Below are 72,089 nucleotides of genomic sequence, written 5' to 3'. Positions count from 1 at the left end.
GTTACCAGGGCTATACCCAAGCCTGAAGTCAGGGTCAGAGGATAGCTCAGAGGATGAAATAGAAGAATTAGAAGAGGCAGTACAAGGGCTGCTAGCTAAGATGGAGGATATTATAGCCAAAAGGAGGAAGAAGCCACCTAGCAAGAAGAAGGTGGAAGCAGGGTGGGACAGGGCAGACAGGATAGAACCGAGTGCACCAACGCCTGATGCGGAAGTCTCTAGCGCAGAAAGCTCTGGGACCCGATCACAAGAGGGTGCACAAGGCTTGACAGTTCCGAAGGCATCCTGTACATTTTGTCCCAAGACCTGGCGGGAGGCAGCAGCCGCCTTCCCTGTCTTTGAGGATGCTAATCAAGTGAGGTCTTATGAGCCCCTAGAATTTAAGATTCTCAAAAATTTGAATCTGTGCAGACATATGGTGTCAATGCCTCTTTTACTCAGGTGCAGATAGAAAGGCTTACTAACTCAGCCATGACACCGACAGACTGGATGTCTCTTGTGAAGGCCTGCCTGTCCATGGGACAATACCTTGATTGGAAGTCCTTATATACAGAATTTGCTCAACAGCAGGCTCGAGAAAATGCAGCTCAAGGTCAGGCTGCATGGAGCCTTGATATGTTAATGGGGCAGGGCCAATGGCTGAACAATCAGACAGCATATCCACCACAAGTATATGCACAGATAAATGCTATGGCAATGAAAGCATGGAAGGCCTTACCAAATAAAGGGGAAGTATCAGGTAATCTGACAAAGATTGTCCAAGGGTCTACGGAGCCTTTCTCAGATTTTGTAGCCAGAATGATGGAGGCTGCAGGCAGAATATTTGGGGATCCTGATACCGCTATGCCCCTGATACAACAGCTCATATTTGAGCAGTGTATTAGAGAGTGCCAACAAGCAATAACTCCATGGAAGTCTAAAGGTTTGACAGCCTGGATGAAGGCATGCAGGGAATTGGGCGGTCCTCTCTCTAATACTGGCTTAGCAGCTGCAGTGGCACAGGGGATAGTGCAGCATTCTAAAAGCAAAACCAAAGCTCCTAGAGCTTGCTTTTCCTGTGGTAGGCAAGGACATTTGAAACGTCAGTGTCCTGATAAAGGAAAAGGGGCCATGACACGTCCTCCTGGGCTATGTCCTAGATGCAGGAAAGGTAATCATTGGGCAAATGAATGCAAGTGAAAGATATCAATGGACAACCTCTTGGACAGATAAATACTTATCCTGTTTCAAAAAACAGGATGCAGGGCCCCAGGCCTCAGGGCCCTCGAATATATGGGGCCATGGAAGATCAGAGCAGTCCAGAGAGCAACTTGCCCAATATGAAACCCCGAGGAGGGCCACAGCGGGCTCTGCAGGGTTGGACCTCCACTGCACCGCCAGAGTCGTATTAACACCACAAATGGGAGTGCAGCTTATCCCTACAGATTTTAAGGGGCCTCTTCCTTCGGGATCAGTAGGATTATTAATTGGTAGATCATCATCAGCCCTGAAAAGATTAGTCATTCATCCAGGAGTTATCGATCCTGACTATGAAGGAGAGGTGAAAATTTTAGTCTCCTCCCCTAGGGGAGTTTCGGCAATATCTCCAGAAGACTGAATTGCACAACTTCTCATTTTGCCCAGCCTGCATGATATGTTTCCTTCTAAAGACCAAAAAAGAGGAAATCGAGGGTTTGGATCCACAGGAGTAGATTCTGTGTTCCTTAGCCTCGATATGGATCAACGGCCTTTAGTGGAGCTTCAGGTAAATGGCAAGGCAATCTTAGGATTGCTGGATACTGGAGCAGACCGAAGCATTGTGTCCTTAAAGGATTGGCCTAAAGGCTGGCCTGTTCAATCATCCTCACAAACATTGCAAGGGTTAGGTTATGCCAAGACCCCGGACATGAGTGCAAGAGAGCTCCCTTGGAGAGATCACGAAGGACATGGAGGCCGTTTTCAGCCTTATGTGTTGGAACTGCCTGTCAGCCTTTGGGGAAGAGATCTTTTGAAAGACATGAATTATCGCCTTATTAATGAAGGGTATTCCTTGCCTTCTCAAAGGATGATGCAGGACATGGGGTGGTATCCCTCTAAGGGCTTAGGAAAACATCTGCAAGGGAGAACACAGCCAATAGAAAATGTCCCAAGGAATGATAGAAAGGGCCTGGGTTTTTCCTAGGGGCCACTGAGGAAGGCATTCCCATAATCTGGAAGACAGAGGACCCAGTGTGGGTTCCTCAGTGGCCATTATCCTCTGAAAAGTTACAAGCTGCCACACAATTAGTTCAAGAGCAACTCTCTTTGGGGCATATTAAACCATCAGTATCACCTTGGAATACACCTATTTTTGTAATTAAAAAGAGGTCTGGAAAGTGGAGATTATTACATGATCTGTGTGCTATTAATCAACAAATGCAGATCATGGGCCCTGTGCAAAGGGGATTGCCATTGTTATCGGCATTGCCTTCTTCTTGGCCTATAATAGTTATTGATATAAAGGATTGCTTTTTTTCTATTCCATTATGTGCCCAAGATAGTGAACATTTTGCCTTTACCGTTCCATCCTGTAATCATGAAGAACCAGATCAGCGGTATGAATGGGTGGTTCTGCCCCCAAGGGATGGCAAATAGTCCAACTATGTGTCAGTTATTTGTAGGAAAAGCCATTGAACCATTGAGAAGAGAGTTTCCAAAAATGAGGTGCATTCATTATATGGATGACATTTTGTTGGCTGCTGCGGATGAAAAGGTACTAGAATTGGCTTTTGGAAAATTAATTTTATTATTAGAGAGTAAAAGATTGTATATTGCCCCAGAGAAAGTACAGAGAGATCAGGTAGTGAATTATCTTGGAGCCAGGATACATAATATGAAAGTTGTACCACAAAAGGTTGAAATTAGGAAAGATCATTTAACAACTTTAAATGACTTTCAAAAATTATTGGGAGATATTAATTGGATATGAGGTTATGTAAATTTGCCAAATTATGAATTAAAGCCCCTATATAATATTTTAATTGGTGATTCTGCTTTGGACTCCCCCAGCCAATTAACTCCAGAAGCTAGATTGGCCCTTATTAAAGTTGAGGAAAAGTTGCAGGGTGCCTTTTTACAGAGATACAAAGAAGGGCAATTAATTATGTTTTGTATTTTGGCCACATATCAGCAACCCTCTGGGGTGTTATGGCAGGAAGGTCCATTATTATGGATTTATTCATATGTTTCTCCAAGCAAAGCCATTGAGCATTATCCAACAGCTGTTGCCACTTTGGCCATGCATGGTATTCAACAATGTGTGCAATTTTTTGGAGTTGTACCAGGAAGCTTAATTATTCCCTATTCCATTCAACAAGTTAAAGTATTATGTGCCACAATGGATGATTGGGCAATATTAAAATGTAGTTATGATGGTTATATTGATAATCATTATCCCAAACATCCCGTTTTGTCCTTTTAAAAGGAACATCCTGTTGTTTTTCCAAAGATTACAGCTAGTGCTCCCCTTAAGGGGGCATCTAACATATTTACAGATGGGTCAAAAACTGGCTGTGGAGCCTATATGGTAGAGGGTCAGAAACCAGTTTTATGTCAGTTTCAAATCACTTCTCCTCAAATTGTTGAATTGAAAATAGTGATAGAGGTCTTTAAACAATGTAATTTCCCCTTTAATTTGCTTTCAGATTCGCATTCTGTGGTTAATGCAGTTAAAGTTTTGGAATTGGCTGGTCCCATTAAAAATACCAGTACAGTGTGTAATTTATTGAAACAACTACAAATGTTGATTTGGCAGAGACAACATCATTTTTAGGTTTGCCATATTAGGGCGCATACAAGTTTACCTGGTCCGTTGAGTGCTGGGAATGCCGTAGCAGATGCTTGGACCAGAATGGAATGTATATTTTTAAATTCTGCCGTTGATCAAGCTGTTCAATTTCATAAAGATTTCCATGTTAATGCTAAGACATTACAGCAAAAATTTCACTTGACTCGAGCTGATGCCAGACAAGTAGTTCTTAATTGTCCTCAATGTGTGATTTTTCACCACCCCCCAGGTGTGGGAGTCAATCCCAGAGGACTTTTACCTTTGAAAATCTGGCAAATGGATGTGACTCATCTTGCTGAGTTTGGAACATTGAGATATGTTCATGTTTCGGTGGATACTTGCTCTGGCATTATTCATGCAACTCCTTTGAGTGGAGAAAAGGCACGCCATGTCATAAATCATTGCTTAGAGGCCTGGGCTGCGTGGGGGAAGCCACAGCAGCTTAAAACTGATAATGGCCCAGCATATACAGCTCAGCAATTTATGAGCTTCTGTAAACAGATGGATGTATATCTTAAACATGGATTGCCCTATAATCCCCAAGGGCAAGGCATTGTAGAACGTGCACATCGCACCCTTAAAGAAAGTCTGCAAAAACAGAAAGGGGGAATTGGCTATGGCCGCACCCCAAAAGAAAGATTATCCCTTGCCTTATTTACTTTAAATTTTTTGCAACTAGATGTGGACGGCCGCTCGGCAGCGGAGCGTCATGCCACCTGGAAGCCTGTAGCTCAAGGCCTTGTTAAATGGAAGGATGTGCTTACAGGCCTATGGTGTGGCCCGGATCCAGTGTTGGCCTGGTCCCGAGGCTCTGTTTGCGTTTTTCCGCAGGACCGTGAAGATCCGGTGTGGGTACCAGAATGTTTGGTCCGCAGGTGCAATGTTGCTGATTCTCCTGCTTCTGCTGCCTCTGGTGAATCCTGTGATGACGGAATTGCGATGGGGGATCCTATCAGCATTCCTGATGCCGATGCCCATAAGGCATGATGCTCAAGTATTTATATTAATGTATAATCAAACAGCTGCCACAATAACAAGTAGATACCCTTTGGCAGTTGGCTCAATTGGGATGTGAATGGAAAATGACAGACCTTTGCATTATAATAATATGTCCAGAGATGCCAATTTATCTATACAATTATCTCAGTGATTGCTAGGAAATTGGTCAAGGAGGTTTGATTCCCTCATGCAGGAGTTTCGTGTGTCCATCACCATGGTGAATTCGACCAGAATGGATCTATCATTGGCAGATGGCTTGATCCTGCAAGCAGTTCAACATCTGAAAGAGTATTCGGGGATAGGAGTGTTAGCAGTTGCCCTAGTGGGTGTCTGTCTGCTCTGCTTGTTTTGTCTCTGTCGTATGGCTAGATCTCAAAGACGAGGGAGAGCCTTGGTGGTGCATGCCTTTCAAGCCATTGAGGCTGGTGTCTCACCTCAAGCTTGGCTGATGGCTTTGAAGCAGTAACTCTCTATAACCCCTTATATTCAGGATTGGACAGCCCTTGTACCCCTGGAGATTTGTGATCTCATTGCACATGGGATGGGTGTCCTACCTGTTTGTGTAGACCTCAGCTCTTGCACCTGGTGGGTTTGACCCATTGCACCCAGTAGAGTGAGTGTTCTAGTCTTAGCTGCTTGCTTTCGATCGTGAGCTCCTACGGAATGGAGCCTGCTTGATCAAGCAATGCTTGCTTTTGCAGTAAATAAAAAAAGGGGGAGATGTGGAAAGCTTCTGCTGCGCCCTAAAGATGGTGCCTACTGCCTTAGCCCTCTTGGGGGAAGAAGTCCTTATTTGGTGAGGAGGTTGCACTTTGCCGGTAGCCTGATCTCTCGTCATGAGTGTGAACCTATGGTGGAGCAAAACGTAGTATGGGCTGATGGGCAGTCCACTGGAGGCTACTTAAGCTGTACTCACGGGAGGCACGGGGGCACACCCCTTGATCTTGTAACTGAAAGGCAATTCCTGAGTAAAACTGTCTCTGGAAGGAACTGGTGTGCTAGTCTTTCTTCCCTGCTGGTCAGGGTGGTCGGCGCGGCACAGTCACTTAAGTATACTATCATATCATCTGCAAATAGTGAAATTTTGAATTCTTCCTTTCCTATCTGTATCCCTTTGACCTCCTTTTGTTGCCTAATTGCTCTAGCTAGGATATCATGTACTATATTGAATAGCTAGGAAGAGAGTGGGCAGCCTTGTCTAGTGCCTGATTTTAGTGGGATTGCTTCAAGTTTCTCTCCATTTAGTTTGATGTTGACTACTATTTTGCTATATATTACATTTACTATGTTTAGATATGGGCCTTGAATTCCTAATCTTCCCAAGACGTTTAACATGAAGGGATGTTGAATTTTGTTAGATGCATTCTCAGCATCTAAAGAGATGATCATTTGTTTTTTTTTCCTTTGAGTTTGTTTACATAGTGGGTTACATTGATGGATTTTTATATATGGAACTATCCCTGCATTCTTGAGATGAAGCCTACTTGACCATGATGGATGATTATTTTGATGTGTTCTTGGATTAGGTTTTTCAGAATTTTATTGAGTATTTTTGCATCAATAGTCATAAGGAAATTGATCTGAAGTTTTCTTTCTTTGTTGGTTCTTTGTGTAGTTTAGGTAACAGCCTAACTGTGGTTTCATAGAACAAATGGGGTAGTGTTCCCACTGTTTCTATTTTGTGGAATATTTTTGAAGAATATTGGTATTAGGTCTTATTTGAAGGTCTGATGGAATTCTGGGCCAAACCCATTTGGTTCTGAGCTTTTTTGTTGTTGTTGTTGAGAGACTTTTAATGATGGCTGCTATTTTTGTAGGGGTTAGGGGTTAAGGGGTTGTTTTGATGTTTTTCTGATCCTGATTTAACTTTGATACCTGGTATCTGTTTAGAAATTTGCCCATTTCATCCAAATTTTCCAATTTTTTTGAATGTAGGCTTTTGTAGTAGGAGCTGATAATTTCCTTGTTTCTATTGTTATGTCTCCTTTTTCATTTCTGATCTTCTTAATTTGGATACTCTCTGTGCTCTCTGATTAGTCTGGCTAAGGGTTTATTTATCTTGTTGATTTTCTCAAAGAACCAGCTCCTGGTTTTGTTGACTCATTGTATAATTCTTCTTGTTTCTACTTGGTTGATTTTAGCCTGGAGTTTGATTATTTCCTGTCATTTACTCCTCTTGGGTATATTTGCTTCTTTTTGTTCTAGAGCTTTCAGGTGTGCTTTCAAGCTGCTAGTGTATGCTCTCTCCAGGTTCTTTTTGGAGGCACTGAGAGCTGTAAGTTTTCCTGTTAGCACTGCTTTCATTGTGTCTCATAAGTTTGAGTATGTTGTGCATTCATTTTCATAAAAGTCTAAAAAGTCTTTAATTTTTTTCTTTATTTCTTATGTGACTATTTTATCATTGAGTAGAGATTTGTTCAGCTTTCATGTTTATGTGGAATTTCTGTCGTTTTTGTTGTTATTGAAGATCAGTCTTAATCCTTGGTGATCTTATAGGATGGATGGGATTATTTCCATCTTCTTGTATCTGTTGAGGCCTGTTTTGGGACCAATTATATGGCTAATTTTGGAGGAGTTATCATGAGGTGCTGAGGAGATTTTGTTTTGTTTTTTTTGTTGTTGTTGTTTTGTGTTTTTTTTTTTTTTTTGTATTAGGATGAAATGTTCTATAGATATCTGTTAAATCCATTTGGTCCATAACTTCTGTTAGTTTCACTGTGAAACTGTCTCTGTCTAGTTTCTGTTTCCATGTTCTGTCCATTGATAAGAGTGGGGTGTTGAAGCCTCCCACTATTATTATGTGAGGTTCAATGTGTGCTTTGAGCTTTAACAAAGTTTCTTTTATGAATGTGGTTACCCTTGCATTTGGAGCATAGATGTTCAGAATTGAGAGTTCTTGGAAGATTTTTTCCTTTGACAAGTATGATGTGTCCTTCCTTATCTTTTTTGATAACTTTTGGATGAAAATCACTTTTATTTGATATTAGAACGGCTAGTCCACCTTGCTTCTTGATACCATTTGCTTAGAAAAATTTTTTCAGCATTTTACTCTGAGGTAGTGTCTGTCTTTGTCACTAAATTGTATTTCCTATATGCAGCAAAATGCTGGGAACAGTTCATGTATCCAGTCTGTTACTCTATGTCTTTTCTGTTTTCTTTTTCTTTCTTTTTTTTCTTTTTTTCTTTTTTGTTTTTCAAGACAGGGTTTCTCTGTGTAGCCCTGGCTGTCCTGGAACTCACTCTGTAGACCAGGCCTCGAACTCAGAAATCTGCCTTCCTCTGGCTCCCAAGTGCTGGGTTTAAAGATATTCGCTACCACTGCCCGGCCCTCTATGTCTTTTCATTGACAAATTGAGTCCACTGATGTTAAGAGATATTAGGGAAAAGCGATTGTTGCTTCCTGTTATTTTTGTTGTTAGAGGTGGAGTTATGTTTGTGTGGCTATCTTCTTGTGTGTTTGTTGGAAGAAGATTACCTTTTTGCCTGTTCTGGGGACTAATTTCTCTCCTTGTGTTGGAGATTTTCCTCTATTATTCTTTGTAGGGCCAGATTTGTGTAAAGATATTCTGTAAACTTATTATTTTCAGGGAATATCTTAGTTTCACCATCTATGGTAATTGAGAGTTTTGCTGGGTATAGTAGTCTAGGCTGGTATTTGCCTGTGCTTAGGCTCTGTTTGGAATCTTCCCAGCATCTCCTGGCTTTTATACTCTCTGCTGAGAATTCTAGTGTAATTCTAGTAGATCTGCCTTTATATGTTACTTGACATTTTTTCCTTACTGCTCTTAATTTTCTTTCTTTGTTTTGTGCATGTGGTGTTTTGATTATTATGTGATGGGAGGAATTTCTTATCTAGTCCAATCTGTTTGAGGTTCTATAGGCTTCTTGTACATTTATGGTCATCTTTTTCTTTAGGTTAAGCAATTTTCTTTTATTATTTTGTTGAAGATGTTTCCTGGCCCTTTGAGTTGGGAATCTTTGTTCTCTTCTATGCCTATTAATTTTAGGTTTGGTCTTTTCATTGTGTTCTAGATTTCCTAGAAGTTTTGGGTAGGAACATTTTTAATTTTTCATTTTCTTTGACTGTTGTTCCAATGTTTTCTATGGTATCTTCTATATCTGAGATTGTCTCTTGTATCTCTTTTATTCTGTTGGTGATGCTTGCATCTATGACTCTTGATCTTTTTCCTAGGTTTTCCATCTCCAGGGTTGTCTCCCTTTGTGATTTCTTTCTTGTTTCTATTTCCATTTTTAGATCCTGGATGGTTTTGTTCAAGCCCTTCACCTGTTTCCTTGTGTTTTACTATAATTCATTATGGGATTTTTGTGTTTCCTCCTTAATGGCTTCTACCTGATAGTTGTGTTCTTCTGTATTTCTCCATGGGAGTTACTTATGTGCTTCTCAAACTCCTCTATCATCATCAGGAGAAGTGATTTTTAAATCTGAATCTTGCTTTTCCTCTGTGATGGGGTATTCAGGACTTGCTATGGTGGGAAAAATCATCCTAGGCTCTGATGATGACAAGTAGCCTTGGGTTTTTGTTGCTTTTGTACTTGTGCTTGCCTCTTGCCATCTGCTTATCTCTGGTGCTACCTGCCTTTGCTGTCTCTGACTGAAGCCTGTGCCTTCTATGATCCTGGTTGTGTCAGTACTCCTCAGAATCCAGCTGTCTTTGTGATCCTGTGATTATGTAATCCTGAGATGCTGGGTGTGTCAGAACTCTAGGAGTCAAGATGCCTCTGGGATTATGAAATCCTGGTGGGACCAAGCTCCTGAGATCCTGCGATTCTAGGCTTGTTAGAGCACCTGGAAGTAAATCTTCCTCTGGGTGTTGTGGGACTGGGTGCAGAGCCAGCACCCAAGGTCTGCTCAGGGCACAGGCTCCTATTTCTTAATTCTTAATTATGATTCTATAAGAATTCTAAAAATTATGTTAGTAATTATTAAGCTCTTTTATAAGAGAATACTATTAAGTTCTTTCTGATGTCAAAACTGTGTTGAGAATGCTGTCAGTCTTCAAGTATTACAAGTTGTCAGAAGCCAGGACCCTCGCCTCTTACCCTCACCCCCTACTTCTCCCCACCTGCACAGTGTCCCCTGCAGCTTCATCCCCCTGGCAACCACAAGGTCCTGCTTGACAGTTATGTCCCCTGCAGCTTCATCCCCCTAGCAACTGAAAGGTCCGGCTTGACAGTTACAGATAGACTTATAGACTCAAAGCAATGTACTGTATCTTTTGAGAAAAGCAGTTAGACCACCATTGTTTCAGGGCACAAGCCAAGAAGATTCTGTACTTTCCCATCATCTGGCCCCTCTTACCCCCTCCCCTTGCAAAATGTATTATAAAAATGTGCTTTTTGTTTTAATACACGACTCTTGACAAGCATTTGCTTCCTTGAGTCCTGTCCCCTGTCTCACCCGTTCTTCTTTCAGGTTGCAGTCCTTCTCGTGTCCACAAATTACTAGGCCCGAGGGTCAGGTCAACAAGTTAATTGCTTCTGAGATAGTAAGCAGGCATCTACAACTTAGAGCACATTCCAAGAGATTGTAAAACAATTAACCAAAGGTCATAAGAAGTTTATTATAGGTTCATGGACAGAAGATTAAATATTGACCAAGCTTATCTATACAAAACTTCACTAATACTTTACTCACAAAAATTATGTTTTTTAACTCTCCATGAATCTGTAGTGCTGGTGACAGATGATGAATATTTAGCTAAATAATTACTCTTAATGAATATGCATATAAACATTCTCAGTTGTAAACTTCACATTCAATTATATGATTTGAATGTATGTGTAAACTTGTGGTGAACTTATTTCCCATGTGATCATCTATTCTAAAAGATGTAATATTGGGAAAAAAGACATTGACAGTAAGGGCATTATTATGACAATAGAGCAGGAAGAGAGAACAAGATTAGAAGAAAGCAGAGAGACATTTTGGGAGAAATTTTGTAGAAACTTTATGGAGAACTGAAGAACTTAAAAATTAAGGCTGAAATCATTTTTTGTTTTGTTTTTTGAGACAGGGTTTCTCTGTGTAGTCCTGGCTGTCCTAGAACTCACTCTACTGTAGACCAGGCTGGCCTCAAACTCAGAAATCCCTCTGCCTCTGCCTCCCAAGTGCTGAAATTAAAGGCATGCGCCACCACTGCCTGGCCTGAAATCTTTTTTTTTTTATATTTTATTTACATTAACGATATCATCACCTTTCCCCATTTCTCCTCCCTAGAAAACCCCTATCCCATGCCTTCTTTTCCTTTTTGCTTTTATACAATTTTTTAAAATGTTAATCAAAGGCTTTATAAGTTTGATAATGCTCAATCAGAAGTGTAACCCAATACCCAACCTAGATATATCAACTATCCTTGACTGGTGGACACATGTGAACATCTGCCTCCATGCCCCCCTCTCTTTCTCTCTCTTTCTCTGTCTCATCACCTAGCTTCTCCTCTCTTTCATCTTCTCCTCTCCTTACTCCATCTCTTCCTCTCAGTACTCCTTCCCACTTAGCTCCTCCTACATATCACTCTTCCTGTTAAAGTAAATCTTTTCTCTCAAAATACAATTAGAGCATACTTATTCCTAATTGTACCAGTGAGGTACAAGATAGTCCTAATACCCAGTCCATCATTTTGTCAACTAACCAGAACCTCTGCCATCTCTCCTAAATAAAACACTTACTTTTGATCCTGGCTTTTTTTTTGGCTTTAGAACGAATGTCAGCTAAAAACCATCTACTCAGATCTTTTCTCTCAAAGTAAATAGCCAGGATTGGCTATGAGACTATAGGTCTTCAACCCCATCAGAAATCCAGAATGACTGAGTTAACTAAAATTATGGGAAGCACTAAACATAGCTTCTAAAACTTAGCCAATTTATAGAGACTGCTGAACACCTGGAAAGCCCCTATACTACCGAACATTGGAGCATCAAATCTTCAGCCTTCTGGCCCAGAATCATCTGACAGACCTTAGTGATGCAGAATTATTAAGGGCTGATTACTCTGTCTAGGCAGATATAATCAGTCGGCTCTCCTGTAAGTGTGTCCTTTTCTGGACAGTAATTTATCTGTAGATGGAAAGAGGCAATTCTTGCCTAGCAGCTGTCACTGAACAACTGGAGTAACTCCAAGGATGCTTAATTTCTTCTTAGAATCCAGGACAGGAAGCTGTCAGGAGCAGACAGGTCTCTAATCAAAATGAACATTATTATATAAATATTTGTAACATCAATTCTATGGACTTCTAACATTTTGAAAACCAACTATCCATGTAAGATAACCTGGACTGTTGTCTGTTAACTCCTCTCAGCTATTTCTAAGTAAAATATGGAAAACATCCAAACAATAAACTCAAAGCCATGAGTTTGCTATAGTCCCTTAACTCATAGGTTAACCACCCCAAATCAGTTAAAAAAGTTAAAGAAGGACTGGGTCTAGGCCTTGTATTCCTAAATGTGTTATACAGGCACAATGCCCATGAGAGTGTCAATATTCATCTCATGTTTATATTAATAAGAAGCTCGTACCAATGAAAACCGTCAATTTGAAATCAAAGTAAATTTTGTACCATTTAAGAAATTATGACTTCACCTTGATAGTAATTAAACAGATTTCTACCAATAGGTTATGGCTATGCAATAAGTCCTAGCTAATCCCCCCTGTTCCAACAAAACCACTACTTGTCCCTAGAAAGACAGACCATTATTAACCACAATAGTCCCCAAGCCCAGGGAATAGGGGAGCTGACTCTTCTTTAACTTCTTCAAGCTGATTAAGGGCGTTGAGATATTAGAAGAGGGGTGGAGGTGGGGAAGAGTAAGTTGATAAGCCTCTGACGCTGTGTCTTCACTGAATCCAGATGGAATTCCAGGACATCAGAGGTTTGGGCAGGTCTGCTCAATATGCTTGATGTGTAGATACACCAAGGCTGTGTATTCTGCAATATACATTTCTCAAAACAAGTTTTAGTACCAAGAAAAAAATTTTTTTTTCTAGAGGGCTGACATTTTTTTTTAAAGATGCTGGTTCTAACAATTTTTCTTTTTTTCCCTTTTTAAAAATTGGTTGTAGTATTTACATTTCAGATTTTATCCCCTTACCCCACTTCCTCCCACCACCCAGAAACCTCCTATCCCATCCCCCCTCCTCATGCTTCTATGAGGCAGTGCCCACACCTATCCCCCCACTACCCCCCCACCCTCATATCCCCCCCCCAACTCTGTGTTCATTTTTTTATGGGACCAAGAAACTCCTCTCCCACCTATGTCCGACAAGGCCATCCTCCCCTACATATACCGCTGGAGTCATGGGTCCCTCCCTATGTGCTCCCAGGCTGGCGGTTTAGACCCTGGGGAGCTCTGGTTGTTTGGTATTGTTGCTTTCCTCCTGGGGTCACAAACCCTTTCTGCTCCTTCAGTCCTCTCTCTAAGTTCTCCATTGGGAAAACCCTGATCATATCAGTGGTTAACTGTGAGCATTGTCCTCTGTGTGTGTTAGTCTTTGGTAGACCTCTAAGGAGACAGCTATATCATGTTTCTGACAGCATGCACTTCTAGCCATCCACATCAGTGTTTAGCTTAGATGGCTGTACATGAGATGAATACCCAGGTGGAATGGTCTCCTGATGGCTCCTCCTTCAGTTTCTGTCCCATGTTTTGTTTCCAAATTTGCTCCCTTGAGCATTTTTGTTACTTGTTCTAAGTAAAACTGAGGCAGCCCCTCTTGGTCTTCATTCTTCATGAGCTTCATGTGGTCTGCGGGTTGAGTCTTCGCTATTCCAAGCTTTTGGGCTAACATCCACTTAACAGTGAGTAAATACCATGTGTGTTCTTTTGTGATTGTGTTAACTCACTCAAGATGATAATTTCTAGATCCATCCATTTACCTAATAATTTCTTGAATTCATTATTTTTAATAGCTGAGTAATACTCCATTGTGTAGATGTACCAAATTTTTTGTATCCATTCCTCTGTTGAGGGACATCTTGGTTCTTTCCAGCTTCTGGCTATTATAAATAAGGCTGCTACGAACATAGTGGAGAATATGTCCTTATTATATGTTGGAGCATCTTCTGGGTATATGCCCAGGAGTGGTATAGCTGTATCCTCAGGTAATGCTATGTCCAGTTTTCTGAGGAACCGCCAAACTGATTTCCAGAGTGGTTGTACCAGCTTGCAATCACACCAACAATGGAGGAGTGTTCCTCTTTCTCTGCATCCTCGCCAGCATCTATTATCACCTGAGTTTTTGATCTTAGCCATTCTGATTGGTGTGAAGTGGTATCTCAGGGTTGTTTTGATTTGCATTTCTCTGATGACTAAGGATGTTGAACATTTCTTAAGGTGCTTCTCAGCCATTCGAGTTTCCTCTGTTGAGAATTCTTTGTTTAGCTCTCTACCCCATTTTAAAATAGGGTTATATGGTTGTCTGGAGTATAATTTCTTGAGTTCTTTGTATATCTTGGATATTGGCCCTCTATCAGATGTAGAATTGGATAAGATCTTTTCCCAATCTGTTGGTTGCTGTTTTGTCTTATTGACAATGTCCTTTGCCTTACAGAAGCTTTGCAATTTGATGAGGTCCCATTTGTCAATTCTTGATCTTAGAGCATAAGTCATTGGTGTTCTGTTCAGGAACTTTTCCTCTGTGCCTAGGTATTTGAGGGTCTTTCCCACCTTCTCTTCTATTAGTTTCAGTGTATCCTGTTTTAAATTAAGGTCTTTAATCCACTTGGATTTGAGCTTTGTACAAGAAGAAATGAATGGATTGATTTGCATCCTTCTACATGTTGACCTCCAGTTGAACCAGCACCATTTGCTGAAAATGCTGTCCTTTTCCCACTGGCTGGTTTTAGCTCCTTTGTCAAAGATCAAGTGACCATAGGTATGTGGGCTCATTTCTGGATCTTCAATTCTATTCCATCTTCCTGCCTGTCTCTGTACAAATACCATGCAGTTTTTATTACTATTGCCCTGTAGTACAGTTTGAGGACAGGGACAGACAGTGATTCCCTCAGAAGTTCTTTTGTTGTTGAGATTAGTTCTTGCTATCCTGGGTTTTTTGTTGTTCCAAATAAATTTTGTTGTTGTTGCAAATTGCTCTTTCTATCTCTATGAAGAATTGATTTGGAATTTTGATGGGGATTGCATTGAATCTATAGATTGCTTTTGGCAAGATGGCCATTTTTACTATATTAATCCTGCCAATCCAGGAGCATGGGAGATCTTTCCATCTTCTGAGATCTTCTTCGATTTTTTTCTTCAGAGACTTGAAGTTCTTGTCATACAGATCTTTCACTTGCTTAGTTAGATTCACTCCAAGATATTTTATATTATTTGTAACTATTGTGAAGGGTGTCATTTCCCTAATTTTGTTCTCAGCCTGTTTATCTTTTGAGTATAGGAAGGGTACTGATTTGTTTGAGTTGATTTTATATCCAGCCAATTTGCTGAAGTTGTTTATCAGGTTTAGGAGTTCTCTGGTGGAAATTTTAGGGTCACTTAAGTATACTATCATATCATCTGCAAATAGTGAAAATTTGACTCCTTCCTTTCCTATTTGTATCCCTTTGACTTCCTTTTGTTGTCTAATCGCTCTAGGTAGCACTTCCAGTACTATATTGAATAGGTAGTGTGAGAGTGGGCAGCCTTGTCTAGTCCCTGATCTTAGTGGGATTGCTTCAAGTTTCTCTCCATTTAGTTTGATGTTGGCTACTGGTTTGCTGTATATTGCTTTTACTATGTTTAGGTATGGACCTTGAATTCCTAATCTTTCCAAGACTTTTAACATGAAGGGATGTTGTATTTTGTCAAATGCTTTCTCGGCATCTAGTGAGATGATCAAGTGGTTTTTTTCTTTGAGTTTATTTATGTAGTGGATTACATTGATGGATTTCTGAATATTGAACCATCCCTGCATTCCTGGGATAAAGCCTACTTGATCATGATGGATGATTGCTTTGATGTGTTGTTGAATTGGGTTTGTGAAAATTTTATTGAGTATTTTTGCATCAATATTCATAAGAGAGATTGGTCTGTAGTTCTTCTTTGTTGGGTCTTTGTGAGGCTTAGGTATGAGTGTAATTGTAGCTTCATAGAACGAATTGAGTATTGTTCCTTCTGTTTCTATTCTGTGAAATAGTTTGAAGAGAATTGGTATTAGGTCTTCCTGGAAGGTCTGATAGAATTCTGCACTAAAACCATCTGATCCTGGACTTTTTTTGGTGGGGAGGTTTTTAATGACTGCTTCTATTTCTTTAGAGGTTATGCGACTGTTTAGATGGTTTATCTGCTCCTCGTTTAACTTTGCTACCTGGTATCTATCTTAAAAATTGTCCATTTTATCCAGATTTTCCAATTTTGTTGAGTATAGGCCCTTGTAGTAGGATCTGATGATTTTTTTAAAATTTCTTCTGTTTCTGTTGTTATGTCTCCCTTTTCAGTTCTGAATTTATTAATTTGAGTACTGTCTCTGTGCCCTTTGGTTAGTCTGGCTAAGGGTTTGTCTATCTTGTTGATTTTCTCAAAGAACCAGCTCCTGGTTTTGTTGATATTTTGTATAGTTCTTACTGTTTCAGCTTGGTTCTCCTCAGGGGCAGGGTCTGGCTGCCAGGTGCCCTCTGGTGGCTCTGAATTGCTAGTTGTGGTTCTAAGGCCTGGGGTGGTGAGAGGATTCACCTACCTGCTGCTCTGCTGTCTGTGACCTCCCTAGGGTACCTCCAGACTAAGTTTCCAGAGTGGAGCAGATCAGCTGGAAGACTGCTCCAGCCACCTGTAGGTATCCAGGCCAGGGCTGAAATCATTTTTAAAGTTACTTTTCTTTCTGTGACTTCAACTAGCTGGCTGTAAGTTAGAGTCACACAGTTCCTGGAACAAAGGCTACTTTACTTAATCCTCTGCTGTTTTATTATGAGGTGCAGTTTCTGGCCTCAGGCAAACTCAGACAGGCAGGTCAGCTACTGTAGCAAAGTGACTTATACTAAGATAGGTAGAAGTTTTATTATCATACAACAACCCCAAATATCTTGCAAGACCAAGTCTTGTCCTCACTGACACTCTTCCCCATCCACTGTTTTAAGAAGAACCAAAAAGAAGTGCCAGAGCTTGTGGGGCTGTAGCTCGCACGTGGGCATGGGCTCTGTTGGGCTGAGTTGTGGATCCTTGTGTCTGCTGCCCAGGTAGCTCAGGGGCTTGAAGTGTGGGAATTTGACTGAGTTCACTACATGTGGCACCAGGTGAATGTTGGGCTAGGAAAAGCCACTGAGTTCAACTCCGGGCATGGGGAGATCCTGTAGAGTGAAAAATTATAAAGACCATTTTATGAAATATATATAGGCTTTTTCTTTACCCTAGACCTGAACAAAAGAATGCAAGTTCCAGAAGGCGGAACTGAATGTAAGATTTCAGGCCTTCACTGCTCTGGGACACATTCCAGGCAGTGGACATTATCCTTGAATCAGAGGACACTTGCTGAATTAACATTCCTCAGGCCTCAGGGAGGGGGACCTGCCTGTGGGTGGGGAAGGACCAGGGCAGGAGGACATGTTCCTGATCACAGAAAGGGATGCAAGTCCTTTGGGTGGTTCCAAGAACTAGCTAACTTTCCACTGTTCTTGGTTACCACCCACCCCCCCTTTGAGGTTTTCCCAGTGTTACAGCCTGCTGATGTTCAAAATTTGTAAAACAACCAATCATGTGTAACCGTGCAAAAATGCAACCAATCATGTGTAACCATGCGAAAATTTCTCCTTTTCCCCACCCCGTGCTATAAAAAAGGCCCCATCAGCTTGCTGACCTTTTGTCAAAATTCTGTTCCTGCGTGGATGAGCAGTTTTGACCTTGGCTAGCCAACTCTCCTCAATAAACCTCTGCTGATTTGCATCCAGGTATGGTTTCTTGTGATTTTTGGGTGGCTGTGATTTTCCGAGACTTGAGGAAGGGTCTCCCGAGTTTGGAGGTCTTCAATCCCAGTCTGAGGTCCTGTGGGGGCAGAGCTCTTGGATTGTGGGTTTTCAGGCCAAGGCGGCTGGCTTGAGACTGGCTGGTCTCAGCCCTTGGGCATCCAGGCACTGCTGGGAGACCACAGAAGGACTGAGATGGGGGTGGGGAGGACATACTGCTGGACCAGTATGCCAAGAGTATTGGTCAAACTGGCTGTGAGGCAGACCAGCTGCTGGGTCTCAGGCAAGTCCTCCATGCCAGTCACACTATGGCGGTTCACAATAGCCACGAGGGAGCCCAGGAGTCCAAAACAGCTTTATTGTTCATGGTGAATGTAGACAGTCTAGGTGCAAACCCCTTCAAGCCAGAGTGGAGCTGGCTTAAATAGGGAGGGGGGAAAGAGGAGGGACTGAAAAGGAATAACTCAATTTAGCTATGCCTCCCCTCCTTTAGGTAACTCATGAATATGGAAATCTCGAGGCCTGGAGGCCTGTTTGTCATGCCCTCTACCTGTAGTTGTAGATGGTGATGCAAAACCTCTCTGGAAGGAGCTACTGAGCCAACAAACTCCTACCTTCCCATTAGGTTTTCTGGGATTCGAGGCCTGTGCTTGACCAGGTACCCAGCTGCCTCTTACAGCCCACCACCCCACAACTCTTCCTTTTTCTTTTTTAAAAAGTAGGGGCATCGCTGGAGTGACTGTGTCATTTGTAGTGAAAATTTTGGATGAGGTGAAGTCATAAGAAAACACTACACAGGCTGTAGGCAGTAGCACAATTAAGTCACAGGGTAAGGAGAGTCAAGGGTGGGGGTTGGGAAAGCAAGAGATCATTGTCACGAAATGTAGAGTTTGAGGATAATAACATCTGATTAATCTAGATAGACATTATGTTTTCCTTACTAACATGTAAGTTAGTTCTCTAAGTTTCTCTAAGTTCAGTAGCCATTTGACTTTGGCAAGAGATTTCTTCTGTAGCTGGAAGGTCTAAGTCTGTTTTCTGTAGGACTCAGTGCATGTCTCTGGATCTCAGCATTTTTTGGTCAGATGAGGTGTCTGGAAGAAGGCAGCTTGTTGTCTTAGGCAGGTTCCAGGAGATGACATCTTCCCGTCTTCCCTGGATTTGTGGGAGCAGCACTTTCCTTTTCCTTTGTGGGTATAGCCTATAGGGTGATCAAAACAGGGAAGCAGAACCCCAGCAGGGGGATGTCTGCAAATGGTGGGTACCAAGTATTACTCTACTTGGAAGCAAGCACGTCATGGTCTGTCATTATAATCTTAGAAAAGTAAGGGTATTACTTCATTTTTTTGGGTCTGTGGATTGCAGCATGGTTATCCTAAAATTTCTGATTAATATCAACTCATAAGTGAGTACATACCATGTGTTTTTCTTGGTCTGTGTTACTTCATGCAGGATGATATTTTTCAGTTACATTTACCTCCAATTTCATGATGTCCCTGTTTTTAATAGCTGAGTAGTATTCCGTTGTGTAAATTTACCACATCATCTTTATCCCAATCACAGCTTCCTCTTTCTCCTCTCTTCCCAGTCTTTCTCTTTCTCCTCTCCTCTTCCTATCTTCCCTCTTTTTCTCCATTTGACAGACATCCAGGTTGCTTCCACTTTCTGATTATTACCTATAAAGCTCTTGTGAACATAGTTCAGCAAGTGTGCTTGTGGTTTGATGGAACACATTTAGGGTATATGCCCAGAAGTGGTATAGCTGGTTCTTGAGGTAGAACTATTCCTAATTTTCTCAGAAAGTGCTAAACTGATTTTTAAAGTGCCTTAAAAGTTTGTACTCCCACCAGCAATGGAGGAATGTTCTCTCTTGCTCCACATTTGAATGTGGAACAAAAGAGAATCTCATTGTCTTTTTGATTTGCATTTCTCTGATGACTAAGAATGTTGAATATTTCTTTAACTGCTTGTTAGCCATTATCGATTCCTCTGTTTAGAATTCTCTGTTTAGCTCTGTACACCATTTTTAATTGAGTCATTTGGTTTGTTGTTGTTGTTGCTATTGTCTAATTTCTTGAGCTTTTTTTACATTTTGAATATCAGCCCTTTGCCAGATAGAGGGTTAGTGTAAATCTTATCCCATTCTGTAGGCATTTATTCTATCTTCTTGACAGTGTACTTTGCTTTATAGAAACATTTCAGTTTTATTAGGCCCCTTTTTATTAATTGTTCATATTAGTTCCTGAGCTGTGGCTATTCTGTTAAGGAAGTTATCTCCTGTACATATGCACTGAAAGTTAGTTCCCATTTTGTCTTCTATAAGATTGGGTATAACCAGTTTTACATTCAGTTCTTTGATCCACTTAGGCTTGAGTTTTGTGCATGGTGATCAATATGGAAGTATTTACATTATTCTACATACAGATATCCAGTTAGACCAGTACTATTTGTTGACGTTCTGTTTTTTTCCAGTTATAATTTTGGTTTCTTTGTCAAAAATTAAGTGTTCTTAAGTGTGTTGGTTCATTTATGGGTCTTTGATTCAATTCTATTAATCAATCTAACTGTTTTTGTGGGTTTTACTGCTATTGCTCTATAGTACAGCATTAATTCAAGGACGGTGATACCTCCAGAAGTTGTTTTATTATACAAGATTGTTTTATCTATCCTAGTTATTTGTGTGTGTGTGGGTGGGGGGGTGGTTTTGTTTTATTTGTTCTTTTGTTTTCATTTTCCATATGAAGTTGAAAATTGTTCTTTAAAGGTCTGTAAAGAATTATTTGGGGATCTTGAGGGGAATTTCATTGAATCTGTATATTGATTTTGGTTAGATGTTCATTTTTAGTATGTTAACCCTACTATTCCATTAGCTTAGGAGATCTTTCCATCTTCTGATATCTTCTTCAGTTTCTTTCTTTAGATACTTGTAGTGCTAGTTTTAGAGGTATTTCACCTGCCTGGTTAGAGTTACTGCATGATATTTTATATTACTTGTAATAATTTGCCAGAGAGACAAAATAAACTTACACAGTATGTTGTAAAAGTATAACTTTGAATTTCTATTGTCACATAAAAATCCATACCAATTTAAACTCTGAAACATGTTGCTTTCTTAGTCTGAAAAGAAATACACTAATAAACAGAGAGTTCATTAGAACTAAGAGCTTTATAATTGTTACTTTATAGAATGTAGTCATCTCAGATTGGTGAAGTCACATAGCAGATTGCAAACCATATGTTAACCTGGTTGCTATTTATAAAGTGTGTGTGTGTGTTGTGTGTGTGTGTGTGTTTGTGTGTGTTTACATTTGAGTTGCATCTAATTTATATGCACATATACTAGAGTAGACTTGCAATTATAAACCTTCTGTTTTGTATGTTTTTAGGCAAATAATGTTACAGATTATATAGATTTTAAAATATACTCAATGACCAAATTATAAATCCTTAGGTGAGAGTTTATAGCATAATTTTAATATTTTTTCTTTTGAGAGGAGAGTGCAAAGAAATCACAGATAAAAGACTAGAGAAGTTGAGCCTTAGCAATAGACTATGGGGCTCAGAGCAGAGCGCATTTAGATAAGGTATCTTGGGAATAATTTGTCCTTGGCAGTGGGAATCTGGAAATCTGATATGTAAGTTTGTAATAATATCTGAGTCCATAAAGGAAGAGAGCAAGCCTGCATCCTTGGCTTAGTACAGGATTGCGCCAGGAGTTGGGAGGGGCACACAGGTCCAGAGAAGAGGCTGAAAGCCAGAGCCACATTTAAGAATCAGTCAGGGTTTCCCAGATTCCTAAGGGACACAGGAGAGTCCAAAATGAGAAAGCACCAGCTGTCCCGGTAAATCATTATTTACTCAAATAGAGGCCAGTATGAAAAGTACAAGTTGACGTGGTTCATCTGGCACCAAGATTTTTGAGAGAAGACAAGAAGACAAAAAGAAAAAAAAATCTATGCTGCAAAAAACAAAACCTCATCCAGGAAAATGGTCAGACTCATAGAATCATATAAACTGAGCTATAAAGAGAACTCATCAATTGTTTGTGTTAGGTGAAGAGCCTAGTGATCTGTGAACCAGAAAGCAGATCTGTTACAAGCAACTATATCAGAAAAATGGATCTCAGTGTGCCCAGACACCAGCAGAGCCCCCTGATGTTATGATATCACTGTTATAATATATAATGGAGTGAGGAGATAACATGAAGAGCCCATGTTAAGGCATGCCTCTGAGAAATTATGCCATGAAATATATCTGGCTTAAGAGGTTTATTTTGGGAAGGGAAGGAAGCCTGAAGAGGGGCTAGAAGCAAATGAGTGGACATGTAAACAGGCAGACTCACAGAATCAAAGCCATGAGGGCAAAGATGAGAGTGGGGGTACAGAGAAGGACATAATGGGGAGAAAATAACACTGGGATAAAGAAAGCCAAACAAAGAATTCTTAGCCATTAGCATTGCTTGACCCTATGACCTTCAGTGTTGGTTGTTTTTTGGATTACTGGGAACAGGAGAGAATACAAAAACAGCAGAGGCTGAGAATAAGATTGAATAAAGTGAGAGAAGAAGTTGGTGCAGAAGATATTGTTAGGAGACAGTTGAGCCAGGAGAAACTGAGCTAAGCAGATAGGCTAGAACAGTTGTTATAGTGAGGAGCTGCTAGGATTCACACCATATAAAGTTGGCTGAAGCCTTAATATGTAACCAGTGACCATAAACCAAAAGTATGAAAAACCTAATGTTTTATGTAATCTAGTATGTATTATGAAGTTGAAAATCACTTAGGACAAATATGAGCATAGTAAGTGAGAAAGAAAAAGGAAGTAGGCATGGCAATCAGAAAGATAAAGCAGAAGTAAATGAATGAAGCAATTAATAGAAATAATAGAAAAATTGGCCTTACCCAGCAATGAAACCTGCACAATACAATGCCAACTTGCCAGGCAAAATATGCCTGGAAATATAATAGTGACATGTATATTATCAGGATAACCAACCGCTTTATGACTGGATTTGGAGCCTACTTCATAGGAGGGAATTCATGTTTCTTATAGTAAACACCAAAACATATGGCTAAAGAAGCCATAGTACCTAACAGGGACCAAGTATTGTTACTTTGATAATTGCTCTTCTAACAATCTGCCTTCTGAATATTGGATGTGTGTGTGTGTGTGCTGCTCTAGGTCTTGGTTAATAAAGTTTCTTTTTGCAGTAGGCAGAGGTTAATGCAGAGACTCATAAAGTGTCAAGTGTTAATACTTACTATTAATGTTAGTGTCCAGTCTTAGTTGAGACATGCGTATCAACCTGTCCCTATTATCTGATGTTATATATGGGCTGGAGGATAGAGATTAGTGCTGAAAGAATGGTATCCTATGACAGTGACAAGGCTATTGTGCACATGAACTCACAGCTGCTGTGGGTAGTTCCACAAGCTCTGCAGGACACCATGCCACTTCAAGTATCAACATGGACACACCATTAGTCCAGCACTTGGGACACCGAGGCAGGCAGATCTTCCTGAGTTGGATTCCAGCCTGGTCTACAAAGTGAGTTCCAGGGAACTCAGGGCTACACAGAGAAACTCTGTCTCCAAAAGAAAATCCCCAATAAAAGAAAGGAAGACAGAAAATGAAAGGGAGAAAATGGGGCACAAATGAAAAAAAAATAGAAAAACTAAAAAGAAAATTAAAAGGAAAACTTAAGCATATTTTAATGACTATGTAAAGATTTTTAAATGTAAAAACATTCAAAATAGTTTAGTGATGAGTAAGTATCACCTGAAAGTTTTAGTCAAGAGATGAAATATGACCCCAACCACTGAATTCAGGCATCCCTTTCCCTAAGCATTTTACAGACTATACAGTGATGCCTAGAGAGCTTAATTTTCAGTCTGTGTGTGTACCTCTTGTTCTCCGTAAATGCCTCCCAGGACTGTATCTCACCCTGCAATAAACAGGTTAAATTTAGTCCCCCAGACTCCACCTATTCCATCTATTCTCAGGCCCCGCCCTGTTGTGGTAAATCTCTTGCCCATAGGGAGTCCATAGAAGAAAAGACACAAGTCAATAAATATCAAATGAATGCTGCATGCCTAGATTGGGCAGATTTGCCATTAAACTACACTATTCCCCGGCTATGAGAGCTCTTAACAACTTGCAGTTTCCTAGGTCAAGGTCTTCTTCAGCCTCTCCCCTTCCACCAACTGCCAACTCCCCAACTCCAACAGCTCTCCTCCTCTTATCCTCTTTCCCTGCCTCTGGCTCCTCCCACTCCTCTTCCTCTGCCCAATCACTGGCTGTAGCCTTTATTTAACAAATTTGATTGGACAGAAGGTTTACAAGATTCACTCCTCCTTCGCAGCCCCTCCCAGGAGTGGAATTACCATGACAACAAGAGGCTAGGGCTATCCACCACACCGCCCCTCTGGAAAGTTCCTTTCAAATGGAGGGTTTCTGAGGTCCTGCACTCTCAGCCATGTTGACTTGCAACTGGTTTGTAACCTTATAAAGATTTGGATTTGTCAATGCAGAACTCTAGGCAGACTGCAGGGTTGAGCTTGTGACAACAACTTACAGCTTTTAATTCCACCACCTAGAAGCTATGTAGCAGGAGTAACCTGTGATTGGTTTCTTTTCTGCAAGTTGCCATCTTTTTCTAAGCATGCTTCAAGGGTACTGTCTTAAAGGTATAGGCTACCACACTTGGCAAACTCCTCTCCTCTCCTCTCCTCTCCTCTCCTCTCCTCTCCTCTCCTCTCCTCTCCTCTCCTCTCCTCTCCTCTGCTTTCCTTTGTTTTTCTTTGGTTTTCATTAATTTCCTCTCTTTTTCTCTTCTGTGTCTCCTTCATAGGGTTACAAGGAAGCAGCTTTTTGTCTGACATATCAGAGAAGTGTCTTTGACAGGTTTCAATTTTACTCCCTCTACTTTGAGGCAACTTACTGTTTTCTGTTTTGATTTGGTATTTGTGGAAGATATTTCTTATGTTGAAATTCTCCCAGTTAACCAAATATATTATAAGTGTGGACATGTAGTAGGTTCCTGTGTCTTCTTGAATTTCATAAAATTTTAATTTGAAAATATTTTCTGACTTTTATTAATTCTATTTTTCATCTTTCTTCTCTACACATAGTGGTTTTAAGACATACTGTTCTTTTTCACTAAACATTCTATTTCCGTTTATTTTGCATTACATGTAGTGTGTTTAGAAAATCACTTTTTTTGAAACATTTATGCTAGTGTATACTGTTTGTATGGTTGGTGATTGTATCATAATCTCAGAAGAGTTTTTTTGCTTTTCTTTGTTTACTTGCTCAGCCATAAAGGGCAGGGATGTTAGTAGCCCGACTTTCTAAAGCACTTTCATATATTCCTTTAGAGCATGCCCTGATCAGGGTAGAGGATATGAACCATATTTAGAACCTTAGGTATTAGGCATCCCTAAACCCCCCACTTTTTCTTCTTTTATTTTCTCCTGTGTCCTAATATGGGACAAATCTATGATTACTTTACTGGGGGAAAATGTGGAATTATTCACATCTTCTTCAGAGTGACATGAAGAAGAGGCATTAATTATAAATAAATATGTGGTTTTGATTAGAATACAAGCTTGCTTATTTTAATTATTGAGAAGATGTACTGAATTTCATGGCAGAAATAAAGAAAAATGGTGGATCTATTTCAGTGAAGCTTATGACAACCAGAGGTTTTATTTCAGAATATGGATCTTGTCATAAAAATTACCATAGGTTGAATAGGGAAAATAGTGACTTGGCATGCTTGGACAGTGAATGGCACGTTGAGCAAGGATAGCAATGAGACAAAGCAATTAGTACAGTGGCCACAGAAGAGGCCAATATCTGTCATCGTCTTTGATCATTTTTACTTATGGCCACAGAAAAGTGGAACTTATCTGCAAGGCAATGCAGGATGATGCTTGAACAAACACAATACAGATTACTCTAGTACATATTACTATTACTGAAAGTGCCATTTATTCATTTTTTTCATTTGTTTCTTTGTTTATTGAAGCCCATTCAATGTAAAATCTGAGACTTAGGATAACAACAGACAGATGGCAAAATGCAAGGAGAATAATTTATTGGTTCAAGACTTTGAAACTCACATTGAACAGGGAAAGTCAGTTCATCTAGTACTAGAAATTGAGCTCAGGATAATATGTATCTACCCATCCTTTCACACCACAGTCCAGGAAAATATGTGCCTAGAAATAAACAGAAATGAAGGTAAGAAATATAAGGTGAGTCAAGCAGCTCCTGGAGAAGAATAGTTAACAAACACAAGAGTCCATGAAGACATTGGAAAGAGAGAAGTGAAAATGCAAAGGTTGTTAGGGGAAATAACAACAAATAATGCATATTAGTGTAAACTTTCTAAATTCAGATGAATGCACTCTAAATGAACTCAATAGTTTAACTCAAATCCCTCACTTTCTGTGGTCTCACTGTGATCAGGAGATGACTGAGTGTGTCCCCTGCTCCCCAGGAATAACTTTCTATGATGATTTAGAATTGTGGCCTCTACTTTCCTTCCAATGGGATAACCATGGAGACTCAGGGCAGAAGTGGGTAAGAAGTGTTGGAAACAGGAGGTTCACAGGCTCCTGGCAGAGCCAGCAAATTTGTCAGAAAAATTCATCCTGCTATTACTTTGCTTTCAAGAACGTTGTCTCCAGTTTTTCCCCATCTGTGGGATTTTAATTTACCAAAATTTCCCATGGTATTCAATGAAGTTAATTTCCATTTATTGTGCAGATGTTAATTTCAGCAAAGTCCCCAGCAGATTGACAATAGAGTTAGCCATAAAACCTCCTTTTGTAGGGCCCTATTTGTCCTTGTTAGGATGCCACAATAGTGTTGTATCTAGGCTGAAACTCTAGAAGGAGACACCTATCTCAACTATTGTTTACAACTGAACTCAGTTCAGCAATGTATTCATGAAGCAACCTATCATTGATGTCCTGTCCTTTTTTGCCATCCATGTATTCCCCCTCAGAATGTCAGGTCAACTTTCTTTGTGGCCTTTTTAGAATGTAAAGCAAAATGAACACACCAATGTTTCTGCTACCGTAAATCTGTCTTCATAGCTCATCTTGTCCACACAGCTCTTCACTTCCAGTTTTGCTTCAACAGCTGCTGAAGTTGCATTATACATCTCAAGTTCATTCTTCAGATCTATCTCATTCTTTAGTAAAAAGCTTATGCTTTCATGAGCAACAGCTTCGCAGATCTGAGTGGCATTAGCTGGAAAGTGCAAAAAGAAAGAAAAAGAGTTTACTTAACCAAAATTACTGTTTTGCGTTGCTTTATTTTGATTTGAAAACAGGGTTTTTCTGTATATCTCTGGCTGTTTTAGAACACCCTCTGTAGAGCACCCTGGCATGGAGCCTCAACTTTACAAAGATCCACCTACTTCTGATTCCCAGTGCCACACCACCTGGATACATTTCATTTATAATTTTATTTGTATCTTCCTTTCTGATTGGAGACTGCAGACTGGACAGAATATATAAGATATTGTGGCTGACTCTTGGAACTGCATGAATTCCTCAAAATCACACAGCAGAAGACTGAAGAAAGATTATTGTTGGTTTTGTGTGCTTCTGTATTTTAGTCAACATCTATGACTTCCTAAGCATCTATGGCTTCCTGAATTTCCCTTTTTTAGCATTAAATGTTTAATGATTGAATGAATCTTCAGTAGCATATTTATGAGTCTTGAAATGTTGAAAAAAGGGTTTTTTTTTCTGTGTGTCACCAGACTTGACATAAATAACAGAATTAGAATTTTACAAGAGATAGGAAAAATAAAAAGTGAGTAGACTGCTTACGTATAGAGGGGTGACATTTTGAAACTGACAGAATTACATCATGGCATCATGTACAGTTCAAGGTAAAGAGCTAAAGTTACAAGAGTTTGTTGGGGGCAGACTTTTAGCAGAAAGCGGCTATCAGCTTTGCAGCCATCTTGAGCCATATACCCTGACCTGAGACTTGGATTACAATAGCCTACAACAGCTGAGCACACTCTGATAACATCTTGCTTTAGGTACCCAGGATCTTTCCTTGGGTGTGTGAGATTAAAGGTGTGTGACTTAAGAGTATGACCTAGAGATCAGATTTAGAGACAAGACCTAAGGGCATGATTAAAGGCATGGCTTAGAAGTGAGACATATAAAGGCGAGAGGCAGACAGAAGACAGATCAGAGAATCAGACTATATAGAGAGAATCAGACACTTAGAGGTGATATACTCTTTAAGGAGACTCTTTAGAGAGTACAGCTAGACTTGGGACTTGGACTAGGAAGAGAGACTGGAGAATAAATGGGATTGAATCACACTCTGTCTGGTCTCCATTCTTCGAGTCCATCCTCACTCTCTCTCGTGCTGAACCCCGACCTGAGGACCAGAGCAGCAGCTTGAGCCAGGATACAGCGGCTGCCAAGTGTGGAGTGGAGAGGGCTGCAACATTTTAGGCCGCCCAAAGTGGGCCAGCCTAGGCCCCAACAAGAGTTGATCACTTTTGATTCACACAAGAGCACATCTGGGAACCTAGGAAAAGCTGATGATGATGCTCAGATTCTGGGAAGAATGAGCGGGCAAACTGATACCTAACTTATGGATTGTAAAAATCTATTAAAAATATTTTAATGGAACTGAAGAAATCAACTTTCCTAATATAGGCTCCACATTTTCATAAAATCTCTTGAAAATAAATAAACAACAAAAGCTGAATCCCCACACATAGCCTAGATTAGACTCAGATACAAGTTACTCATGTTTTAACCTTACCTAGCTCTGATCACAGGGAAGTACCATCAGACCCAGCTTTCCCAGAAACATGTCAATATTGTGTTTAGAAGGTGCCTGAATAGAGTCTAGTATGAGCCTTAAGTAGATTCTGTCAGAATGTAGGAAGAAATCCTCGGCTATAGGATGAGAATACCTAGGTACGCAAGAGTTACAGAAAGGAAAGAGAGAAACTGGCAATGAAACTTGATTCATTTTGAAGGCACAGAGTACATGGAATGTTCTGTTTATGTGTAAATGGATTATCTATGAAAATTAGTTAATTAAATAAATAGATATCATGCTGGTAATAACCACACAGTGCATATCATCCAGGACACTGATCAGAATAATCTGACCTTCTTATTCTCGCAGTCTTGTTGAAAGATTTGAAGATGTATGACTTACAGACTCAGAGAACATTGACTGTTAGGAACAGAGAGCTACCTTTCCACAGACAAGAAAGTGAAAAATAATACAACAAACTGAATTGCTTTAATAAAAATAATTACTAAACATTGTTCCTATTAGCTCTTTCTACACCCTCAGCCCCATCAACCTTCTTACATAGAAGAAAATTTGTTGAATACATCTGGGATTTTTTAAAAATAGGGATTTTTTTAAATAAAAGGCATTGGGAGAAATTTTAAATTATTGGTCTTTTCCTGACCTGACCCCTATCACACAGAAACTTACCAACTGTAAAAGGAAGCAAACTTACCAGGAGCTGTGTCTTGATTAATCATCAATAATACTCACCTTCATAGGAACAAACAGCCAGAATGATCAGAAGACACAGGCTCAGCTTCATGGTGCTCACTTTACTTTTAGACTTAGCAATTGGTGAGCAAATGGACTCTCCCAATGCCTCTGGTGGGGACCAGAGATATTTATTTATACATGGTGAAGTTTACAAGTCCTGCCCTCAGGCAAGTGACTGCTCACAAAGCTTGTGACTATTAACATTACAATATTGACCACAATTTTTATAAGAGAAATTATTTTCTAATTCTATAAACAAACATTTGAAAAATCAAATAAACATCCATTCAATATGGATTAAATTATGTTTCCTTTGTATCTTAAAGGTTTGATTCATTTCCATGTATGACTAAGTTCTGATTCTTTTTTTCCATGAAGATCATGAAACAGAAGCATGGATTTCAGTGGGATCCAATGGACCTGGTGCTAACTAGATACCTATTTTTGACCTTAAATATACTACAGTGTCTTTCTTTCTTTCTTTCTTTCTTTCTTTCTTTCTTTCTTTCTTCCTTCCTTCCTTCCTTCCTTCCTTTATTTCTCTCTTCCTTCCTTTCTTCCTTCCTTCCTTCCTGCCATGTATATGTGTATGCTGCAGTAGACAAGTGTAGGTCTGAGGACAATTGTGTGAGTTTTTTCCTTCTACAGTCTGTGCCTCAGGAACTGTGCTTAAATGGTTGGACTTGGCCACAAACATGTTTCTGCACAAAATAATGTCATAGTCCCTGCTTATTTATCTTGAAAAAAGTTTATGAGTCACAGCAAGAGCCAACAGTCTTGAAGATATTATGATAAGACTATTGCCTGATATCTCTGCCAAGTTTAGTTATTTCTTTGATGCTGGGGCAGGCATTTTCTCACTGAACTATGTTCTATACCTCAGATAATTTTTTAGAGACTTTTAAAATGCCTTTTATCATGAAAATGTGCACAGCATTGAGGAAGACTTCTTTAAAGATGTTACCTACTGTCTGGCATTTCACCTCTACTCAAGTATCAGTATCTGAGGTCTACCAGAGCCTGGGATCAGGACATCCATCACTACTATCTCACACCATGTTTCTCTCTAAAGACTCCCGCTTATTTTTTAGATCTTGTGATTGAATCATCTTTCCAGTGTGATTTTAGAGCAGGTAAGATATAAAACCTTCCCCAGACATGTGAAGGAAGCAAGGTGCCTGACATTTCTGAAGTTCATTTCAAAGTCCCCAGCAAGCTGCTAATGGAAACAGAAAAATTTAGACCAGAAACACGAATGCTTTGTGTGTCCCCTCATTGTCCCTTTAAACACTGCTTCACAAACATGTCTTTTCTTTACCCAGTTACCATTAATTGCTCCCCGGAGAATGGCTGCCACTGTATATGTTTAAAAAAAAACTTGTAAATTAAAATTGTCATGCAGGTCTGGGCCAAAGAGCTGACATTGTGCTACAGCCCTCTACACTCCAATCTCACCCAGGGAAAGCATGACTCCCAGGAGTGCTGACACATCCAGGCTCACAGGTAAAATCGACACTACTTCCTAAATGCCTGGTCTGACTGAGATCTGCCAGGGGACCAGAAAATGTGAGAACCACTAGACAGCTAGGGACATGATCCTTCCAGTTTCCATCTTGGCCTGTGAGCTAGCCCTGGAGTGCTGACACATCCTAGTTCACAGGCTTACAGGCTCACAGAGACAGCTTAACCTCCAGGAGTTCTGAAACACTGAGGCTCACAGGCTCACAGGCTCACAGGCTCACAGGCTCACAGGCTCACAGGCTCACAGGCTCACAGGCTCACAGGCTCACAGGCTCACAGGCTCACAGGCTCACAGGCTCACAGGCTCACAGGCTCACAGGCTCACAGGAATGACAGGCTCCAGTCAGTGACAGCTAGGCCAGAAAACACCAAAGATAACCAGATGGCAAGAGTCAAACACAAGAACATAAGCAACTGAAACCAATGCTACTTGGCTTCATCAGAACCCAGTTCACCCACCACAGCAAGTCCTGGATACCCCAACACAACTGAAAAGCAAGATTCTGATCTAAAATCCCATCTTATGATGATGATAGAGGAAGTTAAGGAGGACATAAATAACTCTCTTAAAGAAATACAGGAGAGCACAGGTAAATAGGTAGAAGCCCTTAAAGAGGAAACACATAAATCCCTTAAAAATATACAGTAAAACACAAACAAACAGGTGAAAATATTGAACAAAGCCATCCAGGATCTAAAACTGGAAATAAAAACATTTTAAAAAATCACAAAGGGAGACAACCCTCAAGACAGAAAACTTAGGTAAAAATATCAGTAATCATAGATGCAAGCATCACCAACAGAATAAAAGAGATAAAAGAGAGAATGTCAGGTGCAGAAGACACAATAGAAAACATTGATGCAACAGTCAAAGAAAATACAAAATGCAAAAAAGCTCCTAATCAAAAACATCCAGGAAATCCAGAACACAATGAAAAGACTAAACCTAAAAATTATAGGCATAGAAGAGAGCAAAGATTTCCAACTCAAAGAGCCAGTAAAAATTTTCAAAAAAAAAAGTATAGAAGAAAACTTCCCTAACCTAAAGAAACATACAAGAATAAACATAAGTAAACATACAAGAAGCCTACAGAAGTCCCAAATAGATTGGAACAGAAAATAAATTCTTCCTGTCACATAATATTCAAAACACCAAGTGTACAAAACAAAGAAAGAATATTAAAAGCCATAAGGGAAAAAGGTCAAGTAACATATAAAGTTAGACCTATCAGAATTACACCAGACTTCTCACCAGAGACTATGAAAGCTAGAAGATCCTGGACAGATATCATACAGACCCTAACAGAATGCAAATGCCAGCCCAGGCTACTATACCCAGCAAAAATCTCAATTACCATAGATGGAGAAACTAAGATATTCCATGGCAAAAACAAATATACACAATATCTTTCCACGAATCCAGCCCTACAAAGGATAATATATGGAAAACTCCAACACAAGGAGGAAAACTACACCCTAGAAAAAGCAAGAAAGTAATCTTCTGTCAACAACCCCAAAAGGATATAGCCACACAAACATAATTCCACCTCTAACAACAAAAATAACAGGAATCACTACAATCACTGTTCCTTAATATTTCTTAACATCATTGGCCTCAATTTCCCAACAAACAGACATAGGCTAACAAACTGGATACATAAACAGGACCCAGCATTTTGCTGCAAACAGGAAACACTACTAGTGACAAAGACAGATTTTACCTCAGAGTAAAAGTCTGGAAAATATTTTCCCAAGCAAATGGTCCAAAGAAACAAGTTGGAGTAGCCATTCTAATATCAAATAAAATCTACTTTCAACCAAAAGTTATCAAAAAAGATGAGGAGGGACACTTCTGTTATGAATAGCCCTGGCCTTGTATTTTGATGCTAATTCCATTTTCTTGGGAAGGGCTGCAGATGAGGAGTGACTCAGTACACAGATAACCTCTGGTGAATCTTCTGTCCACCCTAATTTGTAAAATAAAGGCTAGAGCCAGTGCTTGGGCAGTAGAAGGGGAGGTGGAGAAAAAGACTTGGGAAAGAGAGAGGGAAGGAGAGAGAGAGAGAGAGAGAGAAAGAGAGAGAGAGAGAGAGAGAGAGAGAGAGAGAGAGAGAGAGAGAGAGAGATCATGAATGGGGGAGAAAGACAACAGAGGAGGAAGAGGTGGAAGGACAATAGAGGAGAAGCACGTTGCCTGGAAAAACCCGCACGTTATAAGGGATCTCATAGCTGGGGAATAGAGTAGTGTAATAGTAAATCTGCCCAATCTAGGCTTGCAGTTTATATCCATAATTATTGAGTTGTGTTTTATTTGGCTAGTCTTATTTGGGTTGGAGATTTACCACTACACACTTCATACTCATCAAAGAAAAAATCTACCAAGATGATCTCTCAATTCTGAACATCTATGCCACAAATGCAAGGGCACCCACATTTGTAAAAGAAACATTACTAAAACTCAAAGCATACTTTGAAATTCACACAATAATAGTATAAGACTTCAACAACCCACTTTCAACAATGGACAGACCATGGAAACAGAAACTAAACAAAGACACGTTAAAATAACAGAAGTTATGAACCAAGTGATATACAGACCCTTGCAGCTTAACAGCACATCTGAAAGTGGTAGAACAAAAAGAAGCAAATACAACCAACAGGAGTAGATGGCAGGAAATAATCAAACTCAGGTCTGAAATCAACCAAGTAGAAACAAAGAGAACTATACAAAGTAGCAACAAAACTAGCCCTGGTTCTTTGAGAAAATCAACAAGATAGATAAACTCTTAGCCATGCTAACCAGAAGGTACAGCAACAGTATCCAAATTAACCAAATCAGGAATGAAAAGGTAGACAAGAGAAACTGAGAAAATTAAAAGAATCATCAGATCATCCTACTACAAAAGTTTATATTCAACAAAACTGGAAAATCTAGATGCAGGTATCCAAGTTAAATCATGATCAGATAAATCATTTAAACAGTCTCATAACCACTAAAGAAATAGAAGTAATCAAAAAGTCCTATAACCAAAATAACCCAAGACCAGATGGTTTTAGTGCAGGATTCTATTAGACCTTCAAAGAAGACCTAATACAAATACTTTCAAACTATTCCCCAAAATAGAAACAAAAGGAACACTAACCAATTTTATCTATGAAATGACAGCTAGGCTGATACCTAAACCACACAAAACAATCAACAAATAAAGAGAACTTCAGACCAATTTTACTCATGAATGTTGATGCAAAAATACTCAATAAAACCAAAATCAAGAACACATCAAAATGATCATTCACCATGATCAAGTAGGCTTCATCCCAGGGATGCAGGGATGATTCAATATAAGGAAATGCATCAATGTAATCCACTATATAACAAACTCAAAGGAAGAAAACCCCACATGATCATTTCATTAGATGCTGAGAAAACATCTGACAAAATTCAATACCCCTTCATGATAAAAACCTTGGAAAGATCAGGAAGTCAAGGCCCATACCTAAACATAATAAAAGCAATATATGGCAAACCAATAGACAACATCAAACTATATGGAAAGAAAATGGAAGCAATCCCAAAAAACCCAGGGACAAAGCAAGGTTGTCCACTCTTTTCTTGCCTATTCAATATAGTACTCCAATTTCTAGCCAGAGCAATTAGACAACAGAAGGAGGTTAAAGGGATACAAATTGGAAAAGAAGTCAAGATATCACTATTTGCAGATGATATGATACTATACTTAACTGATCCAAAAACTTCCACCAGAAAACTATAGCTGATAAACAAATTCAGCAAAGTAGCTGGATATAAAATTAACTCTACCCTCCTGAGCCTTGTGGGCTGGGCAGCCATCTTGGGAAGAGCTTTGTTATGGTTGTAGGCTAGTCATCTCTGCTGGTCAGAGAAGCTGAGGATGAGTCCTCAAAAGCCAAGAGTCATACTTGACCATAGCCCCACCGCTGCCAGAGATTGGCAGACTCAAGTGGCCTTTTTAATGTTTGAGTAATGATAGAGATGAACCCAAATTAGATAGTGATTTCTACAATAAAGCAATAAAAGATTCTTCACATCACTTCTGGAAGCGCAGGTCAGTTTTTGGGAAGGAGGAGAACAAGTGAAATACAGAAAATTAATAAGAAGAAAACCTCATTTTGGAATTCTCTTTCTCCTTGACCCTTACCTTTTCTACTTATAATTTTGCTTTGAATGTATAAATAGTAAAGACCAAAGAAATAGAATATATACTTAGGAGCTTTATACCAAGAAATCTGCCTTGAAACCTGCTGTTCTGTGGCAGGAAAACTATACCAAGTTTCTGTTGGATTCCTTTTTCAAAACACAAAACAAGTCTTCTTACATCTTTAAATTTTGAAGCTTTAAACTGATAAAAGCATATATATCTGCATATTGCTTTAAGCAGTTGTGTAAGATGATGAGATTTGTGTTTTAAAAGCTTTTGTTGTGGATATTTTGCCACTGGCATTGATTGCGCAGAAGCTCTCTTACAGTGCTTTACTATTACATTTTTGACCTGTCACCTTGATGACATTTCTTGCCCACACCTAGATCACTTGTTTTTCTAGCCATGACCTTGTTATGAACAGTGTTTTTTACTCACTGTGCAGATGTCCATGGTTTGCCTATTTAAGCAACATTATAGTGCCATTACTCAAGGAAGTTGAATGAGAAATATAGACATAGCTTTCTCCCCCCTTCCCCCTTTTTAAAATGTAACAAATGACTTTTCATGTACCACTTCCCCTTTTCCCTTCCCCTTCCCCCTTTGGAAAAGTGTCAGAAACTAGGTATTCAGGATGAGCAATTGAGAGGATTAAGAGGGTGGGCCACACAGAGCTGGGCTTCTTTGTGCTTCATCACAAGGCATGCTGCTGACCAGGCTATTTTAGCACCCTGTTTACAAGAAAAGAAGATACAGGTGGCAACTTTGGATACAGGACCACAGAGGTGACACTCTGAGGATCCTGGCCATGAGGTTGAATAACTCATCTTGCTGAAAAGACACTGGACCTAAATGGTGCAGCATGACTTTGTTCCTGCTTGGCTAAATTTCTAAACACCACAGTCAGCTAAGTCATCTACAGCTGCCTTTGACAAACACGAAGAGCACCTATCCAGTGGAGAAGGTAGATTTGGAATAAGCCATGGTCAACATAATTCCACTGATGGCTTTTTAAACAATGGACCCCTGTGGACTACAGGAGATTCTTGGCACCAACCCTCCCTGTCCCGCCATGATTCTGTTGACTCTAGTGTCTCTAAGGGAGGATGCTGGAACCACAGGGAATCTATCCGGTTGACATGGCTCTTCCTGAGGTCATGATTATATGAGCTAACATAGTGGAGGTAGTACAGGAAATCACCTACACTGGAATGGCAGCTTCCACTCCCGGAAAGGCTATGTCTTTCAAGAAAAAACACCCACTGAGATTAGGGAAGAAAAAAAAGAGGATAAAGTAGAAAAATTGCAGTTCGAAGAGGAAGACTTTCCTTCTTTAAATCCAGAAGCTGGCAAACAGAATCAGCCATGCAGACCTATTAGGGCCCTTCTGGAGTGTGGGAAAGTCTACCTAGTACCAAGAAACCCTCAAAGATGCTACTCATCAAAAAAATTTCCAAAGAGGATCCTGCTGCTGCCTTTTCTGCTGCATTCACCTCCTCAGGATCCCACCATGCAAATGGTAACCAAGCGTCAACTATGGTCCCAAGTGTCTATAAGAACTTGGTTCCTTAGCCTGCACCACCTCTCTCTAAGCCCAATGCATGGAAAGCTAAACAGAATGGAACACAAATCTGGATCACTTTCCTCTAGCCAGGAGTCTGCTTTTACCAATCCAATTTCTGTTATTAAACCAGTGGTACTAGTTGCTGGTGCAGTTCTCAGCTCTCCCAAAGAGAGTCCCTCCAGCACTCCCCCCTCCAATTGAGATTGGCTCCTCTCACCTGATCAAATTGACCCGATGAACCATGGACAGGAAGAGTGAGTTCCTGAAGACTCTCAAGGATGAACGAAATGGAGACTGCTCAGAAAGTAGAGACTGTGACAAGCTGGAGGGGCTGAGATTGGAGGGCAACCACACACCTGAACCAAAGGAAAATGGAAAACAAGGTTGTCTTCAGAATGGTCTTTCTCTACCCATGGTAGAGGAAGGGGAGGTCCTGTCACACTCTCTAGAAGCAAAGCACAGGTTATTAAAAGCAATGGAATGGCAGGAATTTCCTGAAAATGACGAGAGTTACCTTCCACTCACAGAGGATGAACTCAAGGAGTTCCACATGCAAACAGAGCAGCTACGAAGAATGGGTTTAGAAAGAATGACTTCTTACAAAGTTGTAATTCCAGCCTGCTCTCCCCATGGAGAAGCAGTTGCATTGCAGAGTGTGAGGACCTGGACAGGAAAACAAGCATCAGGGAGGCGTCAGAAGATGATGCCTGGAAGTAGAACTATAAATGCTCACAGTTGACCTGCCCCACTGAGCTCAGCCTTGTGTTTAGAGACTATAAAGTGTTCTTTTCCTTTTCTTACGTTGTTGAATACTCCATGCACAAGGGAACTAATCACATCCCCAAGAGAGAGCAGTTGTCTTGCTTAGCTTTTGTTATTCTTCCCTGTTATCTGCTTAATAGGCATTTGTGTGGTGGGATTTTTTAAAGCACACACAGTACCTGTGGGGCTGTGCACAAGTGGGAGCTGTTGGGACAAAGATGCAGGGAGGAGATGCTGCTCTGCTCAACAGCTTCAACTACCAGCCCTTGGGCACTCACCCCTGTGCTCAGGCAATCACTGTCAATGACAAAGTGACTATTGAAGTTATAATTGTATTAAATTAATGCTAATAATTTGGATATTTCATTTTATTTTTGGCTGCTGGGGTAACTTAGCCCTTAACCAAGCATATGTAGTTGTGTTTGGTTTTTTGTTTTTTTTCCTTTTTTTTGAGGTAGAGCTGTAAAATATTTGGATATTGGAAATGTTATTCTTGCAGCCTTGATATTCAGGGTGGATTGTAAAATATGATTTTTTTTGTGATATTTCAAAGATTAAGATTATTTTATAACATTATTTACAGATTTAAAAGATGTTACCACAAGTCTGTTGGGAAAAACTACTGCATAAAATAATTAACGTGGAATAAATATTTTGCATCAGTTTGGATTGCCTTGTGTAAGAAATATATTTTCTTTAAAATTAAAAAAATAAATAAAATAAAATTAATGAATTAGTAGACTTCTTGTACTCAAAGGGTAAACAAACTGAGAAAGAAATTAGGGAACTAAAACCTTTCACAATAGTCACAAATAATATAAAATATCTTCATGTAACTGTAACTAAGCCAGTAAAAGATCTGAATGACAATAAATTCAAGTCTATGTAGAACAAAAACAAAAGAAGACTTCAGAATATTAAAAGAACTCCCATGCTCATGAATAGCCAGGATTAACATAGTAAAAATGGCCATTATACCAAAAGCAATCTACAGAGTCAATGCAATCATCATCAAAATTCCAAATCAATTCTTCAAAGAGATAGAAAAAACAATTCTCAACTTCATCTGGGTTAACAAAAAACCTAGGACAATGAAAACCATTCTCAACAACAAGAGAACATCTGGGAGAATCACCATCCTTGACCTCAAGCTGTACTTCAAAGCAATAGTAATAAAAACCTTATGGTACTGGTATAGAAACAGATTGGTTGATCAATAGAATAGAATTGAAGACCTAGAAATAAAGCCACACTCCTATGGTCACTTGAAATTTGATAAAAAAGAAAAACCCATCCAGTGGGAAAAAGGATAGCATTTTCAACAAATGGTGTTGGTCTGCATGTAGAAGAATGGAAATTGTTCTATTTTTATCTCCTTGTACAGAGCTCAAGTCCAAGTGGATCAAGGACCTCCACATAAAACTAGATACAGTGAAACTAATGGAAGAAAAAGTGGGAAAGAGCCTCGAACACATCAGCGCAGGTGAAATTTTCCTGAACAGAACACCAATGGCTCATGCTCTAAGATCAACGAATGAGACCTGAGACTCACAAACGAGACCTCATAAAATTGAAAAGCTTTTTGTAAGACAAAGGACACTGTCAATAGGACAAAATGGCAACTTACAGATTGGGAAAAGATCTTTACCAACCCTACATCCAATAGAGGGCTAACATCAAACATATACAAAGAACTCAATAAGTTAGACTCCAGAGAACCAAAGAACCCCATTAAAAATGGGGTCTAGAGCTAAAGAATTCTCAACTGAGAAATCTCAAATGGGTGAGTAGCACCTAACAAATGTTCAACATTCTTTGTCATCAGGGAAATGCTAATCAAAGTGACCCTGAGATTTCACCTCATACCAATCATACAGGCTAAGATAAAAAATTCAGGTAACAGCAGATGCTGGTGAGGCTGTGGAGAAAGTGAAACACTTTTCCATAGCTTGTGGGGATAGCAAGCTGGTTAAACCACTGGAGAACAATCTGATCATTACTCAGAAAATTAGGAATTGTTCTACCCAAAGATCCAACTGTACCACTACTAGGCATGTACCCAATAGATGCTCTAACAAGGACACATCTTCCACTGTATTCATAGTAGCCTTATTTATAATAGCCAGGAGCTGGAAACAACCAAGCTGTTCCTCAACAGAGGACTGGATACAGAAAATGTGTTACATTTACACAATGGAATACTACTCAGCTATTAAAAACAATGAATTCATGAAAATTTCAGGCAAATAGATGGAACTAGAAAATATCACCCTGGACAAAAAGGGCTAGCATGATCAAGCTATATATGCCTTGCTTTTCCTTGACTGTTCATGTTTATTGTATTACTTGTTCCTTGACTATTTGCATCCATTGTATTGCTAGACCCTCAACCTAGAACTGACCTTAATACATGTATGTAATTAAAATGGTATAAAAGCAAAAAGAAGAAAGTGGGATGGGATAGGGAGTTCTAGGAAGGGGAAAGGGAGAAAAAGGATGACATCTGTATTGTAAATAAATAAAATATCCAATAAAAAAGAAAATATCACCCTGAGTGAGGTAACCCAGATTTAAAAGGACATATATGGTATATAATAAGTGGATATTAGCTCAAAAGCTCAGAATAACTACGATACAATTCACAGACCATATGAAGCTTAACTGGAAGGAAGACCAAAGTTTGGATGCTTTGATCCTACTTAAAAGGAGGAACTAATAATTATGGGAAGTAGAGGGAGGAAGAGACCTGAGAGGAACGGAGGAGAGGGAAGGAAAAGGAGGGAGCAGGATCAGGTATGAGAGGAGACAAGAGAAAAGTTCAGAGGTTCAGGAAAATGAATACAAATTTGTAGCATTGGGGAATGGGAAACAGGGGGTACAGCTACTAGAAAGTCCCAAACGCCAGAGAAGTAAGAGGTTCCCAGGACCAAAGATGTAATGTAGCCGAAATACCCAACAAAGAAAAGAGAGAACCTGTAGAGACCACTTCCAGTAGATAGGCATGGCCCCCAGTTGAAGGATGGAGCCACCTACACAGCTCAAAATTGTTAATCCAGAATTGTTCCTATCTAAGGGAAATGCAGGTACACAAAAGGAGCATAGACTGAAGGAAATGCCATCTAGACACTGTCCCATCTTAGGATCCATTCCATCTGCAGACATCAAATTCCTGTCACTATTGGTGATGCCAAAAAGTGCTTGCTGACAGAAGCCTGATATAGCTGTCATGTGAGAGGCTCTGCCAGCACTTGATTAATACAGATGGGGATACTCACAACCAACCATCAGATTGAGCCTGGCTACCCTGATGGAAGAGTTAGGGGAAAGACTGAAGAACCTGAAGGAGTTGCAACCTCATTGGAAGAACAACAATATCAACTAACCAGACCCCCCAGAGCTCTCAAGGACTGAACCACCAACTAAAGTGTATACACTGACAGGTCCATGTCTCCAGCTATGTATGTAGCAGAGGATGGCCTTATCTGGCATCAGTGGAAGGGGAGGCCTTTAGTCCTGTGCAGGCTTCTTACCCCAGCCTAGGTGGATGCTAGATGAGTGAGATGGGAGTGGGTAGGTGGGGGGGGGGAGCACTCTCTTAGAGACAAAGTGTAGGGGGAATGGGATGGGAGGTTTTCAGAGGGGAAACTGTGAAGGGAAATAACATTTGAAATGTAAATTAATAAAATAACCAAGATTTTTTTACTCTTTCTGGCTCTCTGCATCTTCTTCATTTTTGCTCTTTCCCTCTACATTCTGCATATTACTTTCTTAATTATTTAAGTTGCCATTTAATTTCTAAGTCTTTGTATAATTTCTTATTCCACTCTGCATTCTCCTTCTAATCTTGCTCTTTTCCTGCTCTGATGCAACAATGCCCTTGCTCTCAATGTCTTACTCCCAATGCTATGCCCCCAATGTAATCATTCCTGGTGTTTTGTATCCTTTCTATTAGATAGATCACAAGGTTTTTCTATGCATCACATTTTCACAAAAGTTCACTAGAAATTCAAACATAAATTCAAATCACAAATTGAATAAAATGTTCACAATAGAGGATGTTTTCATGCATATCAATTAAATGTAATTATTTGGCTAAACAGTCATCATTTGTCACTAGATCTACAGGATCATGGAGAGTTAAAAACAATAACTAAGTTAGCATTGAAGTTTTGTATAGATGAACCCAGTCAATATTTTATTCTTGTACCTGTAATAAATTGCTAGTTCTGTTTTTATGACCTTTAGTTAATTGTTTTACAACCTCTTGGAATGTGCTCTAAGTTGTAGATACCTGCTTGCTATCTCAGAAGCAATTAACTCAGGACACTTGAAGACTGACAGAATTCTCAAAGCAGTTTTGACATCAGAAAGAACTTAATAGTAGTCTTTTATAAAAGAGCTTAACAATTACTAACATAATTTTAGGAATTTTTATAGGATCATCATTAAGAATTAAGAAATCCTCTATTTGTCTACATATTATCACTACAAGACAATACATCTTCATAGTTCCACAGAAATCTGCTCAAAAAGTGGGCTAATACCTAGTGATTGTTATAGATTGCTATATCTATTTATTAATAACAAGGATGTTTCCTAAAATGGATCCTCTTGGGCTTGCCTTGAGAAGTGAATTCTTCATTAACTATTACAGTCCATGGTGGAATCATCTCAGGAAGGTCACCTGTTAGTCTTTAGCTTCTCTTTGATGGCTCCTTGCACAGTAGTTTTTGCTTTAAGAGCAAAACAAAATATTTGTTGAAGAACAATCATATTTATATGATCATTAGCCCCTGTAAGAGTTGAGACGTAGATTAATATTTTTTGGCACATAACAGTCCCAGCCATACTTAATATTAGGAAATAATACTGTCTGTGAGACATTTTGTCCCAGTGATTCAAGCAGTGTCAAAATTTACATACCTATAAAAAACATTATCAGATTAAATGATATTTTATCTTTTCTGATTATGTTACAATTATACAATTGAATTGCTTCTTCTTTAAATAAACAGAGTCTAAAACCCATGCTATGGATGCTTAGTCCAGATACTTCTTTTTTATTGGTTATTTTATTTATTTACATTTCAAACATTATCCCCCTTCCTGGTTTCCCTTCCACAAACCCTCTGTTCCTTCCTCCTTCCCTCTGCTATGAGGGTGCTCTCCCACCCATCCACCCACTCTCACCTCACTGCCATAGCATTCCCCTATGCTGGGGCATCAAGTCTCCACAGCATCAAGGGCCTCCTCTTCCATTGATACCAGATAAGGTAGGCCAGATATTTCAGAATAGACATCTTGACATTGAGACCCTTGTATCACATTAAGATCACTGTTGTTGAAGTCACAGACACCTTTCTTTCACAGGCCATCACTGTGTTTGTATCAATCCCAGTAACTGTGCTTCTCAGCTATAGTGTTCATTGTTTAGTCCACCTATATTATATACAGCATTGGCCATTTCTTGGCTTCTAAAGGCACAGATGTCCAGCATTCTGTCAATTATTATATCTCTCTTTGATTCAGAAATCCAGTATGACAATCACACCCATGTCCCCAAGATGATTTCTGCTCATTGATTTAAGATTGTCGACTCTCTCATTTGTGTGAATTCACATAGGTACAAGGGCTTGGGGTGAATCTGAAACAACTTGTGAATACAACCTTCTGACATGGGGTTGGAGAGAAAGTACATTCAGCTCAATATTAAGTTCATGGAACAGGAAATCTCTCCCATCTCAATGCACACACATGATGCTTTGTATTTCAACTAACTTAATCATGATACTTCAGTCTTTTTAAGCTTCACAAGAGTCTGAGTAGAGACACATACAGTACAGCATAAGCCTGTATTGCACAGAAGAAAGCCAGATGTGGAATTAAGTTTCTTGGAAAAACACAAGAGTGAGAAGAAGCTTTTTTAAAAAGATGGGTATCTTCAGACTCCAAGGACTGTGACAGGTTTGTTTGTCTCTTTGCTTGCTTGCTTTGACAGTAACATACTATATGGCCCTGCATAACTTTGAACTCAGGAGAAGTCAGACATTTCTCACCTCACAGAATTGCAGAGGAGACTCTGAACAGAGAAATGTAGTTAATATTTCAAATAAACAAAAACAAAGAAATTGAGCACATTATATCCAAAGGAGTCAGAAAAAAATCAAACAGGATTTAAAAAAAAAAAAAAAAACCCTCATTCTAGGATTCTAGGAATGACAGATTGTCATTCATAAGATACTCAGAAAGAACATGAAAGGGAGGGGCTGAGAGCCTAGACCTCAGCTAAGAGTCTGCTTGGCCACATTTCTGAGTGTTCTTAAACCCTTTTTCTGCAAGGTATAGGTACTCAGAGGACTCTGAATCAGACCACCTGTGTTCATTTTGTGGCTACACTGAAAAATAAAAAAATGAAAAGAAGTATCTCCCTCTGGTATCCTTTTCTTCCTCCATTGTTTCTTCCTTTCTTTATTTTCTTTGTTCCTACCTACTGAGTCCAATTAGAACTGAACATATACACTTGGGCATAGTGCAACCCACATCCTTAAAGAAAGGTAGCTTTCTTTTTTTTTTTTTTTAATTTTTTTCATTTTGTTGTCTAACAGTGTAACACTGAACAGGAATGTCTTGTGAATCCTTAAAAAGTATAAGAATGTTCTCAGTGGAACAAGGAACCTTCTATAAATTTGATCATATAATAGGTCAAAAGTCAAGCCTTAACAAACACAAACTTAGATAAATATATAAAAGTATATAAATATTTGATGCTTAAACAATGACAGATTCCTTTCAAAATTATTATTTTATGACATGGGTATTTTGCCTTCATGCATGTCAGTGCACCATATGGGAATCTTGTACCTACAGATGCTAGAAAAGGAACTGTCTGGAACTTGATTAATAGACAACTGTGGGCTACCATATAGGTATTAGTAGTTATATCTGGATCCTATGGAAGAGCAACCAATGCGTATAGACATATAGGCAGACATGTATCTGCTTCACAGTATGTGGGATCAGAAAAAGCCATGTTTCATTTTACACACACACACACACACACACACACACAAACACACACACACACAGAGAGAGAGAGAGAGAGAGAGAGAGAGAGAGAGAGAGAGAGAGAGCTAGAGGGAGAGAAAGAGAGAGACAGGCAGAGAGACAGAGAGACTGAGACAGAGACACACAGAGAGAATGTTGATCATACATAAACTTAACTCCACCCTATCAAATCCCACAAGACCCCTGTATTTATTTCCCTCTGGTATTCTTTTCTTCCTCCATTGTTTCTTCCTTTCTTTTTTTCTTTGTTCCTACCTACTTGTGCCATGCCAACCACCCTGACCAGCAGGGAAGAAAGACTAGCACACCAGTTCCTTCCAGTGACAGTTTTACTCAGGAATGACTTTCAGTTACAAGATCAAGGGGTGTGCCCCTGTGTCTCCCATGAGTGCAGCTTAAGTAGCCAGGAATGCTGATAGGATCCCCCATCGCAATTCCGTCATCACAGGATTCACCAGAGGCAGCAGAAGCAGGAGAATCAGCAACATTGCACCTGCGGACCAAACATTCTGGTACCCACACCGGATCTTCACGGTCCTGCGGAAAAACGCAAACAGAGCCTCGGGACCAGGCCAACACTGGATCCGGGCCACACCATAGGCCTGTAAGCACATCCTTCCATTTAACAAGGCCTTGAGCTACAGGCTTCCAGGTGGCATGACGCTCCGCTGCCGAGCGGCCGTCCACATCTAGTTGCAAAAAATTTAAAGTAAATAAGGCAAGGGATAATCTTTCTTTTGGGGTGCGGCCATAGCCAATTCCCCCTTTCTGTTTTTGCAGACTTTCTTTAAGGGTGCGATGTGCACGTTCTACAATGCCTTGCCCTTGGGGATTATAGGGCAATCCATGTTTAAGATATACATCCATCTGTTTACAGAAGCTCATAAATTGCTGAGCTGTATATGCTGGGCCATTATCAGTTTTAAGCTGCTGTGGCTTCCCCCACGCAGCCCAGGCCTCTAAGCAATGATTTATGACATGGCGTGCCTTTTCTCCACTCAAAGGAGTTGCATGAATAATGCCAGAGCAAGTATCCACCGAAACATGAACATATCTCAATGTTCCAAACTCAGCAAGATGAGTCACATCCATTTGCCAGATTTTCAAAGGTAAAAGTCCTCTGGGATTGACTCCCACACCTGGGGGGTGGTGAAAAATCACACATTGAGGACAATTAAGAACTACTTGTCTGGCATCAGCTCGAGTCAAGTGAAATTTTTGCTGTAATGTCTTAGCATTAACATGGAAATCTTTATGAAATTGAACAGCTTGATCAACGGCAGAATTTAAAAATATACATTCCATTCTGGTCCAAGCATCTGCTACGGCATTCCCAGCACTCAACGGACCAGGTAAACTTGTATGCGCCCTAATATGGCAAACCTAAAAATGATGTTGTCTCTGCCAAATCAACATTTGTAGTTGTTTCAATAAATTACACACTGTACTGGTATTTTTAATGGGACCAGCCAATTCCAAAACTTTAACTGCATTAACCACAGAATGCGAATCTGAAAGCAAATTAAAGGGGAAATTACATTGTTTAAAGACCTCTATCACTATTTTCAATTCAACAATTTGAGGAGAAGTGATTTGAAACTGACATAAAACTGGTTTCTGACCCTCTACCATATAGGCTCCACAGCCAGTTTTTGACCCATCTGTAAATATGTTAGATGCCCCCTTAAGGGGAGCACTAGCTGTAATCTTTGGAAAAACAACAGGATGTTCCTTTTAAAAGGACAAAACGGGATGTTTGGGATAATGATTATCAATATAACCATCATAACTACATTTTAATATTGCCCAATCATCCATTGTGGCACATAATACTTTAACTTGTTGAATGGAATAGGGAATAATTAAGCTTCCTGGTACAACTCCAAAAAATTGCACACATTGTTGAATACCATGCATGGCCAAAGTGGCAACAGCTGTTGGATAATGCTCAATGGCTTTGCTTGGAGAAACATATGAATAAATCCATAATAATGGACCTTCCTGCCATAACACCCCAGAGGGTTGCTGATATGTGGCCAAAATACACAACATAATTAATTGCCCTTCTTTGTATCTCTGTAAAAAGGCACCCTGCAACTTTTCCTCAACTTTAATAAGGGCCAATCTAGCTTCTGGAGTTAATTGGCTGGGGGAGTCCAAAGCAGAATCACCAATTAAAATATTATATAGGGGCTTTAATTCATAATTTGGCAAATTTACATAACCTCATATCCAATTAATATCTCCCAATAATTTTTGAAAGTCATTTAAAGTTGTTAAATGATCTTTCCTAATTTCAACCTTTTGTGGTACAACTTTCATATTATGTATCCTGGCTCCAAGATAATTCACTACCTGATCTCTCTGTACTTTCTCTGGGGCAATATACAATCTTTTACTCTCTAATAATAAAATTAATTTTCCAAAAGCCAATTCTAGTACCTTTTCATCCGCAGCAGCCAACAAAATGTCATCCATATAATGAATGCACCTCATTTTTGGAAACTCTCTTCTCAATGGTTCAATGGCTTTTCCTACAAATAACTGACACATAGTTGGACTATTTGCCATCCCTTGGGGGCAGAACCACCCATTCATACCGCTGATCTGGTTCTTCATGATTACAGGATGGAACGGTAAAGGCAAAATGTTCACTATCTTGGGCACATAATGGAATAGAAAAAAAGTAATCCTTTATATCAATAACTATTATAGGCCAAGAAGAAGGCAATGCCGATAACAATGGCAATCCCCTTTGCACAGGGCCCATGATCTGCATTTGTTGATTAATAGCACACAGATCATGTAATAATCTCCACTTTCCAGACCTCTTTTTAATTACAAAAATAGGTGTATTCCAAGGTGATACTGATGGTTTAATATGCCCCAAAGAGAGTTGCTCTTGAACTAATTGTGTGGCAGCTTGTAACTTTTCAGAGGATAATGGCCACTGAGGAACCCACACTGGGTCCTCTGTCTTCCAGATTATGGGAATGCCTTCCTCAGTGGCCCCTAGGAAAAACCCAGGCCCTTTCTATCATTCCTTGGGACATTTTCTATTGGCTGTGTTCTCCCTTGCAGATGTTTTCCTAAGCCCTTAGAGGGATACCACCCCATGTCCTGCATCATCCTTTGAGAAGGCAAGGAATACCCTTCATTAATAAGGCGATAATTCATGTCTTTCAAAAGATCTCTTCCCCAAAGGCTGACAGGCAGTTCCAACACATAAGGCTGAAAACGGCCTCCATGTCCTTCGTGATCTCTCCAAGGGAGCTCTCTTGCACTCATGTCCGGGGTCTTGGCATAACCTAACCCTTGCAATGTTTGTGAGGATGATTGAACAGGCCAGCCTTTAGGCCAATCCTTTAAGGACACAATGCTTCGGTCTGCTCCAGTATCCAGCAATCCTAAGATTGCCTTGCCATTTACCTGAAGCTCCACTAAAGGCCGTTGATCCATATCGAGGCTAAGGAACACAGAATCTACTCCTGTGGATCCAAACCCTCGATTTCCTCTTTTTTGGTCTTTAGAAGGAAACATATCATGCAGGCTGGGCAAAATGAGAAGTTGTGCAATTCAGTCTTCTGGAGATATTGCCGAAACTCCCCTAGGGGAGGAGACTAAAATTTTCACCTCTCCTTCATAGTCAGGATCGATAACTCCTGGATGAATGACTAATCTTTTCAGGGCTGATGATGATCTACCAATTAATAATCCTACTGATCCCGAAGGAAGAGGCCCCTTAAAATCTGTAGGGATAAGCTGCACTCCCATTTGTGGTGTTAATACGACTCTGGCGGTGCAGTGGAGGTCCAACCCTGCAGAGCCCGCTGTGGCCCTCCTCGGGGTTTCATATTGGGCAAGTTGCTCTCTGGACTGCTCTGATCTTCCATGGCCCCATATATTCGAGGGCCCTGAGGCCTGGGACCCTGCATCCTGTTTTTTGAAACAGGATAAGTATTTATCTGTCCAAGAGGTTGTCCATTGATATCTTTCACTTGCATTCATTTGCCCAATGATTACCTTTCCTGCATCTAGGACATAGCCCAGGAGGACGTGTCATGGCCCCTTTTCCTTTATCAGGACACTGACGTTTCAAATGTCCTTGCCTACCACAGGAAAAGCAAGCTCTAGGAGCTTTGGTTTTGCTTTTAGAATGCTGCACTATCCCCTGTGCCACTGCAGCTGCTAAGCCAGTATTAGAGAGAGGACCGCCCAATTCCCTGCATGCCTTCATCCAGGCTGTCAAACCTTTAGACTTCCATGGAGTTATTGCTTGTCGGCACTCTCTAGTACACTGCTCAAATATGAGCTGTTGTATCAGGGGCATAGCGGTATCAGGATCCCCAAATATTCTGCCTGCAGCCTCCATCATTCTGGCTACAAAATCTGAGAAAGGCTCTGTAGACCCTTGGACAATCTTTGTCAGATTACCTGATACTTCCCCTTTATTTGGTAAGGCCTTCCATGCTTTCACTGCCATAGCATTTATCTGTGCATATACTTGTGGTGGATATGCTGTCTGATTGTTCAGCCATTGGCCCCACCCCATTAACATATCAAGGCTCCATGCAGCCTGACCTTGAGCTGCATTTTCTCGAGCCTGCTGTTGAGCAAATTCTGTATATAAGGACTTCCAATCAAGGTATTGTCCCATGGACAGGCAGGCCTTCACAAGAGACATCCAGTCTGTCGGTGTCATGGCTGAGTTAGTAAGCCTTTCTATCTGCGCCTGAGTAAAAGAGGCATTGACACCATATGTCTGCACAGATTCAGATAAATTTTTGAGAATCTTAAATTCTAGGGGCTCATAAGACCTCACATGATTAGCATCCTCAAAGACAGGGAAGGCGGCTGCTGCCTCCCGCCAGGTCTTGGGACAAAATGTACAGGATGACTTTGGAGCTGTCCAGCCCTGTGCACCTTCTTGTTCCGCATAAGGCGGCGCACTCGGTTCTATCCTGTCTGCCCTGTCCCACCCTGCTTCCACTTTTTTCTTGCTAGGTGGCTTCTTCTTCCTTTTGGCTATAATATCCTCCATCTTAGCTAGCAGCCCTTGTACTGCCTCTTCTAATTCTTCTATTTCATCCTCTGAGCTATCCTCTGACCCTGAGTTCAGGCTTGGGTATAGCCCTGGTAACTCTCCCTTTTCTCTCTCTTTTGACTGTCTTGAGTTGGTAGATCGAGTCTCTGACCGCATCTCTTTCACTTGCTCTAACACCTCCGTTGTTGCTTGAATGGCAGGAACACACTCCTCACTAGTCAAGCAGGTTCGAATAACCCTCCAGATCCCTCGCACCCCCGTCTTTCCCTTTTTGTCCTGTAGAGTACCCTCCTCCCATGCTCGGTCCAGATCCCTTCCTAACTTATCCCAGCAGGCTAATGACAGGTTTCCTGACACTGCAAACCACGGAGCCACCGCTTCCACCTCGCTAAGAAATTGAGCCAAAGCTCGATCTTTAAATTTCAAGCCCTTACTATCAAGAAGCTCATGAAGAGCTACCTTCACTGGGCAAGACGGCGAGGTCCCCATTTTAGTGGCTACGCTTGCGGCGCACCAAAACCACAGCTAAGAAAAGGATCCCTCTTGGACTTTCACTTTTATTCGCCTCCTTCCAAGGACCTTAACAAATGCCGCCTCCTTCCGAGGACCTTAACAAATGCCGCCTCCTTCCGAGGACCTTGTCTGTTGATGGGCCCCACTTACCGGCCACTTACCGATCGATCGCCCTGTCTGTCCCTGGTTCTGGAACTCCGGGAACTCACGCAGAGAAGCTCCCCGTACGGGCCACCAATTGTGCCGTGCCGACCACCCTGACCAGCAGGGAAGAAAGACTAGCACACCAGTTCCTTCCAGAGACAGTTTTACTCAGGAATTGCCTTTCAGTTACAAGATCAAGGGGTGTGCCCCCGTGCCTCCCGTGAGTGCAGCTTAAGTAGCCTCCAGTGGACTGCCCATCAGCCCATACTACGTTTTGCTCCACCATAGGTTCACACTCATGACGAGAGATCAGGCTACCGGCAAAGTGCAACCTCCTCACCAAATAAGGACTTCTTCCCCCAAGAGGGCTAAGGCAGTAGGCACCATCTTTAGGGCGCAGCAGAAGCTTTCCACAAGTGACCCTAAAACTTCCACCAGAAAACTCCTAAACCTGATAAACAACTTTAGCAACGTGGCTGGATATAAAATCAACTCAAACAAATTAGTAGCCTTCCTCTACTCAAAGGATAAACATGCTGAGAAAGAAATTAAGGAAATGACACCCTTCATCATAGTCATAAATAATATAAAATACCCTGGTTGGACTCCAACCAAGAGAGTAAAAGATCTGTTTGACAAGAACTTCAAGTCTCTGACGACAGAATTAGAAGAAGATCTCTGTAGATGGAAAGATCTCTGATAATCATGGATTGGCATAATTAATATAGTAAAAATGGCCATCTTGTAAAAGCAATCTACAGATTCAATGCAAAATTGAAATCAAAATTCCAACTCAGTTTTTCATATAGTTAGAAAGAGCAATTTTCAAATTCATTTTGAACAACAAATAATCCAGGGTAGCTAAAATTATTCTCAACAATAAAAGGACTTCTGGGGGAATCACCATTTCTGACCTCAAGCTGTATTACAGAGCAATAGTGATAAAAACTGCATGGTATTGGTACAGAGACAGGCAGGAAAATCAATGGAATAGAATTGAAGATCCAGAAATGAACCTACACACCTATGATCACTTGCTCTTTGACAAAGGAACTAAAACAATACAGTGGGGAAAAGATGGTGTTTTCAACAAATGGTGTTGGTTCAACTGGAGGTCAGCATGTAGAAGAATGCAAATTGATCCATTCTTATCTCCTTGTTCAAGCAGATCAAGGACCTTGGGATAAAAACAGATACACTGAAACTGATAGAAGGGAAAGTGGGGAAGAGCCTCAAACACATGGGCACAGGGGAAATTTTCCTGAAGAGAACACCAATGGCTTATGCTCTAAGATCAACAATAGAAAAATAGAACCTCATAAAAATGCAAAGCTTCTATAAGGCAAAGGACACTATCAATAAGACAAAATGGCAACCTACAGATTGGAAAAAAGATCTTTACCAATCCTAATCTGACAGAGGGCTAATGTTCAATATATTCAGAGAACTTAAGAAGTTAGACTTCAAAAAAACAAATAATCCTATTTTTAAAATGGGGTAGAGAGCTAAACAGAGAATTCTCAACTGAGGAATATCAAATGGCCAAAATCATCTAAAGAAATGTTCAATGTCCGTAGTCATCAGGGAAATGCAAATGTAACCAGCCCTGAGATTCTACCTCACAGCAGTCAGAATGGCTAAGATCCAAAACCCAGATGACAGCGGATCCTGGTGAGGATATGGAGAAAGAGGAACACTCCTCCATTGTTGTGAGATTGCAAACTGGGACAACCATTCTTAAAATCAGTCTGGCAGTTCCTCAAAAAATTGGACACAGTATTACCTGAGGACCCAGCTATGCCACTCCTGGGCATATACTCCAAGGATACTCCAACATATAACTAAGACTCATGCTCCACTATGTTCATAGCAGCCTTATTTATAATAGCCAGAAGCTGGAAAGAACCCAGGTGTCTTCCAACAGAGGAATGGATACAGAAAATGTGGTACATATACACAATGGAGTATTACTCAGCTATTAAAAACAATAAATTCGTGAAATTCTTAGGCAAGTGAATGGAACCAGAAAATATCATCCTGAGTGAAGTAACTCAGTCACAGAAGAACAAACATCATATTCACTTACTAATAGTGGATAACAGCCCAAAAGCTTGGAATACCCATAATTCAATTCACAGACCACATGAAGTTCAAGAAGAAGGAAGACCAAAGTGTGGGGTCTTCGGTCTTTCTTAGAAATGGGAACAAAATACTCATGGGAGCAAATATGGAGACAAAGTGTGGTGGAGATACTGAGGAAAAGGCCGTTCAGAGACTGCCCTACCAGTGGATCCATCCCATATACAGTCACCAAACCCAGACTATATTATGAAAGCCAAGAAGTACATACTGACCAGAGCCTGATAAAAAGAAAACCTGGAAGTGCAGAAATGTGTAAACAAAATAATTTATGGAGGCAGGTTAAGAGTAGAAAATGTATTGGTAAGTTCATTTTGCTTTACACTGTCAGAAAGTCACAAATGAAGTTGACATGACATTCTCTTGGGAATACATGGATGAGGGGAAGCACAGGACATCAATGATAAATTGGTTCAGGAATGCACTGCTTGAGTTCTTTGTATATATTGGATATTAGCCCTCTATTGAATGTAGGATTGGTAAAGATCTTTTCCCAATCTGTTGGTTGCCCCTTTGTCCTATTGACAGTGTCCTTTGCCTTACAGAAGCTTTGCAATTTTATAAGGTCCCATTTGTCAATTTTTGATCTTAGAGCATAAGTCATTAAACTCCAGACAACCAAATAACCCTATTAAAAATGGAGTACAGACTTAAACAAAGGATTCTCAACTGAGGAAACTTGAATGAACAAAAAACACCTAAAGAAATGTTCAATATACTTAGTCACCAGGAAAATAGAAATCAAAACCACCAGCCTGGGAGCACATAGGAAGGTACCTATGGCTCCAGCTGTATATGTAGGGGAGGATGGCATTGTAGGGCATAGGTGGAAGAGGAAACCCTTGGCTCCATGAAGGCTGGAGGCTGAGTGTGGGGAAATCGTGGGTGGGGAGGTAGGAGGGGAGGTGGGGACATATCCTCATAGAAGCAAGAGGAGGAGGATGGTATAGGGGGTTCCTGTGTGGGGATGAATGAGGAAAGGGAATTACATCTGAAATGTAAATAAAACATCCAATAAAAAAGAAGAAAAAAGTTTAACAAGAGGGAAAGTTCAAGTGAAGGTGTTTCAATTACACTTAGAATGGGAAAGAAAATAATCACAGGAGGCAGAGGGAGTGAGGAATTTCAGTAGGAGAGTATGAGCGGGAGGGAAAAAGGGGAACAGGATCAGGTATAGCAGGAACAGAAGAGAAGCCCAGAGTTCTAAGAGAATTAAAGAAAATATGCAGCATCTGGAGGTTTGATGTGGAAGATAACCTCTAAAAAGTCCCAGAGACCTGCAATATGAGAGACTCCCAGGACTCAGTGGGGTTACTTTAGTGCGCATATTTGTTTAAGAATTTTACCTGAACTTCTCCCCCATCTGCTCACTTACCCATAGTACTTTGTGTGTGTGTGTGTGTGTGTGTGTGTGTGTGTGTGTGTGTGTGTGTTTAACTCAAAATCATTTTATGGAGTGTAAATATTCTTGGAGATATAGCCTTCCACTGGAGCATGGTTGAGTTACTTTTCAGAAGCTATACTTGTAGAGGAAATTGACACTTCTTTCAGTAACCAAGCATTTCCAATAGGTCCTCTGGCTTCAAGATGGGTTGAGTTGTGTATGCCTCCCAATTACTATTTTATATGTGCAGTTGCCCTGCTTTGTTCAGAAAACACCCTTTAGTCATCTACTGCCTCTGGCTGTTACACTTAATACATTTACATACTGAAAAGGGTACACTTCTGTAGGGCATGTAGGACCATTCTACCTGACAAGCATAAGAACTGGTAAAGTTGAGTGAGATTAAATCCTAGGAATCTGAGAGATATGAGAATGGCAGTTTCTGGTCTCTGTACCTGTTCTGGAACAAGTAACCACACACCCAACCAAGAGGACAGTGGGTACTCAGTCACATAGAATAGCTCCTGGCATTCTTCTCCATATTAACATGTTGGCTTAACAATTTCAAATCCTAATTTTAATAAGGGATCTTAAATTATTTAACCTCTCTTCTGGCCCACCACCTACCAGAGGTAGTGGAAAAGAAAGGTTATTAGGATACAGGGAAAGTAAACCTGTTTAGAAAAAGTTTTTTGGAACAAATCCAGTCTGCATTGTCAGCATGCCAGCAGACCAGTTCAGTAGTGTCAGGATAGCAAACATGAATCAGCAGTGGTGGTATTACACAGCAGAAATCCCTAGGCCTCCACTGAATTGGAATGAGTCAGTGGGAGTAAAAAAGACAAGCAGGGATACCAGGAGAAGCTTTCTGCTATGCCTCCCTGAACAAGGTGAAGATCAGTGGAGTTGAAGACTCAAGACCAACAAAGCCTTGCAAAGCTAGCTATCAAGCCTCCCAACATTGTCGAGTCCTATTTATGCTCCCTCCAAACATTACATGTGTTCTACTCATCTTGCCTCAGCAAACATCATTTGACATGACTTTACAAAGAAACCAGAAGTTGCCGCTTCACTAATGAGGTATCTAGGTAGCCTTGAGCCTTCAGCCAATCATCTTCCTTCCTGGGTTTTCTCTCCCTCTTCCCTCAAGGGTTCACCCCTAATAATGTCCATGTCCCACATCCATTCTCTGTCCCCTTCCCCCAGCCTTGAGCAGGCCAAAACAGCTGTTTACCACAATAAACCAAACAACAATAAGACCTAGGAGGTGTTGCTGGCCTTGGAGACCTACAGTCTGCCACAGGAGTTGAGATGAATAGACTGCCTGCTGAGCTTTCCTGAAACACCTCCAGCCTGCGATTAAGGATGCACACCCCTCACCCATGCTGCTGGGATGAAGTGAAGAAGAGACTCTTCTTGTAAGGTTGGGGTTTTCCCCTTTTTATTTGAAAGGCAAACAATAAACATCTCAAGCCTTGATCAGAGAACTTTGTCCTGGCTTCAACTCTTCACACCCTCCTGTCCCTTCTCCATTCCCAGCCTCTCTTTCAGGTGAACCTTGTTGACTGTGGCTTCTTGCAGCTACAGAATGGCACCAAATCTGGGGCCTGAGTACAAGAGACCAGCTGAGGAACATTGTCTTTGGTAGAGCTCTATGGGAAACGGAAGAAGAAGGAGAGTATCCTTCACACTTGGTAAGTAGCGAACAATTTCGATACTAGTGCTAGTTATGGTTATTTTTTGAGGGCCGTGTTTGCAGGAAGTGTGTTTATCAGAGATATGGTCTAGGTGGAATAAGTGTTAGCCCGGCACCGATTTTACCTAAGAGCTGACAACGAATTACAGGTCAGGAGAATTCCAAAGGGGCATTTGCCTGCAGCCTGCAAGAGCTGCTCCAGGTGGGAGGAGCAGGGTTTTCAAATAGTATGTTAGAAAAATTCTTGGCAGAAATAAATTCATACTGCCCATGGTTCCCACAAGAAGGAACTTTGAATAAGAAAATCTGGGAAACAGTTGGAGAAGTTTTAAGAACCACCAAGGCAGATCCTAACACCCTCTGTCTTTGGGAGCTCGTAAAAGATCTTATTGATAATAAAATAGATAAAGAGACCTTGGAGGCATTAGCCACTGCCTAGGCACAGCTTGAAGGGTTCCAAGAATGCCTATCAGAGAGTGCTTTTACAAGAAGGGGCACTCTCAACTCTAAATCAGAGAACTGTAGACCTAGTACATCTTTTACAGCTCAGATAAAAGAAATTGGAGATTCTGATGATGAATCAGATCTAGAGGGAGGAGCTTATTTAAAAGAAAGGGCTTCCAAATACCACGAGGATTGCCCCCCCTATGCACCTTCCGCTCCACCTGTGGTCCTTGATGCAGCAGAAGCTGCCCAGATGGGCATGAAGGTATATAAGTTAGAGATAGAAATTAAGCTGCAGAAATTGACTAACGGGCTACAGGAGTTAAAGTGTCTGTCAGGTGTGAAAAAGAGTGATGATTCTGAGATGCGTCAATCACCATTAAAAAGAGCTGTATATCAGGCCTGCAGGGATGGGCAAGATACATCTGACATGTTAGCTTTTCCTGTGGTTGATGTAATTGACCAGCAGAACAGAAGAACTAGACAATAACAGGCATTGGAGTTTAAAGTGATAAAAAGAATTGAAAATTGCAGTGTCACAATACGGGCCTACGGCTTCCTTTACACAAGCTTTATTGGATACTGTGGTAGAATCAAATTTAACACTCTAAGATTGGAAAACTTTATGTAAGGCTATTTTGTCAGGAGGAGATTACTTGCTTTGGAGCTCAGAATGGCATTGAAGACCCCCATACTCAGGAGACCCTTCCTCAAGCCTGCAGATCGCGACCACCCAAAAATCACAAGAAACCATACCTGGATGCAATCAGCAGAGGTTTATTAGGGGAGGAGCCGGCGGTCAAAAACGACAAGCTCTTTAGCTCCAAGAGCAGGGTTTTTGGCCCTGAGTGATGGGTACTGGGGTCTTTTAAAGAGCAAAACCACAAACCAGGGGAGTGGGGAGGGGGTAAGAGGTTGCCAAGGATATATAACATGAGAATAGTGATACATTCCAAAGAAACCCACCCTAAAAGGTTAATAGCCATGGAAATTACCCAGTACAATCATTTTCTCAAAAATGTGGTTTCACCAAGTCACTGCCCTACCTTGTCATTTATCAACTATTTATTCTCACTAGCTCCAGCTGTAAAGCCACAGTCCTGTCATTGTGTTTTTACCACCTGTATGACTTTCACTCCTTACAGCCAGTTCCTGGAACTGGCCTGGCTTGTTTCAGAGAAAATTTTCCATGTCCCTAAAAGAACTTGAAAGGCATCTATATATGTATATATTCTATAAAAATGATTTTTATAATTTTTCATTCTTCAATTCCCCATTTCCTCTAATGACAGTTTTTAATCATAAAAACTTAGATTTTAGTATCATCATAATCGTCATTTTCTTGACCTAAAGTCCAATATTGATGTTGCAGTACTAAAAGTTGAACAGCACTTATTCTCTCTCTAACAAAAGTTACTAATCTATTTAAAATGCAAGGGCCTATGGTTAAAAGCAAAAGTAAAATCACAAGAGGTCCAGCAAGGGAGGATAACAGGGTTCTCAACAAAGGGGACTTATTGAACCAACTTTCAAACCAGTTCAGCTGTTCCTCTCTATCTTTCTGTCTCTGGTCTAACCTTAACATTCTTCTCTTAGAGCAACACACTTCTTTAAGAAACAGCAAGTCTAGTCCTCTTAGCAGCACCTGTCTCTATAGCCATTCTTAGTCTCAATGTAACAGCTAGGGTCAAGGAAAACAGGCTCTCTGCAAAAGCGTCTAGGGTGTATCTCAAACTCAGTTCAAGAGTACCTGCGGGAACTAGCTGGAGAAGTACACAATAATCTTTGACTGCAAGCTCACCATTTATCAATCTTAGGAACTAAGTATCTGTTAGCAGGGCTTTTTGGGCCCTATTCTATTGACTAGGGGTTTCAAAACATTTTTTTTTTTAAAACTACTTTCAAAGTTGTCTTCTGACTTTTACACATTTTGTGGCACATAGCTGTCTACATACACATAAAATCACATATATAATAAAAAGAAATTGCAAAAAAGGAACAAATCTGTATAACTCTAGATTCACATTTCAACTTCAATCTTGTAATCACAAGCTGTCATTTAACCTTGGGTGTATACACACTAAGTCCCACCCTCCAAGGCAGCATTTTCCCTGTGCCTCTGGGGTGGTCTCAGGAGTCAAAGCCTGCTGCTCTTTAGCCTTGTAGAATAGCAGAAGACCTTGAGCTAAAGAGTAGGGGGTTGTTCAGGCATCTGGATCTTCTCCAATTGGCATCAGTCACAGGTGGTGATGGTGAACTTCAAGGAGTTCGGATGGTCCACAGCACCAGGAACAGTCTTTTAGTAGCCTGAAAAATCATTTCTCACACAAAATGGACATTCTGGGTATGGAACAAAGACAAGGGAACACTCTAGCCAGCGCCAGTTCCGGAGGGCAATTAGTTTTAGGGTTCTGTATATTCTCTCTACCTGTCCTGAGCTTTGGAGACAATATAAACAGTGGATCTTCAATTCCTGACTTACCTTAAAACTGCTCTCTGATCTAATTACCTAGGACACTTGAAACCTCGGGAAGGTCCCTATTCTAGGCTGTTTTCTCCTAGGTATTTCTTATTTACTCTAAATCTTAGTATTTCTCTGGCTCAAAACCTAAGGTCCCTTATACGCTTTAAGTCTCTTGGCTGCTTGGTTGCACTCATATCTTAAGAGTCCATCTGTGTATTTAGCCTGGTAAATCCTTTGCTTTCTGGGGAGTATAGTTCTCCCTTCTTGTGTGCGCCATTGTCTATTTTAGGCCCCAAACCTGGGAGGGCTCCTGTATCAAGCCACTTGATCTGTCCGGTTATTGCTTCAGGCTAGAGTCTCCTCCCTTGGTGTCCTGGGCAACAAATATTTACAGCTTCTGGTTTCATCAGGGTTTTCCTCTCTTGGCATATAGCCTTGCGGGCATGGGCTGTGGCAAAAGCATACCTGCTTGTTGACCCCAGGTTCCAAGGTTGCTCTCTGCACCGATGATCTCAGGGGTGGGGGAGTCAGTCCAGATGACATTTGTGTTCACCACAGTAGCGCTGGCTTGTCTCTGACCAGCATGGAGAAAACTGCTCCCGTCTGTAAAGCAGGTTACCTCAGCTCCTGGCTGAAGTCAGTCTTCTATCCGTTGAATTCTTGTCAGCTAGTTGCAGCCCAGGAAGTGTTGTATCTGGATGTCCATCCTAGGGGGTATCCCCTCAACCAGACAGGGGATAGGAGCAGCCTAGGATGACCATAAATGAATGGGATACCCAGCCCATCTCTTAGTCCACCATTTTCGGGTAGTTCATGAATACATTTTGACCCATTGGCCTGGAGGAAGCCCCTGTGTCTATCAAAAGTTGAGTGGCCCCATCTATCTCAATAGCCGTCTTCACACAGAGCTGTTATCTTCGCCACTTGGGGTGTTTTTCGAGGCCTGGGATTTTCTGGCCCTGGCTTCTATTTGTTAGGGCCCTCTTGGACCCTGAAGCTGGCTCCTTTACTTGCAATGCGCACACTGGTCTTTTTCAAAGAGTTTTATCTCTCTTTGATTGGAGTCCCTTTTTTCTGCTTTCTGTAAATTCTTTCCTGTCACCTTTCTCTTTCTTCACCTCTCTCTAGTCTCCTCTATTCCTCTCTATTCCTCTGGACTCACAGCAACTTATCTCTATTCTTTTCTTCTAGACTTACACTAAACCTTCTCTATTCCTCTTATCTATTCCTTTCTTTTAAATCTTCTCTCACTTGCTATTACCATCAATAATTTTAATATGTAGTATACTTCCTAAATCTTTCAATGACTTATCTTGTAGTCTCTAGCCTCTGGAGCCTTGTCTACACTGACAGAATGTCTCTATGAGCTAGTCTAGAAAGGCTGTGGGTAACTTATCTGATCTCTGCTTAACCTCATGTGTCCTGATCAAAATTAGTGGGGTCTCATGTAACCCTCTCTCTCAAGATCTGTCAGCGGGATCTGGCGTGGGCCTTTGGGTGTCCCTTACCTTCTGTCACATGAAGGTCTCAGTCACATCTGGTCCGAATTGACCCACTGCTGACCATGGCCTAATCAATTGATGGGGTCCCCATGTCTGAGGCTTCACTCCTGAAGACCAGAACCTACAAGGGTCTTGTGGAGAAAAGGCTTTTACCTTATTTATTGCTTTGAACTCTGTGTAGACTGATGCATTTGTGAGGCTGCATGACTGCTGTTCACATCACACTAGAGACCATAACCTAATTCAGTCTGCAAACAGTACCTTGTCCACAGGTGTAATGTAAGCTCACCTCTGAAGCTCTAAGAAAGAAACCAAATCAGAATGAATAGCCTTATCTGTAGCATTTCACAGCAAGGACTATTAAGATGTTGAAGGTTCACACAGTATTAACAATTTTTAAAAGGCAACTTGGGTAACATTTGACACATATTTGAATTTAACTTTTAACAAAATAGAAACTTTGGTCATAGTTCTATAAAAACCTTTTAAAGAGTTATTTCTGATTAGAATATTATTTTAGAAGTGATATATAACAAGAACAATAAAGTAAACATTTTTATGTCTAACATAAGAGCACAAGTCTTCACCACTTCTTCAATTTTATCTTGTCAGAACGCTCATCTTTGAACCAAATCTTAATGAAAATATCATATAAATAATGAAATTGACTCAAACAGTAATGGCTAGAAAATTTATCAAAACTGAAGGATATATATATATATATATATATATATATATATATATATATATATATATTTTCTGACTCAGGGCAGCCTATAACTTTTAAGCTGTAATTTTAGAAAAAAGCACTCCTTTACTTATTAAACTGGGAAAAATCATTATCAACTTCCTTATTACAGAAGCTAAAAAACTGCTGGCCCCCTTTTTTTCTGCTTTCTGCTGGTGCCCTTCTCCTAGCCACAGAGCAGGGCGAATTATCAGTTTTTCTTGTGTAAATCAAGACTGCCTCACAAGTAAGTTTTAAACTAAATTAAGTAAGCAGTTTTAACCAGTTCTTGTCTCTCTCTTTTTTTTTTTTAATAATTAACTCTCAGGTGAACAATCCTGCTGCTGCTGTTTGCCTAGCTGTCCTGGCTCCACTGCCAGGTTTTTTCTTTTTTTTTTTTTTTTTTTATCACCTGGGTTCTCATCTATCTTCATAGGGGGCAGGTGGAAAACCGCCGTTTTGTTGCACTAGTGACCTCAAGGTACCCAGTACAGCCAGGAATACCAAGCTAGGTAGCTGTTGCACACTGTTGCTGTGCTGGGGAACTACGAGTTGTCGCCCGCCAAGTGCGGGCTGGGTGAGGGCACCCTCCATGTGCTCTTACCTGAAGCATACCCTACATGCAGTAGGCGGGCTGTAGGAACACGAACCGCAGCTGCCCCTTATTAAAGGACCTGCCCCCCTTTCTGCAGCTGTATTCTTGTACCGGCGGCTTCATTCCTCTCTCTGCCGGCAATCATGTTACCTATTTTTAACTCAAGATGTTTAACACAGTAGATTAACAGCTAACACACAGATGATTTGCCAAGAAAAGACACACACATATAAAAAACAACACAAATAGCTCACCCCTCTCACGGGTGGTACATAAAACACAGATAGCTCACCCCTGCCACAGGTGGCACAAATAACACTTAACCACATTTGGTCACGACCCCAGATGGAGAAGGATTCCACGTCTTCTCCCCAAGTAGGAGCGCTCAGGCTCTTGACGGTCAGCTCCCCTGACCTTCTGGAAGGTCTCTCGCCTTCCCCCTGAAATCCAACGGTCAGATCCCCTGACCTTCTGGAAGGCCTCTCGCCTTCCCCCTGAAATCCAACAGTCAGATCTCCTGACCTTCTGGAAGGCCTCTCGCCTTCCAAGTAAGACTCCAATAACCAGACAACGCGGTCAGTCTTCACAGATTCAGATTTAACAAATTCAGACAACTTGGTCAGCCTATGCTGGACCAAGTCTACCAGATTTCTAACATGCCAGCAATGAACAACCCAAAAATAGACACACTGCCATGAGAGCATAACAACCACGGTGGCCATTTCTGACCTTTTCTCTCTAGTTTCATTGTTAACACACAAAAAGACTAACAAAAAAAAACGGTCTCAATTGCCAGTGCCAGCCAAGAGGGATTCCACGTCCTCCCCAGCACCTAGATGAACCCCCAAACATCTCTGGGGGTGCAGCAGCTAGGGACTCTCCAGCACGTCTGCTAATCACTCATTTGTCTCCTCTCAAAATGAGTGGTTTACTGCCCCTCACGAGACAGAAACAGCTGCCAGTCCAAACCGAAGTGCACTTTTCAGAAACCAAATAATCCAGACAGACGGGCACAAACAACTTAGAAACCAAATAACTTAAACAAACCTAGACAAAACAGCACACGATTTAGGCAACCCTAGCACATGAGAAATCAGATGATTTAGACAAAAGGTCACACAACAACCAGACAGAAAAAAACGCGGTGTCCCTTTACCTCCCAGCTTGGTTCTTGGATTAAGGTGGTCGCATATCCCGGACGAGTCCCCAAATGAAGACCCCATACTCGGGAGACCCTTCCTCAAGCCTCCAGATCGTGACCACCCAAAAATCACAAGAAACCATACCTGGATGCAATCAGCAGAGGTTTATTAGGGGAGAAGCCGGCGGTCAAAAACGACAAGCTCTTTAGCTCCAAGAGCAGGGTTTTTGGCCCTGAGTGATGGGTACCGGGGTCTTTTAAAGAGCAAAACCACAAACCAGGGGAGTGGGGAGGGGGTAAGAGGTTGCCAAGGATATATAACATGAGAATAGTGATACATTCCAAAGAAACCCACCCTAAAAGGTTAATAGCCATGGAAATTACCCAGTACAATCATTTTCTCAAAAATGTGGTTTCACCAAGTCACTGCCCTACTTTGTCATTTATCAACTATTTATTCTCACTAGCTCCAGCTGTAAAGCCACAGTCCTGTCATTGTGTTTTTACCACCTGAATGACTTTCACTCCTTACAGCCAGTTCCTGGAACTGGCCTGGCTTGTTTCAGAGAAAATTTTCCATGTCCCTAAAAGAACTTGAAAGGCATCTATATATGTATATATTCTATAAAAATGATTTTTATAATTTTTCATTCTTCAGCATGATACTAGTAAGAAAACCGCCATGATGAATGCTCAGGCAGGTAATGCAGATTGGGATCTTAACATGCTTCTAGGAGAAGGTCAATATGAAGGTAATGCTAATCAGGTTGAGCTGCCCACAGGCGTGTATGCACAAATTGCAATGGCTGTCCTCTGTGGTTGGAATCAACTACCTACTAGAGGGGATCTTAGTGGGAATTTATCCAATATTAAACAGGGTCCTGATAAATTATTTCAGGAATTCATTGACAGGCTGCTAGAATTTTTGGAGATCCTCAGTCAGGAATTCCTTTTGTTACACAGTTGGATTATGAAAATGCTAACGCAGCTTGCCACCCAGCTATCAGGCCTTACAAATCAAAGACAGATTTACATGGATACATCCCCATCCATCCTTGTGCTAAAATTGGGCCCTCATACAATCAGGGTCTGGCCATGGCTGCTGCTTTTCAAGGGACCACTATACAAGCAAGATAAAAGATGTTTTAAATGTGGAGATTCACACCATTTTAAAAATGACTGTCCCAAAAAAAAAAAAAAAAAAGGGCATGAACAAACTATCAGGTCATATGTCAGAAACTTGTCCGAGGTACAAGAAGGGTAATCATTGGGTTAAGGAGTGCACATGTAAAACATAATCAGGGCTGTCCCTTGTCAGGAAATGAGTTTCAGGGCCAGCCCTAGGCCCCCAAGAATCTATAGCCAACAGCTTATGGGGGCATGAAGCTGTTGCCAAGCCAGGGAAAACTACTTCAGAACTTATTAGAACAACCCCAGGAAGTGCAGGACTGGCCCTCAGTTCCACTACTTATGTGGTACTGACGCCAGAAATGGGAGTTCAGATGCTGCCCATAGGAGTTTTTGGGCCCTTGCCTCCAGGAACATGGGGATTACTTTTGGGCCAAAGCAACAATATTGTAAAAGGATTGCAAATTTATCCAGGTGTTATAGATAATGATTATGAGGGACAAATTAAAATCATGGCCATTTCCCCCAGGGCGTTATAACTGTGCCTGCTGACAAAAGAATTGCTCAACTTGTTTTGGTTCCATTGCATTTGCTTCCTTCCAAATTTGTTAAGAATGAGAGAGGACAGTATGGCTTTGGTTCTTCTGATGTGTATTGGGTTCAATCTATTACTAGCAAGAGACCTAATCTTAAATTAATAATTGAAGGAAAAGGGTTTGAAGGACCAATGGACACAGGAGCTGACGTAACAATTATTAGAGGACAAGAATGGCCTTCAGCCTGGCCTTTGTCTGATACTCTCACTCACCTTCAAGGAATTGGTTATGCCAATAACCCGAAACAGAGTTCTAAACTTCTAAATTAGAGAGATGAAGAAGGTAATTCAGGACAAATTCAGCCCTATGTGATGCCGAATTTGCCTGTCACCCTCTGGGGAAGGGATCTTTTGTCACAGGTGTGTCTTATGATATGCAGCCCTAATGAAGTAGTGACAAATGCTAAGACAAAGATTTTTGCCTGGCTGAGGACTAGGGAAAGAAGGGCAAGGTACTAAAACTTTTGAAATGCCTAAGTCTCATTCTGACACTAGAGATTTGGGGTATTTTCCATAATGGCCACTGTCTTGCCTGCATCCCACACTAATAAAATTCAATGGCTTAATAATGTTCCAGTGTGGGTTGATCAGTGGTCTTTGTCTAAAGAAAAAATAGAAACTGCTTCATTGCTTGTGCAGGAGCAATTAGAGGCAGGACATATGGTATAATCTCAGTCACCTTGGAACACTCCAATATTTGTTATCAAGAAAAAGTCTGAGAAATGGTGATTGTTACAAGATTTAAGAAAGGTTAATGAAACCATGGTACCTATGGGAGCTCTACAATCTGGGCTTCTTCTATCTCCAGTAGCCATTCCTAAATGATATTATAAGATAATAGTAGATTTGAAAGATTGTTTTTTCACTATTCCCTTGCATCCTCAGGACTACAAAAGATTTGCTTTCAGTGTTCCTTCTGTTAATTTTAAAGAGCCAATGAAAAGGTATCAATGGGTAGTTCTTCCTCAGGACATGGCTAATAGTCCTACATTATGTCAAAAATTTGTAACACAAGCCACTGAGCCTGTAAGATGGCAATGGCCAATGATGTACATCAGTCATTACACAGATGATATTCTTTTAGGAGGGAAAGATCCTCAGGACTTGCTTTTATGTTATAGAGATTTACAACAGGCATTAGCTGATAAAAGATTACAAATAGCTCCTGAAAAGGTACAAACTCAGGAGCCTTATAATTATTTAGGCTTTAGGCTTGCAGATCAAGCTTCTTGTCCCCATAAGATAATTATCTGCAGGGACAGTTTAAAAACTTTAAATGATTTCCAAAAGTTGTTAGGTGATATCAATTGGCTTCATCCCTATTTAAAGCTTACAACAGGGGAATTGAAACCTTTATTTGATATTCTCAAAGGGAATGCTGATCCTATCTCCCCTCAATCCTTAAACCCAGAAAAATTGTTGGCCTTACAACATGTAGAAAGAGCCATTGAAGAACAATTTGTTACTTACATAGAATATTCCTTACCTTTACATTTGTTAATTTTTAATACAACTTATACACCTACAAGATTGTTGTGGAAGAGGGCTCCCCTCATGTAGATACATTCAAAGATATCCCCTAAACATAACATCTTACCATATTATGAGGCAGTAGCCCATATGATTATATGTGGAAGAAAACAGACATTTGTTGCGGTAAATCTCTTGTCCATAGGAAGTCCATAGAAGAAAAGACACAAGTCAATAAATATCAAATGAATGCTGCATGCCTAGACTGGGCAGATTTACCATTAAACTACACTATTCCCTGGCTAAGAGAGCTCTTAACAACTTGCGTTTTCCTAGGTGAAGGTCTTCTTCGTCTTCTCTCCTTCCACCAACTGCCCACTCTTTCAACTCCAACGGCTCTTCTTTTCTTATCCTCTGGCTCCTCCCACTCCTTTTCCACTGCCCAATCACTGGCTGTAGCCTTTATTTAACAAATTTGATTGGACAGAAGGTTTACAAGATTCACTCCTCCTTTGCAGCCCCTCCCAGGAGTGGAAATACCATGACAACAAGAGGCTAGGGCTATCCACCACATTTCCCCCATTTTGTCCAATAAAAAAATTTTTTTTCACATATTAATTGAACACTAACTATAAAACCATGTTGTGATTGTTAAAGAACAAGATAAACCTAATACCCAGTCCATCATTTTTGTTAACTAAATAGAACCTTGCCATCTCTCTCAATTAAAAAACAAAAAACAAAAAACAAAAAACAAAAAAAAAAAAAACAAAAAAAACCTTAGTTCTGAACCTGGCTTATGTCCTGTCTTCAGAATGAATAGCATCTGAAAATCATCCTCTCAAAGTAAATAGCCTGGGTTGGCTGTGAGATTATAAATCTTCAACCCCATCAGAAATCCAGAATGACTCAGTTAAATAAAGATATGGGAAGCACAAAGCATGGCTTCTAAAACTCAACCAATTTAAATAGACCACTGAACATCTAGACAGTTCTTTATTTCAAAACGTTGGAGCATCTGGTCCTCAGCCTTCTGGCCCAGGATCATCTGACAGACCTAGTAATGCAGAATTACTAAGGGCCGATTACTCTGTCTTGGCAGATATAATCAGTCGACTATTCCACAAGTGTGTTTCTTTTTTGCACAATATTTCGTCTGTAGATGAAAAGAGGCAATTCTTGCCTAGTGGCTGTCACACCACAACTGGAGTAACTCCAAAGATGCTCAATTTCTTCTTAGAATCCAAGACTGGGAAACTGTCAGGATCAGATAGGTCTCCAATAAAATAAATGTTTATATAAGAATGTTTGTAACGTCAATTCTATGGATTTCTGACATTTTTGAAAATCAACTATGTAAGGCGATCTGAACAGTTGTCTGTTAATTCCTTTCCATTATTTCCAATTAAAATCTAGAAAACATCCTAACAGTAAGCAATGAGCCATGCAATTACCATAGGCCTCTGACTCACAAGCCAACCATCTCAAATCAGGTGTTTTTTTTTTTTTTTTTTTTTTTTTTTTTTTTTTAAAAAGGACTGGGTGTAAACCTTGTATTTCTAAATAAGATATATAGGCACAATGCCTACATGAGAGTAATATATTAAACCCACTTTTGTATTAATAAGAAACTCACACCAGTGAAAACCCTAAATTTGTATAAAATAAATTCCATATCAATGTAAGAGATTATAATTTCAACCTTGTAACTATCATAAAGATTTCTTACCAATGTAAGATATAGCTAATATATATATATATATGTATATACATATACATATATATATATTATTTTTATTTTTTTAAACTGGGTCTAAGCTTTGTATTTCTAAATGAGTTATACAGGCACAATGCCTATATAAGAGTAAAATATTAATCCCACTTAATTCCTGAGATTTAGCTCTCTAATTCCCTTCCTGTCTGAAGCTACATTTGTAAAGTATTCCTTAAATTACAACACATGTATAATTTACAAAGTAACCAGAACCATCCACCCCAACATAAGGAACTGGGGCGATGATCTCCTTTTGTCTGCTTCCAGCTGAATTGGGGCGAAGAATTCCCATCTGGGGGCCCAAAAGGAAATAGGAAAATTGGCTTAGTCAAAGGAGAGCTAGCTGGCATCATTTGCCTTGAAGTCACTGTGTACTGAGAAAGTTCATAGCTTAGCTGACACCATAACTGTTACAGTCAGAAAGGCTGGACAGGCAAGCTAGCTGTTCTGGAAAAGTTCTGGAAGCAAGTCCTTAAAGGAAGCAGCTTCGATGCAGTTGCAGTAGAATCAAGTACGAAGCTGGAATAGGAGGTCCCAGAAACTCAGCATCCCCGAGTATAAATCATGCTAGGACTGAGTTTCTCTTCTTTCATCCTGTAACATATAAAACTTAAAAGCAACAGGTAGTTTTATAAAAACATTCACGTGGAACATGTACGGCACACAGCTTTGTCAATGAAGATCAATAAAGAAAGGCCACTGCCCTCTTCAGGTTAGTTTGATTACTTAATCAAACTATATATAACTTATATACATGCCCTCATAAAGGATGGCATGTATTAAGTCATGAGAAATTATTACCCAATTAAATGTTCTTGGCTTAGTATTGACATTTTAGTCCCAGCCAGTTAAGTCCATATAAGAGACATAACACCATATATACATCACCCATTTGGTTGGTTGAGTTAGTCTCCCTTTTCTTCTGTGTCAAGAGGTCTTCAGGGGGTCTCCCTTTGTCATTTCTGATCATTATCAACTTGGAAGGAACCCACAGCTTTTCTTTTCCTGTGGAAACATGAACATAACCTCTCCCCCAGCGTAACACATTTCCCACTTTCCATTCTGACGTAATAATATCCTTAATATAAACAGGTTGATTTAGTTCAGTAGTTTTTTCCACCATCCAATGTCTCTCAGCAGCTGTGGTGTTTTGTTCATTAATATTCAAAAAATTTAAGTTTAATAAAGCAATATATAATCCATCTTTGGAAGTTCTTATTGATTCCTTTTGCCTATTAAGCATCTCCTTTAGAGTTCGATTAGATCTCTCCATTTTTAGGCACTCTTCCTTCTTCTGCTCAAGAGCAATTTCTAAGGTCTTGAGCCGTGAGTCCTTTTTTAGTCCTGAGGAAACCAGGGAAGAAACATGCTCTTTGAGATCCAAGAGAGAAGTCTCCTTCTCTGAGAGGTCTCCTTGCAATAGGCTGACTTTTTCTTTCAATAAGATCTTTTCTGCAGGTTTCAATCTCCTCTTGCTTCTCTCGCTCATCTCTGTCCCCCTGCTCCTTTAAACGTTCAATTGTCTGATCTTTGTCTGCAAGAGCCTCCTTCAGCATTGTCAGAGCTGTGTCCATGTTAGTTGTGTCCACCTGCAGAGACTTGACTTGCTCTTTCAAGCTGCTCATCTGCTTCTCTTTATCTCTTAGTTGTTCTTGAAGATTTTCTATCTTCTTCTGGAGAACATTGACCATTCGCTCCTTCGTGTCCAGCATGTCCTTGAGGTCGTGTATCTCTCCAGTTTGTGTGCCCTTCTCCTCAGTCATAACTGGTCTCAGAACATCTGTTTTTGAAGCAGTAACATTTAATTGTCCTGAGGAAGAGAATTCTCTCTTTCTTGCATTGGGGCCTGCGAGAGGCCCCCCTGGAAGTTTTTTGGCAGGGTATTGCCCCATTTGTCTGTTGTTGCTCTACAATCCTTAATCAGATGTCGGCCTTTGCCACATCTTTGACAAATTCCAGACAGCTTAGGCCCCCATTTAGTATTATTTTTATTTGTCCTGTTGTCATTTCTGAGATGACCCCATTTACCACAATTAAAACATTTGAAATCCTGGGTCAACTCTAGGTTACTAGTTGCAGCTTTTCCTATTACAGACATATCAGCTGAGTGAGATCCAACATCAGCTGTGTATCTAATCCATTCACCTATTGATGCTGACCTTGCCCTCAGTGGTCTGATTACTTCCTTGCATTCAGCAGTTGCATTTTCAAAGGCTAAAGACTCAATTATTGCCTTACTTGCTACTGAATCTGATATACTCCTTTCAACAGCTGAGGTTAGCCTTTGTAAAAAGTCAGGGAAGGTTTCTTTTGGCCCTTATATGACTTGAGTAAATGGTTCAAGTCTCTTCCCGGATTCTGCAACTTTGTCCCAGGCATTTAAGGCTGACAATCTACACAATGCCAGAGTTTCTTCATCATATACAGCCTGCACCTCTAGTTCAGCAAAACGACCTTCACCAAGCAGTTGGTCTATGGAAATCTCTCTTCCTCTGACTCTATTTTGTTGTGCTATCTCCCTCGCCTCATCTCTCCACCATGCAACCCATTGTAAATTTGCGGCAGGTTCTAATATAGCTCTTGCCATATCTTTCCAGTCTTGGGAAATTATTCTATTTTTAATAGCCCAAGAAGTCAGAATTTGTTTAACAAATGGTGAGTGCATACCAAAATTAGTGACACTCTCCTTAAATTTTCTCAGATCTAACACGTCCACAGGTTGCCATTCAAATTCCTCATAACTCTGTGGGTAAACAACATTTGGAGGTCTTTGTTGTACAGTAACCAGATAGACCGAGGTGTGTTTTCTAATAACTGTTGGTTGACTTTCTCTATTTACTTCTGTCTTAACCTCAGTATTTTCCTCAGCTGAAAATTTAAATTCCCCCCTTAAGGTTTGTATACATGCTTCATGTGTTTCTTTATATTGTAATTGTTTCCATTCTTTATTATTTTCTATCTGTTTCTCCATCTGATCTGTGAGCTGTTGTATGCTCTGTTTAATCATCATTTCTAGCTCCTGTCTCCCAGTTTCATTTTCATCTTTCTGTCTCTTATTCTGATCTATAATTTCTTGTGTCTTCAATTCATTATTTTCTATCTGTTTCTCCATCTGATCTATTAACTGCTTTATCTTCTGTTCAATTATCCTTTTAATCTCCTGTCTCTCACTTTCATTTTCATCTTTTTGTTCCTGTAACTTCTGTTCTAAGCCCTGCTTCCATTCCTCATTTTTTTCTATCTGTTTCTCCATCTGATCTGTGAGCTGTTGTGTGCTCTGTTTGATCATCTTTTCTAGCTCCTTTAACTTCTGTTCTAAGCCCTGCTTCCATTCCTCATTATTTTCTGTTTACGAATCTCATCTCTATCCTGTACCAAAAGTTCTATTGTTTCTTGTAATCTCTTTTCCAAGGCAAAGAATTTTTTATCTAGAGCTTTGTCTTTTGAGAAGACATAGTATATCAAAAAATAAATATTGCAATACTGATAAATAATAAAGTGTTCCCTAAGTTGATTCCTGTCAAACCATTTGAAATATCATCATATAAAGCCCAAAAGATATCCATTGTTTTTGTCATCTTTAAGTATCAAAATATGTTTCTTTTTTATATCAAAAAAAATATCAGGGTTGAAGCCCTCAATTCACTGTTTTTACCTGAAAACTACCTTGCAGACAGTTATGTTCTAGGATTACCAGTCCCTCCTTACAATTTATTACTATAACCTTTAACTATTTATCTGTTTGGCTCTCTTGACTAAGAGTAGCCTGCAATTTACTTCTCGAAACTTTAAAGCCTTTTTCATCTATTTATCCATTTCTATTCACCTTTTTTTTTCTCTTTACTATGACCTATTGGTCTCTCTGCAATCAGTTTTGTTTCACTTTTTAATTTTTTTCACAGGGCAGTGAGCAAGCCCAGCTTTAAGCTGAGTGCTGCTCCTGACCTTGGCCGTTGGGGAAGTTTTTTTGTACTTTGTAACTTTTTGTTCTTTGTAGGTCCTCAGACCCATTAAGCTTTCAATACACTTTTATCTCAAGTTAGTTGAGTTCTAAATAATAAGTTGGGCGCCAATTTGTTGCGGTAAATCTCTTGCCCATAGGAAGTCCATAGAAGAAAAGACACAAGTCAATAAGTATCAAATGAATGCTGCATGCCTAGACTGGGCAGATTTACCATTAAGCTACACTATTCCCTGGCTAAGAGAGCTCTTAACAACTTGCGTTTTCCTAGGTGAAGGTCTTCTTCGTCTTCTCTCCTTCCACCAACTGCCCACTCTTTCAACTCCAACGGCTCTTCTTTTCTTATCCTCTTTCCCTGCCTCTGGCTCCTCCAACTCCCCTTCTACTGCCCAATCACTGGCTGTAGCCTTTATTTAACAAATTTGATTGGACAGAAGGTTTACAAGATTCACTCCTCCTTCGCAGCCCCTCCCAGGAGTGGAATTACCATGACAACAAGAGGCTAGGGCTATCCACCACAGACATTGACTTATTTTGACAAAGAGCCAGATGTCATTATTCAGCCTCTTCATACAGATCAGAATACTTGGTTAAAACAACACAGTACAGATTGGTTGTTTGCTCAAAGAGGATTTAATGACATTATAGACAATCATTATTCTCCAAATAAACTGATACAGTTTTTAACTGTACATGAGGTTATATTTCCTTACATGACTTCTTTACAGCCTCTACATGATGCTCTTTTAATCTTTACTGATGGGTCCTCTAAAGGACAAACAGGGTATCTCTTAAATAATCAACAGTTAGTCATAGAGACACCTGGACTCTCTGCTCAACTAGCAGAACTGACAACAGTTCTAAATGTTTTTCAGTCTGTAAGTGATGCTTTTAATCTTCATACTGATAGCCTATATGTGACTCAGTCTGTACCCTTGTTAGAAACTTGTGGTGTATTGCAGTTCAATACTCCAGCTGGATCATTGTTTTCGAAACTA

The 72,089-nt window shown here is 40.3% G+C and overlaps 3 pseudogenes across 1 annotated transcript; 2 read left to right on the top strand and 1 right to left on the bottom strand.

The window, feature by feature from the left end:
- Positions 1 to 25,859: 25,859 nt before the first annotated feature.
- On the bottom strand, positions 25,860 to 29,329 carry LOC117703036 (prostatic steroid-binding protein C1-like; annotated as a pseudogene). The gene is made up of 3 exons (XR_013108975.1): positions 29,278 to 29,329; positions 26,783 to 26,973; positions 25,860 to 25,934 (listed from the first exon to the last, which is right to left on the bottom strand). The product of XR_013108975.1 is annotated as a prostatic steroid-binding protein C1-like (transcript).
- Positions 29,330 to 35,762: 6,433 nt separating this feature from the next.
- Positions 35,763 to 37,260, top strand: LOC117698320 (vasculin-like protein 1 pseudogene; annotated as a pseudogene).
- Positions 37,261 to 50,001: 12,741 nt separating this feature from the next.
- Positions 50,002 to 63,300, top strand: LOC117722291 (endogenous retrovirus group K member 5 Gag polyprotein-like; annotated as a pseudogene).
- Positions 63,301 to 72,089: the final 8,789 nt, after the last annotated feature.

This window comes from Arvicanthis niloticus, chromosome 1 (assembly GCF_011762505.2).
Source record: "Arvicanthis niloticus isolate mArvNil1 chromosome 1, mArvNil1.pat.X, whole genome shotgun sequence".
In the NCBI taxonomy this organism is placed as follows: domain Eukaryota; kingdom Metazoa; phylum Chordata; class Mammalia; order Rodentia; family Muridae; genus Arvicanthis; species Arvicanthis niloticus.
The sequence above is the reverse complement of the archived record's forward strand: the minus strand, read 5'-3'. Positions and strand labels throughout refer to the sequence as shown.